Here is a 65,444-nt window from a genome sequence, read left to right on the forward strand (position 1 = left end):
TGATCCGAACGTTCTGACCTCACAACGGCAGTCCAGCACCCAAGCTAACTGGCTAACATTGGCTAGCTTGCTAGCTACTTCGAGACCAGAACACCCCACTCTGACCATTTTACTCGCCCTAGCAGAGTTGGTTAGGCAGTTTTCATGTTGTCCAGAGAGTTGGTGACTCCTATGCAAGCACCTGAAATGGTTGCTTGCATAGTGGAGTATTTAGTTTAGACGTGTCGCTAGCTAGCTAGGTAAACAATGAAGCGTAATTCCAACTCATGACGTTACTACCCTGCATTAATCTGCAGGTAGCTAACCAACCAGTTTCAATGTTAGCTAGCTAACATTAGGCTACAGCTAGCCAAGCAAATGGCTCTGAGATACGAATAATAAGGTCATACACGTAACGTTAGCTAGCAAGCCAGCCAGCTAATGTTAGCTAGCTAGCTAGGTAAACAATCAACCATAATCACAACTCATGACGTTACTACCCTACATGAATCTGCAGGTAGCTAACCAACCAGGTTTAATGTTAGCTAGCTAGAATTAGGCTATAGCTAAGTAAGCAAATTGCTTTTTTTGTCAAAATTAGAAATGTGTAATATCTGAAAATGCAGCCAGCTAGACTATCTTACCCGTATACATCATTCATGGTTGGACACGTCTCCTGTCGGATGCCATGGTTGCCCTTAGCTTGAAGATGTAATCTGGAGACAGGTGTTTCCTCCATCTCCTTAGCTATCAAACTCAAATTCCACTGACTTCAAAACTCAGTCCTCCAGTCCTCCAGAAAGTGGAAAGCAGTTTTAATGCACAATCCATTTTTATAAAAGCTGTTTTAGACAGGATTACCTAGACATACTGACCAACTCAAATAAACAGAAGCGTGATGTATGACAGACCAATGCAAACTCATCTCTCGGCATGTCTAGCCCACTCATTATCTCATTATCTCAGCCAATAATTGCTAAAGGGAAGGTTGCTGACTTTGTCTTTGGCTAAACCAACTAGGCTCGTAATTGAAAAGTGTTATTCATATTTAGGGATGGCATACAAGTTTATTATTAAGGCACGTGAAAGTTCACATGTTCGAGAAGGCATTTCTGCCAAAAAAAAACAAATTTTGATAAAAAGAATGTTATGTTCAAATGGCTCTCCTGTGAAATAGTGACCCATCTCATATGCATAGTTTCCTGAAACGGGTCACATATAATCTTAGCGACTCTTCAAACAATAATCAAAACAACATTGTAAGCTTATGAGAACCCCAAAAGTTGTATTTTGTTATAACTATGCAAATCTAGGAAATACTGAGTGGGCACAGATGGTGAAAGGCAGTTGTTCTCCCCCACGGTGAACGTTGTACTTGTTAATGACGTGAATAGCAACTCACAGGTTGTACAAAGCATTACAATTCATTATGATGCAATGATTTTGTAACAATGGAAAAACATTTTCACAACTCTCATGGTGAGTGGTGACAGTGGGTGAGTGGCACCCAATTCCCTACATAGTGCACTACGTTTCACAAGAACCTTATGGGCCCTGGTCAAAAGTAGTGCACTGTATTGAGAGTAGGGGACACATTCAGTGAGTAACTTTGACCTCCTTGTTGTTTGAAGTATCACGTGATGGTCGAACCGTGAACAATCAGATTAATTTAGGATATGACAACTCTTTGAGGATTTTGGTATGTACTTTGTGATATTGTGATATTCATTGGGTGTTACAACACTTTGAAAACCTTTTGATTTGCACAATACGTGCCAAGAAAATACTGAATTTGTGCACTTTCTGATACAACCATGAAACTTGGTACACGTATTCTATTCATCATTAGGAACATTATAAAATAAAAAATAAGGAGCAGGATTTTACTTTACACATCAAATCATGCCATGTGTGTCACAATATATTAGGAAAATTAATACAACTTCAACTGTGTTATGTTATTTCATGTGTGAATGTGTTAAAAACAATTGACAGAGACAAACAAGACCAGACAGACATCTTTGATTATTAGAGAGTATCTTTATCTTATTCTCAGTTATAAAATATCAGAGGGGAATAATCCTTCTCAACATGCCTTCTCACAGGAAATGACCAAATACATACTGTACATACATTATATTCATTTAAATTCATTAGTTAAAGCTGCAATATGTAACTTTTTGGGTGACCTGACCAAATTTACATAGAAATCTGAGTTATAGATCTGTCATTCTCATTGAAAGCGAGTCTGAGAAGCTGTAGATCTGTTTTATATGCACTATTTCTATGCTTCCCATTCTTATGTTTCGTTTTTGCTTGTTTTACTTTCGGTTTTGTACACCAGCTTCAAACAGCTAGAAATACAATATTTTTTGGTTATGGAATATATATTTCACAGCAGTTTATATGGTACAATGATTCTCTACACAATGACTGCTTGTTTTGTCACATAAACTGACATTAGGCGAACTATTAGAATTTTTGCAACCAGGAAATGGCAGAGTGATTTCCGCATATTGCACCTTAATTATGCAAGCCAAAACAATCAATGCATTACATTCAATCAATTCACATCTTATGAAGTGCTGTCATGGAGAAATTGTAGCCTGATCCCAGATCTGCTTATGCTGTCTTGACAACTAGCATGGTCATTGGTTTGAGTTGGGAATACAGCACCAACAGATCTGGTAACAGGCTACGAGAACAGCTGATTTTAAAAAGAGCCTGACATGTAGAAAACACACAATGGAAAAGCTATCAGTAGACTGCCATACTGTAAGCAGAGGGAAATACAATCTCAGATATGCTAATTTATTAATAATAATGTTCTGTATATGGACTGGTCATCTACACCAAGGAGCATAAATAAGCTATTTAATAATTTAGAGTACATAGATATTTTGCTCCACTTACTGTACACATTTTTTGTCTTAACTGACTTGATATTTTACACACTTTTGAAAGCTCTTGCACTCAGACAGATGCGCGCTCACGTGGAAGCACACAAAGACTTACGCACGCACGCATGCACACATACACACACACACACACACACACCGACATACTCTGAGAGAGAAAATGAAAGAGTGGAGGAAAATAAAATATTATATTCTTATGTGATCTATTTGTATTTGCCCTTTTTTATATACAGGTTTACAGTATCTGTTTGAGGAAAGTGTGAAGCCTCCAGAGATAAGAGTTTCCTATGATGATTATCTGGTTATGAGTTATTGATGTCACCAACAGTGGGTGTTCCCTAGTCATCACCATAGCAACTACCACTCCCTCCCACCTGTTTCAGAGTCCCTCACGTGGTAACTGGAGAGGACACCTGGGTCGTATTCATTGAATCTGTTTTCCAACCACAGCTCAGGCAAGGACTGCACCCTCCTGGTGTTTTCAGTATTAGTTTACTATTTCACAAATCAAATTACTGTAATCAGTCTAATTAACGTTGGTGGGAACCTTTGACGAGGGTTATAAATTAATGTCACACTAGCAATGTTGGTATGCTTTCAATAAAAAAAATCCATAATTGGTTAGATACAATCCCATTGCATTTTCTGGGATAGTTATGAAGTCCTGTTTGACATTTTATTACTGATTGTCACTTGACATTCAGTGACATAAACTGTCAGGATATCTTATATAATTTGTTATGTCATGTTTATGACAATATGACAATGTTATGACACTGTAACTGGTCAAATAAAGTGGTACTGAAGTGTCTGTTGTGGTATTGATGCATATTGCTCATCATGACCAATAGACAACCAATAAATTGCATTAACATGACCAATGGACAATCACAAAACAACGTTAACCTGACCAATAGACAACCCAAAAAAAACATTAACATGACCAACCAAAAAAACAACATTAACATGACCAATGGGCAACCACCAAAAAACAACATTAATGTGACCAGTAAACATTGATTGGACAGGGTTCAAGTCAAGGCAGAGAGCATGCTGGGTCATTATTGACTATTGACAGTGTCTCAGCTTAGGTCAACTATCTTCATTATATAGCTCTAATAACATACCTCCCTTCCATGCTCTGAAGGTTCCTTACTGGGGAGTAGTTATTTTTAACGAATGAGTGTGTGTGTGTGTGTAATTGGAAAGATAATTGCTAAAGTCTGTGATAAGAGTGATGTTGACTGGTTAACAGATTAGTAAACAACCTGTTTTTGATGGTTGTTCAGATGGGGGTGTGAAGCTCTGGCAGTGGACACCCTCTATGGGGGCTAGTGTACCCAGAAAGCTCTCAAAGTCTCAAGTCAGAATTAAACGTTCATCCATGTTTCTCAAACGTCAAATTTGGAAGTGTTTGGTTATTTCTCTTTATTGTTCCAACATTAAGTCTAGGCACTAACTCTGTATTCTTAAGGTTAGGCATTAACTCCGAATGATTAAGGTAAGTTTTAAGGTTTGGGATAGGCTTCTTTAAAAAAAATCTAAAACAACTTTCTATCCCTGGATTCGAACATGAAACCTTTGGAACCAGAGGCAGATGCTTGAAGGTAACAGAGCTCACTGTTGCCTCTAGTGGATGGTTTCCACGTCATCTCCCAACATCCTCAGAGATGGATGAACGTCGAGTACTGACTTGTATCACGGGTGATCGGCTTGAGTGTGCTGCCCTCCAGAGGCCAGTGGACAACTTTGAGAGGGTAATAGCCTACAATGAGATATGAAATATGAGAGATGGAACTGCATTTCTACCATTCATCAGATATAAAATGCATTTAATACACGATTTATGAGGCCACACTGAATCCTTCAAAGGAAATGTTTTGTGTATTTTGCCCTCTGGCCTAGTTTCACCCAATGTGGATAGATTAATACATGTTTTGCCTGAGGACTAAGGGCCACAAAGTGTTTGTGCATTGATATGTGTGTATGTTTGTGTGCACACGTGTGTGTGTGTGTGTAATGTGTGTGTGAATGTTCAGTGGACAGAAAATAACAGAGATGTGTTTTATACAACAAGCTCTCACAGTCTTACTGCAGAATCCAACGTTTGTCTATAAACGTCAGATTTTTAAGGTTAAGTTTATGCATTCATTCCGAATGGTTTAGTTTAGGGTTAAGGTTGGGATAGGGTTAAAACAAAAGGAACTCCACAGTTAAAACTTCTTCAGGATAGGGTCTATTTTTCTCCACTTCCTGTCTGACTGACGTGCCCAAAGTAAACTGCCTATTGGTCCTACGCAATTCCAGCTCCCAGATTGCAATTCCTATGGCTTCCACTAGATGTCAACAGTCTTTGTTCAAGGTTTCAGGCTTGTTTCTTCCCAAACGAGGAAGAATTTAGAGTTTTGGTACTGGCAGTCACAGTTGGAAATCAGTCCGTGGGCGCACGACGAAGAGGACGCGCACTTGCTAATTTTACTTTTCTATTGAACATACTTTTTTCTGTTTGAAATATTATTGTTTAATTACATTTTAGGGTACCTGAGGATTAAATAGAAACATAGTTTGGCTTGTTTTAACAAAGTTTATTGGTAGCTTTTTGGATTCCTTTGTCTGCATGCTTTCGCTGTAAGGCCTATTGTAAATCGGACAATGCAGTTAGATTAACAAGAATTTAAACTTTTAACCGATATAAGACACTTGTATGTAACTAGATGTTTAATATGACGGGACGCCTAGCCCTAAGAAGTTTAAGTTCAGGCATTAATTCCGAATGGTTAAGGTAAGGGTTAAGGTTTGGGATAGGCTTAAAACCTAGCAGTTGGATCGAACACGTCCATCCCCATCCCCATCCACATTGCCCAAGCAAAACCCAAGCCTACATGATGGTAATAGCACTCACCATTGCCCCTTGCGGACAGTTTTAATTAAGGTCTTCTAACGATGTCCGGCTTACCTGGACGGACTTCACATTTCGCAGTCAATCGTGAGCAACCTGGCTGGTTTTATAGGTTGTTGTTTCTGGGCAGGACAGAACACAGTTGATCTATGAGTTGTCGTGGCTTCATAGATTCATAGTTTCTCAGTCATCTGGTTTCTCACCCTCGTGCCAGGCAGACAGAGGAGGGTTGAAGAGAGAATAGGAAAATACAGCTTTGAGGGTGAGGGCGAGAATAAACTGGCTTTTTACTGTTCTAATTACATTGTTAGCCTGGTTATAATACCAATAAGGCACCTCAGGGGTATGTGGTATATGGCCAATATACCACGGCTAAGGGGCTAAGGGCTGTGTCCAGGCACTCCGTTCTGCGTCGTGCATAAGAACAACCCTTTAGCCATGGTATACTGTCCATATACCACACCTCCTCGGGTGTTATTGATTAATTAACTCTCGTTTACTCTCTCTATCTCTCTCTTTCTCTCTGCCTGTCTCTCTCCCTTTCTTGCTCTCTCACATACATACATACATACATACATACATACATACATACAGACAGACAGACAGACAGACAGACAGACAGACAGACAGACAGACAGACAGACAGACAGACAGACAGACAGACAGACAGACAGACAGACAGACAGACAGACAGACAGACAGACAGACAGACAGACAGACAGACAGACAGACAGACAGACAGACAGACAGACAGACAGACAGAGACACACACGCGTTAAGGGTCTGAGGAGCTGGACAAATACATTCATTCTAATATGACTAATACAATCATCAAAGACAACCAATACTTAATTGAAGACTCTGTAAATGGTAGAAATGTCCTCCTTTTAAAATTGTGGAATGCATTGTTATAAGATTACTGATCCTATGGCACCTCTACAACAAAGTATTGTAATTGTTTTGCTTTATTTTTGTGCGTCTACAACAATCTCCTTCAATCCTGGTCCTGAAGACACACAAAGTGTGTAGGTTTTTTGTTTTAACCCAGCATTAACACACCTAGCACATCTTGATTCAACCTCTCAAATTGCTTGATGATCAGTTGATTCGCTGAATCAAGTGTGTTAGTACTGGGCTAGAACAAAAACCTGCACATGTGTGTCTTCAAGATTGGTATTAAAGAACGCTGATCTAACAGTCAAGTCTACCATAATCCTTCACCATGACAACAACAGGCAGCTCCTATTTTTCCTTCACAACACCTGTGAGACTGCTCCTGATTGGAGGGTTATTTTTCCCAATCACTTCCATCTTTGATGAATTCACTCTCTGAGAACATCTTAACATCCACAGATCCGTTTTTTAATAAAAAGTCTCTTGTAATGTCTAATGCACCTCTGAGACCCACTATATATTAACAGGAAATGTCAGCAGGGTTTCAAAACACGTCAGGGGACATGGTAGTGATTGCGAATCAAATCATCTAAGGCCACCACTAAGGACAAGGATGTCTAAGACTTGAGCATCAATGCCACAGATACCTCTTCAAAGGTGAGTGGTTTCTCTCGCTGAGAGTCTCTGCGATGAACTCTTTGACTAGAGAGGGCTCCCATTGGATGATGGCAATCTGTTCAGATTCAGAGCCTCCCTCATCCTCCCACCGTCCCTCCTTCATCACCTCCTCCTCCCCATCCGTCGACAGCAGTATAACAGAGACAGTACCAAAAACGTCCCAATGTCAAAGCGAGGTTGATATGTCACAGAGGAATTCCTCAGTTGTCACTCTCCATTCCCATTTACAAATGGCTGGCTATAAAACCCAGTAATAAGCAGCCGCCATGATGCTCGTTTATCAGTCCCTGATCACAGTCAAAGCTCATCGTCAGACACTGTCGGAGCTGTAATACAGCCAAAAAGACAGGCAGTTATCCAGTCTGAATGATCAGTCTTTTAGATTGCTTTTCCGCATGAACGAGTGGAGGGATGGTTCTCAACACTCTGTTGCTGGGTTGTGAGTTCTGTTCTGCTGTTTGTGCTCAGCAACATTCCTACTTGATTTCTCCACTTTTATTCTTCTTCTTGTTCTCAAACATTCTTTCTCTCACTTCAGATAGATAGATTGTTACGTATCCATACACCAACCACATACCTTTCTGTCTCCTCTTCTCAGACGCTCCTCTACCTCTTCTCTCCTCCACCTCTCCTCTCCACCACCTCTCCTCTCCTCCATCTCTCCTCTCCTCCACCTCTCATCACCTCTCCTCTAACTCTCCTTTCCTCTCCTCCACCTTTCCAGCCCTCCACTCTAAATGTCTGTTGACATTTGAAAAGCTCAAAGAGTCCCAGAATCGGGTCATCATCAAGGTCGGTCGTCAGGGAAACCCTCCACACTTCCCCCCTCACGAGGAGATGCAGATGGGCTTGCCGTTCTTATCGTACTGGTATACCAGCATCTTGATGCAGTGGGAGTTGGCAGGGGAGATCCAGGGGCTACTAGTGATAGAGAAGTTGTGTCCAGCGTAGAACGGCGGCGGCTGCTTACGGCATCGGAACAACGTCCGGAGAACCGTGGCCGCCATGGTCCGGAAACGCTTGCTGATGAAACAGTAGAGAAAGAAGTTGACCCCGGTGTTGAGGAGAGCTAGCATGTTCGCCACATCGGTTAGGAGGTGCAGAAGGCGGGCGGGACCCGGGGACGCCGGCGGCGCCGTGTACAGGTGGTAAAGGATCACGACAGTGCGTGGTGCCCAGAGGACGGCAAACACGGAAGTGATGGCGAGCAGGATGGCGGTGGTCTTGCCCGTGGAGTAGCCGCGCAGGCGGAAGCAGCTGCGACGGCGCTGGAGCTTCCTGACGATCATTGCATTGAGGGAGAAGAAGACAGAGCAGGGGAGGAGATAGACAGTCGCGCAGTGCACCCAGACTAGCACATGCTGCGCAGCACTACTACTACTCCCCCTTCCTCCACTTCCTGTACCACCTCCAGGTAAACCATGCCACAGCTCAGGCCACCAGTAGTAAGGCGCCGCAGACACCAAACACCCCATATAGACGCCCATAATGACTCGCCGTGTGCGGGCTGGGTAGGAAACGCTATGATACTTCAACGGGTGACAGACTGCAATATAACGGTCAACGGTCAAGGGGACCGTGATCCAGATGGAGGTGTGGATGGAGGAGAACTCCAGGACCTGGACTGCCTTGTTGAGGGAGGGGGGAAGGGGCGCGCCCAAAATGAAGTCCTCCAATATGAAGTCGACGAAGACGATGAGCAGGAGGACCAGGATGTCAGCGGCGGCGAGCGCCAGAAGGTAGTTATAGGAGGACTTCTGACGCCGTAACACCAGCTGGGAGAGGATGATGACAGTGAGTATGTTGGCTGGATGAGGGGGAGGGGGAAGGTTATGAGGGTGACACAAGGGAATAGGTTAGGGAGATGAAGGAGAGGGGAAGGGATAGGATGGGGAGGCGCAGATGGGTGGTTTATGGAGGGAATGAAAGGAGAGAAGAGGAGAGGAGGAGAGTGGTCGAGAAATTGAATAGGTGAGAGTTGAGAAAGGAAGAAGAGAGGGAGAGATAGAAAGCAGAGTGGAAACAAGTTGTTGCAACGAAAGAAAGGAACGGATGTGAGGGGGGTGAGTATGAGCCAAGGGTCAGATATATGGGGAGATGAATGGAGACAGAGATAGAAAGGAGAGGAAAGTGATGGGGAAATTACATGAGAGGAAAAGCATGGAAGTGAAGAAAAAATTATGATGAGAGGTTGAAATTGAAAGTGGAATGAAAACGGGTTATGCCAAAGGAAAATGAAAGAGAGAAGAAGAGAGTTAGTTTTACTGGGGAGGTCATTGACAAGGAACAACACTCATTCAGCCAATCAGAAACAGCACACACTCTACCTATATGGAGCACACCCACACATGTACATGTACATGTACATGCACACACACACACACACACACACACACACACACACACACACACACACACACACACACACACACACACACACACACACACGTCTACACAAAGTTTAATTTGTCATAAAGAGAACCAAATAACAACCCTTTACATAACCCTAACAAGTGTTGTGTTCGAGACCACTGAAAGCAAGACTGATTGAAGACCAAGACCGGAGCAAATCGAATCTGAGTCAAGACCAAAGAACGGAGGAGGGCGAGACCGAGTCAAGACTGAGATCTGGAGGGTTCCACGACGAGTCAAGACCGAGACCAGAAAAATGTCCAATTCAAGACTATGTTGTAAATTTGACAAATCACCACCATAGTAAGAGTTCTAAATGAGTATTATAACGAAGGAACATTAGATAAACCCTTTCAAACGTTTTCAGTTAGTTGGCCGTCAAAATTGCACTGATAAACGATGGGGAATTGTAGCCTCCTAGTCCTTCTGCAGATTGCCTGCCAATGCATGCTTGTCCCCTCATAGCCTGGTTCCTCTCTAGGTTTCTTCCTAGGTTTTTGGCCTTTCTAGGGAGTTTTTCCTAGGGAGTTTTTCCTAGCCACCGTGCCTCTTTCACATGCATTGCTTGCTGTTTGGGGTTTTAGGCTGGGTTTCTGTACAGCACTTTGAGATTTCAGCTGATATACGAAGGGCTATATAAATAAATTTGATTTGATTTGATTTGAACCAAGCACCCAAGCTAACTGGCTAAAATTGGCTAGCTTGTGAGCTAGCTACTCCCAGACCTCACTCTGACCATTTTTGTCGCTGCAGCAGAGCTGGTTAGGCTGTTTACATGTTATCTAGTGTTATCTAGAGTGTTATCTAGAGTGTTATCTAGTCTAGTTCCTGAATAACTATGACTTTTTTTGTCTATATTTACTGACACTGGTCATATTCAGCAGGTGTTTCGGATTTTGCAAATTCATTAGTTGTTTTGCACTCAGACGTGAGTGCTCTGAAATCGGAGAAGATAGGTAGAGTGAATTTGCAACACAAGAGATATGCTAACTGTATAACAGTCGTTCAAGTTCTTGCTGGATAAGCAAATGACACATGCATCTCTAGCTGTGTATAGCTACCGAAAAAAACGATATGAGGGGAAAAAGTCAGTCACACCCACTCTTCCAATGGCATGAAATGACATCCACCTAGCAGCTAGCTAGCTAGCTAGTTATCTAGCTAACATTAGGCTCTGTGTTTTTAGTTTGCTAGTTTGATTGTATTGACATTCCCAGCCTTAATTACATTCGTCCGTTTTTGTCCAGAATATTGAGTAATTGAAACAGAAACAGTGCATGTGGAGTCATCAAACAATGTACCAGTCCAGCTGTGATTTACAACCTGATTGCTGTATTTGTTGGACTACCAAGAAATGTATTGGTGAATTATATTAATGATATACTGAACTGCATCCATCTATTCTGCCAACAATGCCTTAGTGTACGTCATGGAACGTTGAGTCAAATAGAACCTATTTTTAAAACATCTTCTAAAGTTGGTTTTGCAGCATAAACTGGGAATTTTATATTTTTGACTGATATTATGATTGTCTGTTTGTTTCATATCCGCAAAGTAGTAAAAACGCTGTAAGTTCCACTTTAAACTTTAGGTCACCAGTTACTTTGTTTGTTAAACGTGAAGTGTTTTTTGCAATGGGAATTAAAAGTTGTACATTTCAATTGGGAAATTGTTAATGGTTGTGTTTTTGTATTCTTATGATTGGGACCTACTGGCTTATTATGTCCTAGTTTATGGACTGCTTGTCACAGTATCTAACGAAGGTGGCGCCCCTCCTCGGTCGGGCGGCGCTCGCCGGTCGTCGTCGCCGGCCTATTAGCTGCCACCGATCGTTGTTTCTGTGTCTTTTGGTTTTGTCTGTCTATCCCGCACCTGTTTTGTGTTTGTCATTAGTGGGGGGTTATTTAGTGTGTATTTTCAGTTGGGGTTCTCGTGCGGGATTGTTCATTTGTTCACTCAGGACAGTTGTAATTATATCCGATTAGTAGACATTATATTGCCGGGCTGCGCCCCGCGCGCTGTTTGTTTTCCAGTGCGCTTATTTTTGGGAAAAGTGTTTTCTCCTGGCGGACTTCGCCACGCGCCCTGTGCCCAACGGCTATTGCGTCTTGTATTTATTATTAAAACTCAGTTGCTCCGGCCCTCTGTCTCCTGCTCCTGATTTCACATATCTACTGGTCCTAGACAATCGTGACAGAATCCCGCACCGAAAATGGAGTCAGCAGGAGCAGAAGCGCCGTCCATGGCTGAGCAGGTCTCTCAACACGCCAGCCTCCTCCACCGCCTAGGCTCGACCATGGACCAGGTGTTGGCCCGGTTGGAGAACTGGGAGAGAGGTGCTTCCCCAGCTGGACCAGCTCCGGTCCCTCACCCTGCGCCCCTACACACACCCCCTGAAGCGGGCGCCGGTGGAATCCGGATTACTCCTCCCCGGGAGTTCGATGGGACGGCCGCTGGGTGCAAGGGGTTCTTGCTCCAATTGGAACTATACCTGGCGACCGTCCGCCCCCCCCTCCGACGAAGAGAGGGTGAGCGTCCTCGTCTCCTGTCTCACGGGTCGAGCCCTAGAATGGGCCAATGCGGTCTGGGATGGCCCAGACTCGGCTCGGGGCAACTACCCTGAGTTCACCCGCCGCTTCCGGGCGGTTTTCGATCATCCCCCGGAGGGCAGGGCGGCGGGTGAGCGGTTATTCCATTTGAGACAGGAGACGAGGAGCGCTCAGGATTTCGCCCTGGAATTCCGGACTCTCGCCGCTGGATCGGGGTGGAACGAGCGGGCCTTGATAGACCCCTATAGGTGTAGCCTTCGCGAGGACGTCCGCCGGGAGCTGGCCTGTAGGGACAACGCCTCCACCCTCGACCAACTGGTGGACTTGTCCATTAGACTGGACAACCTGCTGGCTTCCCGGGGACGTTCCAGTCGGGGCCTGTTCGTTCCGCCTCCCAGTCCCCCCGCTCCACAGCCCATGGAGATAGGGGGGGCTGCGTCGAGGAGGACCGGAGGGGGGGGTCTCTCCTGCACCCGATGTGGACGCAGAGGACACACTGTGTACCGGTGCTGGAGTGGTCCCCCCGGGAGTTCGGAGGGCAGGCAGAGCACTACTTCGAACCCCCAGGTGAGTCCGCACCAGCCACACCCAGAGCCCCCTGTCGACCACATGTACACCTTGGTTTGTTTTCCAGATTTTTCCCCTCACTTCCAGTATAAGGCACTAGTCGATTCAGGTGCAGCTGGGAGTTTTATGGACCTTGGGTTAGCGAAGAGGTTAGGGATTCCCCTGGTTCAGCTGGACCACCCCTTCCCCGTGCACGCCCTAGATAGTCGACCGCTAGGGTCAGACCAAGTAGGGGAGGTCACAGTGCCACTGGTGATGCAGACGTGGGGGGGTCATGAGGAGCGTACCAGCCTGTTCCTCATTGACTCCCCAGCGTTTCCGGTGGTACTGGGAATCCCCTGGCTAGCCACACACAACCCTCAGATTTCGTGGAGACAGAGGGCTCTTACGGGGTGGTCGAGGGAGTGCTCAGGTAGGTGCATAGGAGTTTCCATCGGTGCGACTACGGTGGAGAGTCCAGACCAAGTCTCCACCGTGCACATTCCCTCAGAGTATGCCGATTTGGCTATCGCCTTCAGTAAGACAAAGGCGACTCTATTACCACCCCATCGACGAGGGGATTGTGCGATAAACCTCCAGGCCGACGCGGTCTTTCCTAGGAGTCACGTGTATCCTCTGTCTCAGGAGGAGACAGTGGCTATGGATACATACGTCACTGAATCCTTGAGACAGGGATACATTCGGCCATCTAAGTCCCCCGTCTCCTCGAGTTTTTTTTTGTGAAGAAGAAGGAGGGAGGCCTGCGCCCGTGCATTGACTATAGAGGTCTAAATGCTATCACAGTGGGTTTCAGTTACCCGCTACCTCTCATTGCTACGGCAGTGGAGTCATTTCACGGGGCGCGCTTCTTCACGAAATTAGATCTCAGGAGCGCATATAACCTGGTGCGTATCCGAGATGGAGACGAGTGGAAAACCGCATTTAGTACCACATCGGGCCATTATGAGTACCTCGTCATGACGTATGGGTTAAAGAACGCTCCCGCTGTCTTCCAATCCTTTGTGGACGAGGTCCTTCGGGACATGCTCGGGCAGGGTGTGGTGGTGTACATCGATGACATCCTGATTTGCTCCGCCACACGCGCCGAGCATGTGTCCCTGGTGCGTAAAGTGCTTGGGCGGCTGCTGGAGCATAACCTATACGTCAAGGCGGAGAAATGTGAGTTCTCCAAACGAGCCGTCTCATTTCTAGGATATCGCATTTCCACCTCGGGTGTGGAGGTGGAGTGTGACCGCTTGACAGCTGTGCGTAATTGGCCAACCCCAACCACTGTGAAGGAGGTGCAGCGGTTCTTGGGGTTCGCTAATTATTATCGGAGGTTTATCCGGGGTTTTGGTCAGGTGGCGGCTCCCATTACCTCACTGTTGAAGGGGGGGCCGGTGCGGCTACGATGGTCAGCAGAGGCGAACAGAGCCTTCCTTCGTCTGAAGGTTCTGTTTACCAACGCACCTGTCCTGGCACATCCGGACCCCTCTTTGCCATTCATAGTGGAGGTGGACGCGTCCGAGGCTGGGGTAGGAGCTGTGCTATCGCAGCGCTCGGGCGTTCCTCCGAAGCTCCGCCCATGTGCCTTCTTTTCTAAGAAGCTGAGCCCGGCGGAGCGCAACTATGATGTGGGGGACCGGGAGCTGTTAGCTGTGGTCAGGGCTTTGACGGTGTGGAGACATTGGCTTGAGGGGGCACGTCACCCTTTTCTCATCTGGACCGACCACCGTAACCTGGAGTATATCCGGGCAGCGAGGAGGCTTAATCCCCGTCAGGCAAGGTGGGCCATGTTTTTTACGAGGTTTAACTTCACTCTCTCGTACATTCCAGGTTCCCGGAACCGGAAGGCTGACGCACTGTTGCGTCTCTACGACACCGAGGAGCGGACCATCGATCCTACTCCCATACTTCCCGCCTCCTGTCTGGTGGCGCCGGTGGTATGGGAGGTGGATGCGGACATCGAGCGGGCGGGTCGGTCAGAACCCACTCCACCGCAGTGTCCCGTGGGCCTGAAATACGTTCCGCTTGGTGTTCGCGATCGACTGATCCGATGGTCCCACACTCTACCCTCCTCGGGTCATCCTGGGGTGGAACGGACAGTGCGGGGCCTGAAGGGAAGGTACTGGTGGCCCACCTTGGCTGAGGATGTTCGGCGTTATGTCTCTTCCTGTTCGGTATGCGCTCAGTGCAAGGCTCCTAGGCACCTGCCTCGAGGGAAATTACAGCCCCTCCCTGTTCCGCAACGGCCTTGGCCTCACCTCTCGGTGGATTTCCTCACGGATCTCCCGCCGTCCCAGGGGAATACGGCGATCCTGGTCGTTGTGGACAGGTTCTCTAAGTCCTGCCGTCTGCTCCCTTTGCCCGGTCTTCCTACGGCCCTGCAGACCGCGGAGGCCCTGTTCACCCATGTCTTCCGGCACTATGGGGTGCCCGAGGACATCGTATCTGATCGGGGTCCCCAGTTCACGTTCAGGGTGTGGAGATCGTTTATGGAGAGGCTGGGGGTCTCGGTCAGCCTGACCTCGGGTTTCCACCCCGAGAGTAATGGGCAGGTAGAACGCATCAACCAGGATGTGGGCAGGTTTCTGCGGTCATATTGCCAGGACCGGCCAGGGGAGTGGGCGCAGTTCGTGCCATGGGCCGAGATGGCCCAGAACTCTCAGCGCCACTCCTCTACCAACCTGTCACCCTTCCAGGTGGTCTTGGGGTATCAGCCGGTCCTGGTGCCATGGCAACAGAGCCAGATGGAGGCTCCTGCGGTGGAGGCATGGGTGGAGCGCTCTCAGGAGACCTGGAATGGTGTCCAGGAGTGCCTAAGGAGGGCTGGTGAACGACACAAGGAGAGCGCTGACCGCCACCGCAGTGACGCCCCCGTGTATAATCCGGGGGACAGAGTCTGGCTCTCGACGCGGAACCTGCCCCTCCGCCTGCCCTGCCGGAAGCTGGGTCCGCGGTTTGTGGGGCCGTTCAAAGTCCTGAGGAGGATAAACGAGGTGTGTTACAGGTTACAACTCCCTACATATTACCGCATTAACCCCTCGTTTCATGTGTCTCTCCTCAGGCCGGTGGTAGCTGGTCCACTGCAGGACGATGAGGTGCTGGAGGTCCCCCCGCCCCCCCTGGACATCGGGGGGGCCCCGGCGTACACAGTCCGAACCATCCTGGACTCCCGACGTCGGGTAGGGGGCCTGCAGTACCTCGTGGACTGGGAGGGGTACGGTCCGGAGGAGAGGTGCTGGGTTCCGGCGGCGGACATTCTAGATCCACCGATGCTACAAGAATTCCACCGTCGCCGTCCGGATCGGCCGGCGCCTCGCCCTCCGGGCCGTCCCCGAGGGGAGGGGTACTGTCACAGTATCTAACGAAGGTGGCGCCCCTCCTCGGTCGGGCGGCGCTCGCCGGTCGTCGTCGCCGGCCTATTAGCTGCCACCGATCGTTGTTTCTGTGTCTTTTGGTTTTGTCTGTCTATCCCGCACCTGTTTTGGGTTTGTCATTAGTGGGGGGTTATTTAGTGTGTATTTTCAGTTGGGGTTCTCGTGCGGGATTGTTTATTTGTTCACTCAGGACAGTTGTAATTATATCCGATTAGTAGACATTATATTGCCGGGCTGCGCCCCGCGCGCTGTTTGTTTTCCAGTGCGCTTATTTGTTTTGGGAAAAGTGTTTTCTCCTGGCGGACTTCGCCACGCGCCCTGTGCCCAACGGCTATTGCGTCTTGTATTTATTATTAAAACTCAGTTGCTCCGGCCCTCTGTCTCCTGCTCCTGATTTCACATATCTACTGGTCCTAGACAATCGTGACACTGCTTATCCTTTAACATCATGCAGTGTGACTGCTGTCTTTCCATCAGCCCTATGCAGTGGTGAAGTGGTGCTTGGAGATGTGGGTATACTCTAATTTTGCCCAAACGTTCGGCCCCCCCAGCAAAGGAAAGGCACCCTGTGTGAAAAATCCTATGTTATGTTTTCCTATAGATTTTTCAAATTGTCACTCAAAACCACACTTTTTTTTAACAGAAAAAAGACAAAAATGTGATGGTCTAAATCCACAACAATGTTTAAACTACATCAATCTGATTGGGTGGGCCTTCAGGGCCTGGCTCCCCAGTGGGTGGGCCTCTGTCCACCCAGGCCGGTCCATGTCTACGCCCCTGATGCAAACAGCACATGATGAAAATTGCACATCCTACCAACCAACACTTTTTCAATACCTGGTTTGCATACCCATTGTTGCCTTAGTTAGCATATACTGGTAGATATCATATGTTGAAACGTCTGTCCTACCTTACCAACTACCGATGTCATTCTTCTGTGAGCTGCTCCATGCCAAAACCAGTTGAGAGATGCACGCTCTTGCTGCCTGCAAATGATATTCCACTGAAACTAGGCTATGTGTGCAGCACGCATGTGAATATATTTCACGTCCTTTGCGATTGTGTAGGCTACTTTGTGCATGATTTCTCTATTGTACTACATAATTGATAAGTTGTATCAGTAGGGATTAAGAACTGAGTGTATGCTTATACCTGCATATACCCTCCAGTGCACCACTGGCCCTTTGTGTTTTACAGAAAGTGCACTCTCTACATGAGAGCTCTGGTATTACAGTTGCTGTCCTGTCAGAATCACGAACCTGTCACACACTGAAGGCCTGTAGGTTCACCACTACACAAACATGTCTATTGTAGATATAAAGGCTGTTAAGATATTCATGTTTCAAGGAAGGAGTGTATATATTTGGCCTGGCGAAATGGTTTTATGGGCTGACTGAATGGAAGCTGATAATTAGGAGTTTTTTACTCCGCTGGTCTCCGGAAGAAATGATGAGTCCTCACTGTCAGAGACTGAGTCAAGACCGAGTACAAATGTTTCCGGCACCAAAACAAGACCAAGACACTCAATATGTGGTCTCGAGACCGGACTCGAGACCGAGACCAGTCTCGAGTACTACAATACTGACCCTAACCCTAACCCCTTTCTAAAGACTAATAATTTGCTTAGTAGAATATTGCCTGTGACCATTTTTCTCCTCTCCTCTCTTCTCCTCTTCTCTCCTCTCCTCTCTCCCTCTCTCTCTCTCCTCAACCTTCCCTCTCTCTCTCCCTCCCTCCCTCCCTCCCTCCTCCCTTCTCCCTTTCAACCTCATCCTTCGCTCCCTCCCTCCATCCCTTTCTCCCCATATCCTTCACCTCCTCCACCCTCCACCTGGTGAGTTGCAAGGTGGCACTCGCGGGTCCATTAGTTAGCCCGATTAAATAATAATATACGGCGCCACAACAAAACCAGGGAACAATGACAGGGCACCGTCACGGCCTTGCTGAGTCGTTGAGGCTCCGGCTGGCCCAGATAAACAGTCCAAGGACACCACCCTCTTTCTCCCTCTGTATTTTCCTCCCCCTCTTGATTCTTCCTCCTCTCCTCACGCCTTCACTCTTTCTTTTCTTTTCTTTTCCTTTCTTCTTCTTCCATCTTTTCTCTCCCTTTTCACTTCTCCTTTCCTCCTCATTCGCCTCTTTCTTTGCTCTGTAACTCCCTCCCTCCCTCACATTCCTTATTTCCTCTCTCCTTCTGTCCTTCCCTTCTGTCCCGCCCTTCTGTCCTTGATGGAGCATGGGGAATGACTCAGGGGACATGGAGGGACAATCACAGTTTTCTATAATTTTCTCCCAGTCTCACTCCCTCCCTCCCACCCTTCTTAAGGGTCGTGCTGGGCCATGGGGCCATGGTGAATTGTTCATGAGCAAGATGTGGGGGATAATCACAGTTTTCTATAACTTCGCCCCCCTCCCTCTCTCTCTACCTCTCTCTCTCCCTCCCTCCATCTCTCCCTCCCTGCATCCCTCCCTCTGTCGTGCTGGGACAATCACAGTTTTCTATTATTTCCTCCCTCCCTCCATCCCTCCCTCCCTCCCCTCTTCCTGGGACTCTCTGCCAGTAGTAGGAGAAACGTGGACACAAAGGGGTCTATATGATTTAGCCTGCTGTTACTAAGGCAAAACCAACTGTGTGTATGTGTGTATGCATATGTGTGTGTGTGTGTGTGTGTGTGTGTGTGTGTGTGTGTGTGTGTGTGTGTGTGTGTGTGTGTGTGTGTGTGTGTGTGTGTGTGTGATTTCTTGTGTGTCAACAAGTTCAATGGTCATGCATGTGTACATGTGTAAGTACATGTGTGTGGGAAACTGCAATATACCTCATGATGGTGAGTATAAAAGTGTACACTTTGGGAGAAAAGTGGAGATTTTGGAAGTAGCCTTAAGCATAAAGAGAACATGTGCAGCTGTCAAGATCTGTGCTTTTGTAACCAAGCGAGCTCTGTTGATTAAATCAGAAGTTTCCCTTTACATCCAAAATAGCTGATTCCAATGATGCGTGTTGAAGGCAACCAGGCAACATTCATCCCTCTTTGTTATCTTGCAGTAGATAAAGCTGCTGTATGTCTGTCCATGACATTTCTGACATTGATTTGCATTGTTATGTCACAGAGACATCAATGCACTTAGCACGTCACAGGACATCCTGCTAGATGAAAGAGGTCTGTGGTGCCTTTCCCTCCGCCTATCTTTTTCCTCCCCCCACCTCTCTCTCTCCCTCTGTCTCTCTCCTTCTATCTCTCTCTCCCCCTCTCTCTTTCTCCCAGTCTGTCTGGTAATAGACGTGGGATTGGATTAAAGATGGCAGCTCAGAGTCTAGTCCATCACATGTCACACCTCTCTGCTATCAGCTGATTACTAATGACAAAGCAGGCTCCAGATAATGACTAAAGATGTCCTTGTCAGACGCAGGCATAGATGCCCAGGCACACGGGCATGCGGGCACACGCACACACACATTATCAGTTTGCTTTGCAGCATTTCAGGTTCTCTCTCCTCTCCAAGTTTAATGGGATAATCCAGCAGACGATCCCATCCTGTGTGCTGCTGATCACTCACCAGTCAGCCTCCCGGACACTCATCTAGCCACTCAATTGTTTTTGTTGTTGAACTTCACTTGATTATGCTACTGATGTTGTTCCAGAGTGAAAAGTTAAATGTCTCTCGCTCTACTATCTCATCCTACACTCTCTGTGTATGTGTGTGTACTGTATAAATGTCGGTCTGTCTGTCTGTCTGTGTCTGTCTGTCTGTCTGTCTGTCTGTCTGTCTGTCTGTCTGTCTGTCTGTCTGTCTGTCTGTCTGTCTGTCTGTGTCACATCCTGACCCTAGTAAGATGTCATTTTCTATAGTAGAGTAGGTAAGGGCGTGACAGGGGATGTTTTGGGTTTTTCTATGTTTTCTATTTCTATGTTTGTTCTAGTTTTTCTATTTCTATGTTGGGGTTGTTTGGGTTGGTCTCCAATTGGAGGCAGCTGATCCTCATTGCCTCTGATTGGAGATCATATTTAAGTAGGTGTTTTTCTTCCTGGGTTTTGTGGGTAGTTGTTTTCTGTTTAGTGTATGTCACCTGACGGAACTGTTGTCGGTCGTTTTGTTGTTTTGTTTAAGTATATTCATTAAAAGTAAATATGAGCACTTCACACGCCGCACCTTGGTCTCCTTTAGACGACCCGCGTGTCTGTCTGTCTGTCTGTCTGTCTGTCTGTCTGTCTGTCTGTCTGTCTGTCTGTCTGTCTGTCTGTCTGTCTGTCTGTCTGTCTGTCTGTCTGTCTGTCTGTCTGTCTGTCTGTCTGTCTGTCTGTCTGTCTGTCTGTCTGTCTGTCTGTCTGTCTGTGTCTGTACATCTGCCTGGAGTACCTGAAAGCGTAACCAGGTGGTTTCTCTCCTTGCTCCTGTGTGTCTCTGTGTCTCTGTGTGTTTGTGTATCAAAGTGTGTCGCTAAGCCTTAAGCCACCTGGGGAGAGACATTAGAAGATGCCAGCAAATCCAACGCAATGGATTCTTCACATAATAATCCTCTAGCCTCTCCCTCTCCATCTATCTCCTTCTCCCTCTCTCTCTATCCAGCCCTCTTTCTCCCTCTATCTCCTTCTCCCTCTCTCTATCCAGCCCTCTTTCTCCATCTATCTCCTTCTCCCTCTCTCTATCCAGCCCTCTTTCTCCATCTAACTCCTTCTCCCTCTCTCTCTATCCAGCCCTCTTTCTCCATCTATCTCCTTCTCCCTCTCTCTATCCAGCCCTCTTTCTCCATCTGTCTCCTTCTCCCTCTCTCTCTATCCAGCCCTCTTTCTCCCTCTATCTCCTTCTCCCTCTCTCTCTATCCAGCCCTCTTTCGCCATCTATCTCCTTCTCCCTCTCTCTATCCAGCCCTCCTTCTCCATCTAACTCCTTCTCCCTCTCTCTCTATCCAGCCCTCTTTCTCCATCTATCTCTCTATCCAGCCCTCTTTCTCCATCTATCTCCTTCTCCCTCTCTCTCTCTCTCTCTCTCTCTCTCTCTCTCTCTCTCTCTCTATCCAGCCCTCTTTCTTCATCTATCTCCTTCTCCCTCTCTCTCTATCCAGCCCTCTTTCGCCATCTATCTCCTTCTCCCTCTCTCTATCCAGCCCTCCTTCTCCATCTAACTCCTTCTCCCTCTCTCTCTATCCAGCCCTCTTTCTCCATCTATCTCCTTCTCCCTCTCTCTCTCTCTCTCTCTCTCTCTCTCTCTCTCTCTCTCTCTCTCTCTATCCAGCCCTCTTTCTTCATCTATCTCCTTCTCCCTCTCTCTCTATCCAGCCAGCCTTCTTTCTCCATCTATCTCCTTCTCCCTCTCTCTCTATCCAGCCCTCTTTCTCCATCTAACTCCTTCTCCCTCTCTCTCTATCCAGCCCTCTTTCTCCATCTATCTCCTTCTCCCCCTCTCTCTCTCTCTCGTTGGAGTGCATGCTGGGAGTGAGTCGTGAAGCAGGAGTGATTGTGAGAGCGACTGGAATTATCTTCACCCTATTGGGTTTTGGTGTGTATATATATATATGTTGATTAGTTTAGTTGTTTTAAGGGTATCTTGTCTAAATATCACTAAGCACGTATAGGGGTGGTGGGATCGTTGAGGTTGGTTTTCGCGAGGGCACAACCAGCGGGTGGGGCTGGTTGCAATGGCCACTCGCGGAAGTTTGGAGTTTGAAAAACTTAGTCGGCGACATGAAGTAAAGATTCCTGCTGCGGCCGGGTGTTCAGTGGGAGAATGTAGCTTGGCAGTGGGTGCTATCATTGGGTATGATAGTATCAAATCAGCCTCAAGGATGAATAGCGCTGTAGTGATATTCTTAGATTCAATTGAAAAGGTGAATACGATAGTTGAGAGTGGTGTTGTGTTGCGGGAAACACAGACACCGGTATTTCCGCTTATGAATCCGGCAAAGAAAGTTATACTTTCTAACGTGCCACCATTTGTTAGAGATGAAGTGTTGGAGCGAGAGTTATCTCGTCATGGTCAAATTGTATCAACAATAAAGAAGGTTCTTTTTGGATGCAAATCTCCGTTGCTGAAGCATGTCGTGTCGCATAGGAGACAAGTGCATATGATTTTAAAAAAGGACACTGATGAACTGAATTTAGCATTCAGTTTTAAGATTGATGGATTTGATTATGTCTTCTACGCTTCTACTGAATCAATGAAATGCTTTGGCTGTGGAAGAGAGGGGCATTTGGTGCGTAATTGTCCCGAGAATGAGCACGCAGAGCCCGGTAGCAGCTCTAGTGCTGGTGCAGCTAACGCACCACCGCGAAGGGATGAACATGCTAAGGGTGCAGGGGAAGGGAGAAGGTGGGCAGATGTGGTAGGAAAAGTAGGAGAGGAAGGCAGTGTGGAAACGGGGGCAATTGTTGTAGATCAGAACAAAGAGGGAGGGGAAACAGTCGGTGAGATTGCGACTGCCGTCGCTGAGGTGGTGCTGGAAAACGAAATTGGAGGTCAAGAGGAGATTGAAATAATGGGAAAGGAAGCAGCTGTTTTCAAAATACCGAGGAGTAAGAGGAAGAATGTAAGGGGTGGGGAAGGGTCTAATTCCAAGAGGAAGGTAGAGATGGATAATTCACTTGAAGATAAACAGGTTGTAGAGATGGTGGAGTTTTCTTCTGGGGAGGATAGCGAGAGTGAGTCATCTGATGCGTCACAACAAAATAGTGAGATAAATGGGGAGGAAGGGAGGTATGGGATTGGGAAGGTACGTCAATTTCTGAAGTTGACAAAAGGGAAGAAATATATGCAGGATTATAATATAACAGATTTTTTCCCTGAAAGTGAATTGTTTATTGAATCAGCAAAGTTTCTGATGTCAAAAATAACAGGGGGAGGTTTGACAAGCCCTGAAATTGCTAGACTCAAGAAAGTGGTAACGAGAGTGATAAGTGATGTAAATTCTAAAGAAAATGAAAGAGTTCAGTCGCAGTTTTAACTCTGTAAAGAGATGTAGTTTCTGGGCCTTCCTCTGTATTTTTTTCTTCAACCATGAGCAGTTTTAAGATTTCTTCTTTAAATGTAAATGGGGCAAGAGACGTTAAAAAAAGAGCCATAGTGTATGAGTTAATTAGGGGAAAGGGAAGTGACATAATTTTTCTACAAGAAACGCATAGTAATTTGGAAAATGAAGTTATGTGGAAACAGGAGTGGGGGGGGACAGTGGTGTGTAGTCATAAAAACACAAAAAGTGGGGGTGTGGCCATATTGTTCTCAAAAGGGTTTTTGCCTTTGTCATATGAGGTTGAAGAGGTAGTTGAGGGGAGGTTACTAAAAGTTAGAGTAAGGTATGAAAACATCACTATGTGTCTGATAAATGTATATGCCCCAGTGGTGGCAGTTGAGAGGGTATGCTTTTTAGAGACATTATCAAATACCATTGAGAAATGTAACAAGGAAGATTATTTATTTATTGCTGGGGATTTTAACTGCACAGTCAGTGATTTAGATAGAAACCACAAAGAACCTCATATAGCCTCAAGGACTTTTTTAAAACGTCTCATTGTAACAAATGAACTGTGTGACATTTGGCGGAGTCAACATGGAGGCACAAGGCAGTATACATGGGTGCATGTGAGGGAGAACACCATCTCTATGGCCAGGTTAGATAGGTTTTATTGTTTTGAGCATCAATCTCAGGTCTGTAAATCAAGTGTGATAACCCCAGTGGGATTTTCTGATCATTGTTTAATAACAGAGGTGGTGTTCATTAACGATGTAAAACCTAAAAGCGCATACTGGCATTTTAACATAACTTTATTGAGTGATGCTCACTTCAGGAAATGTTTTAGTTTTTTCTGGGAGAGGTGGAGGTCTCAAAAGGCCAGTTTTGTATCCCTTCAACAGTGGTGGGATATAGGGAAAATCCACATTCAACAATTCTGTAAGCAATACACGAGGAATGTCACCAAGGATATCACCAGATCAATGAAAGCCCTAGAGACTGAAATAGTGGAACTCATGACGTTGGTTGAGACCACAGGAGATCGAGGCCACACTCAGGCCCTCAAGAGGAAAAAAGCTGCATTGGCAGACCTGCTGGGTATCAGAGCACAGGGGGCATTGGTGAGAAGTAAGTTTCAGGGAATCTCTGAAATGGATGCCTCATCCAAATTTTTCTTTGGTTTAGAGAAAAAGAACGGACAAAGAAAAATGATTCATTGTCTCAAATCAGCTGTTGGACAAGAGCTCACTAGACCTAGTGGAATTAGAAAGAGGGCAGTAGAGTTCTATGCTGAGCTCTACAAGTGTGAGTACAAAGAGGATAAAACAGTGACACAGCAGTTCCTTGATGGGCTCCCACAGGTGGCTGCAGAAGCTCAGGTTGAGCTTGAGCAACCATTGTCTTTGCAGGAGTTATACACTGCATTAAAAGGCATGGAAAATGGAAGGGCACCAGGCATTGATGGGCTTCCCGTTGACTTTTTTAAGTCTTTTTGGGCTATGTTGGGAGAGGATTGGCTAGCAGTAGTTAATGATAGTTTAACCGGAGGGTTACTACCAATAAGCTGCAGAAGGGCTGTCCTCACCCTACTGCCCAAAAAGGGTGACCCTAGGGAGGTGAAGAACTGGAGGCCGGTGGCTTTATTGTGCACTGATTATAAGATCCTGTCAAAAGCTTTGTCCAACAGGTTGAGGGAGGTGATGGGGCAAATCATACATACGGACCAGTCCTACTGTGTTCCTGGCAGGCAGATAGGAGATAACATTTCTCTGATTCGTGATTTTTTGGACGTCTCTAGGGCTATTGGGTTGGATGCTGGTCTAATTTCAATTGATCAGGAAAAGGCATTTGACCGAGTTGAACATCAATATTTATGGCACACTTTGGAGGCGTTTGGGTTCAGCTCTGGTTTTATTGCCATGATAGAGGTGATATATGGTGACATTGAAAGTGTATTGAAAGTTAACGGTGGTTTGAGTGCTCCTTTTAAAGTGTGTAGAGGTATTAGGCAGGGATGTTCTTTGTCGGGAATGTTATATGCCATTGCTATAGAGCCACTACTAAATAGCATAAGAAGTCGCATTGAAGGGGTGAACCTTTCAAGGGATATTCCTCCTATTCGTCTCTCAGCCTATGCTGATGATGTAGTTGTTTTAGTGAAAAATCAAGCGGAGGTGGATAGTTTGAGTCTAATGGTTGATCGTTTTAGGGGAATATCCTCTGCAAAGGTAAATTGGGAAAAGAGTTGTGCTTTACAGATTGGAGAATGGGCTGGAGGGATCATGGCTTTGCCAGGGGGGCTGGAATGGTGTAAGGGAGGTTTTAAGTATCTTGGAGTGTACCTAGGAGATGAGGGGACTATGGAAAAAAATTGGATTGGGGTGGTTGAAATGGTGGAAGGGAGGATAAGGAGATGGCGTTGGTTGCTATCTCGTATGTCATATAGAGGGCGCACTATTATAGTTAACAATGTGATTGCCTCTGCACTGTGGCATCGGTTGTCAGTTTTAGAACCACCATCTGGCCTTCTGGCTAAGATACAGGCAATAATTGTGGATTTCTTTTGGGATAAATATCACTGGGTTCCACAAAGTGTTTTGTATTTGTCAAAAGAGGAGGGGGGACAAGGTCTTGTACATCTTGCTAGTAGGGCTGCTGCTTTCCGGTTGCAGTTTATTCAAAGGTTGCTTTATGGACCGGAAAATGTGGTTTGGAGAGGGGTGGCAGGTCTTGTATTACAGCAGGTTGGAGGATTAGGTTTAAAGAAAGCTTTATTTTTGGTTGATAGTAGCCAGATTTCCAGGGAGGGAATACCTCCGTTTTACAGAGGCCTTCTTAGGGTGTGGAGCATAATGAAGGTGTCCAGACGAACTTCAGCGGAGTCAGTGCATTGGCTGTTGGAGGAACCTCTGGTGTATGGGGCAAGACTGGATTGCACAACTGCAGATGTTCCACATTTTTCCAAGATTCTGGTGAAGGGCAAAATCATCACCTTAAAACAGTTAATGGCCGTGGCTGGGCCCGCCTTAATGGATGGTAGACGGGTGGCTGAACATTTGGGGGTGAGGTCGGAAAGGATTGTAGGACAAATGCTGGGAAGCTGCAGGAAGGCTCTGTCAGCAGAAGAGTGGGGTATGCTTCATAGCCACAAGAAGGTACAAGATGAAGACGTCTCATTTCCAAGACTAGGGATTACACCAAATATCCCAGAGTCAGAAAGAAAGGCGATATTACTGGATTTCAGAGGGTTGGAAGAGGTGGGTTTGGATGAGGTGAATGGGAAAGAATTATATAGGGGGTGTGTCAAGGTGTTGAATAAAGATAAATTGAAAAATAGAAAAGACACTCCATGGAGGGTAAAATTGGGCATTGATGACAAGGTAAAGCCAGCATGGAGAGCACTGTACAAGCCACCGTTACAAAAGGGTACTGGTGATATGCAATGGAGGGTTTTGCATGGCATCATTGCAGTTAATGCTTTTGTATCTGTTATTAACTCAGATGTTGGAGATGGATGTCCTTTTTGTAATATAAGAGAAACCATTTTTCACTGTTTTGTGGAGTGTGAGAGGATTAAACCTCTCTTGGAAATGCTGGAGTCTTTGTTTAAAGCTGTAGGGGAGATTTTCAATAACACTGTTTTTATTTTGGGGTTTCAATATAGAAAGCAACAGAAAAGAAAATGTCAACTGTTAAATTTTATTTTGGGACAAGCTAAGATGTCCATTTTTTTGAGTAGGAAACATAAGATAGAAACGGGATATGGGCAGGATGTAAGATGTGTTTTTAAAGGATTAGTGAAAATAAGAATAAAAGTAGATTTTGAGTTCTTCTCAGCTGTAAAAGATCTCCCATTGTTTGAGGAGAAGTGGGCAGACGAAGGAGCGCTTTGTTTTGTAGAGGAGGGGAAATTATTTTTTGTTGATGAAATAAGCTGAATGTATATGTTTGTTAGTATTTTTTCTTTTCTTTTTTACATTTTTTGTTATTTTAGTGTTTTGTATTTTTTTCTTTTATTTTAAGAATTACATTTGGTGTTTCATTTCTGAAAAGGCAGTGTGTCATTATTGATGTTAATACTTGAGTATAAAATAAAGGTTTTATAAAAACTCAAACTCTCTCTCTCTCTATCTCTCTCTCTCTATCCAGCCCTCTCTCTCCATCTACCTCTAAAGAGGGATGACCATATGTGGAATTGAAATGGGGTGTTTTTCCGTGGCCATGGTATTATTCAGTGAAAAGCCAGGCACTCCCTAGTGAGACAGGGACTTGAACAGACGGACAAAGGGAATCGGATGTGCGCTTGACATTTCCATTTAGCCACAGCCAGCCTCCACTGGACGGCCCATTCATTTCAATTGACTGCTGCTCTCTGTCTCTGTGTGCATCCCATATGGCACCCTATTCCCTGTATAGTGCACTACTTTAGAACGGGGCCCTGTGCCATTTGGGATGCAGCCTGTGTCTATGGAGCTGGGGTTGGGCAGCAGGGTTAGGCAGGCAGGGTGGCTCTATTCGACATGCGACTTGGTCCAGGAGGGAACCATCTCTACCAGGGGAGGAAGGGATGATGAAAGACTGAGAATAAAACAGACAACAACCACAAAGTGCTTCTCCTGTGCTTTCTTTCTCTCTCTCCCGCTGTGTCTCTTTCTGTGGTTCTCTCTCTCTCCCACTGTGTCTCTTTCTGTGGTTCTCTCTCTCTCCCACTGTGTCTCTTTCTGTGGTTCTTTCTGTGGTTCTCTCTCTCTCTCTCAAATTCTCAAATTCAAACTCTCTCAAAATATTAAAATAAAATAGAAATCAAAGAACAATTGCCTCTCTCTCTATGTCTCTGTCGCTCTCCCTTTTCACCTTTCTCTTCCCTCTGTCTCATCTCCCCTGATGTGTAACCATGACGTTGGGAGAAATAGGCTGGAGAAATAGGCTAGGTTGGAGACAGCCTGGGATTAGAATGACCTGTGGGGGGAGAGAGAGAGAGAGAGAGAGAGAGAGAGAGAGAGAATGGGGGCTGTTGCTACATGTGTTTGTGCGTCTCTACTCTGCTGCTTCTTCAATATAACAGGGGACGAGGCCAATGACATTGTTGGGGGAGGAGGAGGGGGGAACGATACACACACACTCTGATACACAAACATACTGACATGCACATACTGACATGCACACACACACACACACACACACACAGACTGAGACACATAGTGCTCCCCAAGGTGTGTAATGATGCTGAGTCATCCCCCCTAAAAAAGGAGGTGTAGAAACAAGCCCCTTGCTCCGGTGGAGGAGAAGACAGGAGAGGCACAGTTTAACCCCGTAGAAAGAAGAGGTAAATACATTAGATGATGCCACACTATGGCTGCCTCGCAAATAGCACCCTATTTCATGCAGAATCTTCTGTCAGACATACCGCAATCTACACCCCTGGTATTGTTACACAGAAAAAGAGAGTCAAAATTTGGAAAGAGAAAGGAATAATGAAAATAAGATAAATTAAATGAGAGAAAAGACTTGCAATTACGTTTTTGGGATGATGAGGAAATTGAAGTTAGATTCAGGCTGCATATCTGAGGGAGTCAGCTTAATCACTCTGGTGGACGTGTTTGTGTGTGTGTGTGTGTGAGAGAGAGAGAGAGAGAGAGAGAGAGAGAGAGAGAGAGAGAGAGAGAGAGAGAGAGAGAGAGAGAGAGAGAGAGGAGAGAGAGAGAGAGAGAGAGAGAGAGAGGAGAGAGAGAGAGAGAGAGAGAGATAGAGAGAGAGTAGAGAGAGGGAGAGAGGAGAGAGAGTGAGAAATAATAGAGGGAGAGAGAGAGAAAGAGAGAGAGAGAGAGAGAGAGAGAGTAGGGAAGAGGGAGAGAAGAGAAGGGAGAGAGAGGAGAAGTAAGAGGAGGAGGAGAGAGAGGGAGAGAGAGGAGAGAGGAGAGAGGAGGGAGATGAGAGGAGAAGAGAGGGAGAGAGAGAGGAGAGATGAAGAAGATAGAAGAGACGGGATGAGAGAATAGAGAGGGAGAGAGAGAGAGGGGAGGGGCAGAAAAGAGAGAAGGTTAGACAGAAAGTAGGAGAGAAAGTTGAAGGAGTGTAAGATGAGGTAGGGAAAGGTTAGGTGAGAGGTTGATTGAGAGCGAAGGGGAGAGGAGAGGCAGATATAGTTTAATGGAGAGAGTGAAGATGTGGATGAAAAGAGAGGTAGTGATGGAGGAGGTAATGGAGTGGGAGGAAAAGAGAGGTAGTGATGGAGGAGGTAAGGGAGTGGGAGGAAAAGAGAGGTAGTGATGGAGGAGGTAAGGGAGTGGGAAGAAAACAGAGGCATGATTGAAATATCAAAAGGCAGTTTCAAAGGTCACACGCACTTTGAACCTTATGACAAACATTTGCCCTTTTGTCTTATCAAAGAGTCTGATTAGACTGAGCAACCAATCCACCAATCCATTCACTCTATTTATGTTGTACATTTACGATCCAATCTTGGCTATACACTTAGAAAGAAAGGGTTCTGCGGTTCTTCGGCTGTCCCTGCAGAATAAACACTTTTTGGTTCCAGGTACAACCCTTTTTCTTAGAATATTCTTTGTACCCTCTCTACAAAGACAGATGTTGAGTTTATTTCTTTATTTATCTCTTTATTTATCTCGTCTCCCGTGAACTAACACGGGAGACGTGTTAACTACACTGCTGTGGGCTTTCATAGATCAATACATTCCTAAAGAGAGATATGGAGGTGGAGAATATAAATATTTAGAGTAGGCGAGAGAGGGTGAAGACAGAGATACTGAATGAAAAAGAGAGAGTGACAATAGAGAGAGAGGATAGTTAGAGAGAGAGAGAGAGAGAGGGTGAGAATAGAGGCAGAGAGCGAGAAAAAAAGCTATGAATAAATGTAGAAAGAGAAATAGAGAGAAAGCAAATAAGAGAGAAGAGGAGAGAGTAGATAGAGAAAGAGATGCCGGGCCAGGTTCGTATTGATGCCACTGCAGTGTTGTGCTACTGCCTGATGAGACCTTTAGATTCTTCAGAGCACACAGTCTATTGAACCAAACCTTGTTGTTCAACTCCTGCTCTGCTCTCACTGTCTATAGAAGCTCTATAGCAACCTGGAGATGAGAGAGAGAGAGAGAGCAAGAAGATGAATAGATGATAGAACCAGAGAGGGAGATAGAGTTTTGTAGGGGAGGATGAGGGAGAGACCAGGAAGTAAACAACAAGAAGAGGGGGAGAGGGAGGATGTAAAGAGAGGATAATAAGGGGAGGAGTAGGATGAGAGGAGGGGTCTGGCCGGCAGATTGGGAGATGAATGTCAGTTCCTGGGAGCTTTTCCACGACTACCTAATGATTAGTTCTAAGTCATAAACATTGACAAATGAGATCTAAGTCCTCCTTTAAACAGTGCTGTGCGGTATTGAGCGAGCCTTAAGGATACTGTACACCTTTCTCAGTGTTTTCTCACAGATTAACACTGCCTAGTTGGTTTTTATGTGGGTAACGGATACACTTTCAACACCAGTCAGAACTGTCACTGTGTCAACAGCTTTAAAAACACCTATCTTCCCACCTCTCTCTTCCCTCTCTCCCTCCTCCCTCCTCCCCTGTCATCCCTGGCTCATCTCCTCCCTGACAGGCCGCTGCCTGGTGGATATAAGAGCATCCTCCTCTTTCCCTCCCTTCCTGAGACCGTCCCCAAAGCCCCTGTCCCTTCCCTCTGTCAACTCCGGTCCCTCCATCCTATCCTTCTCTCTCCCTTCATCCTATCCTCCTTTCTACCTGACACACACGCAGTCATGCACACACAGACACACACATAAATACACACACACACACACACAAGCACACACAAACAATGCACACCTCCCCAGTGGGGCAAGCAGATCAATGGCCCAAATATAAAATCTCTTTATAAGAGATACATACATTCACCACACTAACTGACAACATACAGTATACATACACCAAACTCCCTGACTAAATACAGTATACATACACTAAACTCCCTGACTACATACAGTATACACACACCAAACTCCCTGAATACATACAGTATACAGTACATACACCAAACTCCCTGACTACATACAGTATACATACACCAAACTCTCTGAATACATACAGTATACAGTACATACACCAAACTCACTGACTACATACAGTATAAACACACCAAACATACTGAATACAAACAGTATACAGTACATACACCAAACTCCCTGACTACATACAGTATACATACACCAAACTCCCTTAATACATACAGTATACAGTACATACACCAAACTCCCTGACTACATACAGTATACACACACCAATCTCCCTGACTACATACATTATACATACACCAAACTCCATGACTACATACAGTATACATACACCAAACTCCATGACTACATACAGTATACACACACCAAACTCTCTGACTACATGCAGTATACATACACCAAACTCCCTGACTACATACAGTATACATACACCAAACTCCCTTAATACATACAGTATACAGTACATACACCAAACTCCCTGACTACATACAGTATACACACACCAATCTCCCTGACTACATAAAGTATACATACACCAAACTCTCTGACTACAGACAGTATACATACAGTATACATACCCCAAACTCCCTGACTACATACAGTATACATACATCAAACTCCCTGACTACATACAGTATGCATACACCAAACTCCCTGACTACATAAAGTTTACATACACCAAACTCCCTGACTACATACATTATACATAAACAAAACTCCCTGACTACATACAGTATACACACCAAACTCCCTGACTACATACAGTATACCTACACCAAACTCCCTGACTACATACAGTATACAATTCATACACCAAACTCCCCGAGTCCATACAGTGTACATATACAAACTCCCTGACTACATACAGTATACAGACAACAAACTCCCTGACTACATACAGTATACATACACCAAACTCCCTAACTACATGCAGTATACATACACCAAACTCCCTGACTACATACACTATACATACACCAAACTCCCTGACTACATGCAGTATACACACACCAAACTCCCTGACTACATAAAGTATACATACACCAAACTCCCTGACTACATACAGTATACATACAGTATACATACCCCAAACTCCCTGACTACATACAGTATACATACACCAAATTCCCTGACCACATACAGTATACATACACCAAATTCCCTGACCACATACATTATACATACACCAAACTCCCTGACTACATACAGTATTCATACAGTATACAAGACTGTAGGCAACCTAACTAGTGACTACACACATGCATCAGGACTCTGTGAACAGTAAGCACAGGAGCTGCTCCCTGGTGAGATGTTGGTTAATTGGTTGTGAATAAAAAGGTACAGAGAGTTATTGGCATCGGGCAGCAACAGCAGTAGAACAGCTGCAATGGTGCATGCATAAACTCTTTAAAAAACCTTAAAGGCTTCTTCAGCTGTCCCCATAGGATTACCCTTTGAAGAACCCTTTTAATTCCAGGTAGAACCCTTTTGGGTTCCATGTAGAACCCTTTCTGTATCCAAAATTGTTCTACCTGGAACCAAAAAATAGTTGTACCTGGAACCAAAAAGGGTTCTCCTGTGGGGACAGCTGAAGAACCCTCTTGGAACCTTTTCTTCTAAGAGTTTATAGCTGTAGGACCTAGTATAGCACTGTTTCAGATATTCCTCATGGTATGACCTAGCCTGGCTACACCTGGACTGAACACTGTTTCAGATATTCCTCATGGTATGACCTAGCCTGGCAACACCTGGACTGAACACTGTTTCAGATATTCTTCATGGTATGACCTAGCCTGGCTACACCAGGACTGAACACTGTTTCAGATATTCCTCATGGTATGGCCTAGCCTGGCTACACCTGGACTGAACACTGTTTCAGATATTCCTCATGGTATGACCTAGCCTGGCTACACCAGGACTGAACACTGTTTCAGATATTCCTCATGGTGTGACCTAGCCTGGCTACACCTGGACTGAACACTGTTTCAGATATTCCTCATGGTATGACCTAGCCTGGCTACACCTGGACTGAACACTGTTTCAGATATTCCTCATGGTATGACCTAGCCTGGCTACACCAGGACTGAACACCGTTTCAGATATTCCTCATGGTATGACCTAGCCTGGCTACACCTGGACTGAACACCGTTTCAGATATTCCTCATGGTATGACCTAGCCTGGCTACACCAGGACTGAACACCGTTTCAGATATTCCTCATGGTATGACCTAGCCTGGCTACACCTGGACTGAACACTGTTTCAGATATTCCTCATGGTATGACCTAGCCTGGCAACACCTGGACTGAACACTGTTTCAGATATTCTTCATGGTATGACCTAGCCTGGCTACACCAGGACTGAACACTGTTTCAGATATTCCTCATGGTATGGCCTAGCCTGGCTACACCTGGACTGAACACTGTTTCAGATATTCCTCATGGTATGACCTAGCCTGGCTACACCAGGACTGAACACTGTTTCAGATATTCTTCATGGTATGACCTAGCCTGGCTACACCAGGACTGAACACTGTTTCAGATATTCCTCATGGTATGGCCTAGCCTGGCTACACCTGGACTGAACACTGTTTCAGATATTCCTCATGGTATGACCTAGCCTGGCTACACCAGGACTGAACACTGTTTCAGATATTCCTCATGGTATGACCTAGCCTGGCTACACCAGGACTGAACACCGTTTCAGATATTCCTCATGGTATGACCTAGCCTGGCTACACCTGGACTGAACACCGTTTCAGATATTCCTCATGGTATGACCTAGCCTGGCAACACCTGGACTGAACACCGTTTCAGATATTCTTCATGGTATGACCTAGCCTGGCTACACCAGGACTGAACACTGTTTCAGATATTCCTCATGGTATGACCTAGCCTGGCTACACCAGGACTGAACACTGTTTCAGATATTCTTCATGGTATGACCTAGCCTGGCTACACCAGGACTGAACACTCTTTCAGATATTCCTCATGGTATGGCCTAGCCTGGCTACACCTGGACTGAACACTGTTTCAGATATTCCTCATGGTATGACCTAGCCTGGCTACACCAGGACTGAACACTGTTTCAGATATTCCTCATGGTATGACCTAGCCTGGCTACACCAGGACTGAACACCGTTTCAGATATTCCTCATGGTATGACCTAGCCTGGCTACACCTGGACTGAACACCGTTTCAGATATTCCTCATGGTATGACCTAGCCTGGCAACACCTGGACTGAACACCGTTTCAGATATTCTTCATGGTATGACCTAGCCTGGCTACACCAGGACTGAACACTGTTTCAGATATTTCTCATGGTATGACCTAGCCTGGCTACACCTGGACTGAACACTGTTTCAGATATTCCTCATGGTATGACCTAGCCTGGCTACACCAGGACTGAACACTGTTTCAGATATTCCTCATGGTATGACCTAGCCTGGCTACACCTGGACTGAACACTGTTTCAGATATTCCACATGGTATGACCTAGCCTGGCTACACCTGGACTGAACACTGTTTCAGATATTCCTCATGGTATGACATAGCCTGGCTACACCTGGACTGAACACTGTTTCAGATATTCCTCATGGTATGACCTAGCCTGACTACACCAGGACTGAACACTGTTTCAGATATTCCTCATGGTATGACCTAGCCTGGCTACACCAGGACTGAACACTGTTTCAGATATTCCTCATGGTATGACCTAGCCTGGCTACACCAGGACTGAACACTGTTTCAGATATTCCTCATGGTATGACCTAGCCTGGCTACACCAGGACTGAACACTGTTTCAGATATTCCTCATGGTATGACCTAGCCTGGCTACACCAGGACTGAACACTGTTTCAGATATTCCTCATGGTATGACCTAGCCTGGCTACACCATGACTGAACACTGTTTCAGATATTCCTCATGGTATGACCTAGCCTGGCTACCTAGGACTGAACACTGTTTCAGATATTCCTCATGGTATGACCTAGCCTGGCTACACCAGGACTGAACACTGTTTCAGATATTCCTCATGGTATGACCTAGCCTGGCTACACCATGACTGAACACTGTTTCAGATATTCCTCATGGTATGACCTAGCCTGGCTACACCAGGACTGAACACTGTTTCCGATATTCCTCATGGTATGACCTAGCCTGGCTACACCAGGACTGAACACTGTTTCAGATATTCCTCATGGTATGGCCTAGCCTGGCTACACCAGGACTGAACATTGTGCTTTTGTGTGGTCTAGCCAGGCTAGGTAACACCAACCATAAACAAGAATCCCCCAAACATGATGTCCTCTCAATAACTGTCAGGGATTCTAGGAGTGGTGGTTGGAGTCAGGCGCAGAGAGCAGAGGTTAAGTATATCGTCAAAAAGAAAGGAGGACCAAGGCACTCTTCATATAATTAATTAAAATGCCTTTATTAGTATGGCATGTTCAATAGAAACAATGTTTTTAAAAAACCGACGCGTTTCGGCTGCATGGCCTTCATCAGGGTGTACAAAGAAATAATACAATGTTCTCTGTTTAACAGCTTTTCCAATTAACCCTAATTAGAAGGGGGAGTGGTTAAAATTGATTGGACACACCTAGTAAGCAATAGTATACACACTTTAAAGTGAAATCCTGTAGCTATGTTATCATAAAAATGTAACTCCAAACTAGAAGTATCAGAACACTTAGAAAGGTAGTTCTAACCTTAAATATGTCTGGGCGAAGTGTCAAGAATAAGAAAGCAATACATTCCATAGTACACTAGAACACAGCAAAACATGAACAACAAGAGTCTAAACATAGCTGAGGGCAATTGAGCAAAAATATCCACTAGATGACAGCAAATGTACCCATCACAACCCTACAGGAAGGGTGAGAAATCCATATCTTCATTTAAACCCGGGTATTTAGTGGCCTGTAGTTTGTAAATCCAAAAACTTTCCATTTGGTTTAACTGTTTAAGGCGGTCCCCTTTTCTAATAGAGGCCGGGATATGATCAATACCCATAGCTTGTAGGGAGGCAGGGTTGCCATGGTGTAAGGACTTGAAGTGCCTTGATGAAGGCCATGCAGCCGAAACGCGTCGGTTTTTTAAAAACATTGTTTCTATTGAACATGCCATACTAATAAAGGCATTTTAATTAATTATATGAAGAGTGCCTTGGTCCTCCTTTCTTTTTGAAGACCAACTCAACCCTTTTACCAAAGAGCACCTTCTGTCTACCAACATTTACTATTGTGTACCTTAGTAGCGCTTCCCTTCCTCCTCTTTCTACTAGTTAAGTATATGGTCTTTATTTTCTCCGGCACAAAACGGTCACGCCAAAACCGAAGGGTGCGTAATAATAATGACCAACCCATAACACAGGGCAAAACGGTCCGGAGAGAAAAATAAGACGTCAGCCAGCACATCCAAAATACAAACAGCAAAATAATCCTGCACAAACCTGGGTGGGCTAAACAGGCTTAAATAAACACAAATCAAGAAAGAAAACAGGGAACAGGTGCAACCAATAAGACCAAACTAACAGAAAAGGAAAAAGGGATCAGCGGTGGCTAGTAGGCCGGCGGCGACGACCGCCGAGCGCCGCCCGAGCAGGCAGGGGAGCCACCTTCGGTGGGATTCGTGACAATAACATGCAGTAGAGACGATCAAACCATCTATGGTATAAAAATACATTATTTCATTTCCACAACCACCACATAAAAGTCCTCAATCATTTTTCTGACACCTAACTATGCTGTAACAATACCTAAACTTATGCTTGTGTTTCATTGCTTTGCCTAGGCTACAAACCATAACTTCAATACAACAACAGAAAAGTTGAATTCCTGTTAGTCACACATAAGCATAGACACAGACTATAACACATCCCCGGCCCAGTGTTGTGGTACTGTAGGGTACTGTAATGTTTGCTGCTGCCTGAACACGACAGCCTGAACACGCTGGTTTTGTTCCCATAGAGCAGCAGCCTCGTGAGGCAGAGAGAGAGCGCCCGTTAAGAACGGGTGAGCGATTAATTAAATAGGTGGCAATTCATCATAGCTCTGTCGTCTGGCTTCCTCACTCAGGTCTCAGGGTGCCACTTCACTGACTCCACTGTTATTAATCTCTCTCCCTCTCTCTGTCGTTCTCTCTCTTCACCTCTCTCTTTCTCTTCTAATTTCTCTAGCAATTTTTTTTCCACTTCTCTCTTTTTGCTCTCCATAATCACCTCTCTCGCTCTGTCGTTCTCTCACTCCATCGTTCTATCGCTCTGTCGTTCTCTCACTCCGTCGTTCTATCGCTCTGTCGTTCTCTCACTCCGTCGTTCTATCACTCTGTCGTTCTCTCACTCCGTCGTTCTATCGCTCTGTCGTTCTCTCACTCCGTCGTTCTATCGCTCTGTCGTTCTCTCACTCCGTCGTTCTATCGCTCTGTCGTTCTCTCACTCCGTCGTTCTATCGCTCTGTCGTTCTCTCACTCCGTCATTCTATCACTCTGTCGTTCTCTCACTCCGTCGTTCTATCGCTCTGTCGTTCTCTCACTCCGTCGTTCTATCGCTCTGTCGTTCTCTCACTCCGTCATTCTATCGCTCTGTCGTTCTCTCACTCCGTCGTTCTATCGCTCTGTCGTTCTCTCACTCCGTCGTTCTATCGCTCTGTCGTTCTCTCACTCCGTCGTTCTATCGCTCTGTCGTTCTCTCACTCCGTCGTTCTATCACTCTGTCGTTCTCTCACTCCGTCGTTCTATCGCTCTGTCGTTCTCTCACTCCGTCGTTCTATCGCTCTGTCGTTCTCTCACTCCGTCGTTCTATCGCTCTGTCGTTCTCTCACTCCGTCGTTCTATCGCTCTGCCGTTCTCTCACTCCGTCGTTCTATCGCTCTGTCGTTCTCTCACTCCGTCGTTCTATCACTCTGTCGTTCTCTCACTCCGTCATTCTATCGCTCTGTCGTTCTCTCACTCCGTCGTTCTATCGCTCTGCCGTTCTCTCACTCCGTCGTTCTATCGCTCTGTCGTTCTCTCACTCCGTCGTTCTATCGCTCTGTCGTTCTCTCACTCCGTCGTTCTATCGCTCTGTCGTTCTCTCACTCCGTCATTCTATCGCTCTGTCGTTCTCTCACTCCGTCATTCTATCGCTCTGTCGTTCTCTCACTCCGTCGTTCTATCGCTCTGTCGTTCTCTCACTCCGTCATTCTATCGCTCTGTCGTTCTCTCACTCCGTCATTCTATCGCTCTGCCGTTCTCTCACTCCGTCGTTCTATCACTCTGTCGTTCTCTCACTCCGTCATTCTATCGCTCTGCCGTTCTCTCACTCCGTCGTTCTATCGCTCTGTCGTTCTCTCACTCCGTCGTTCTATCGCTCTGTCGTTCTCTCACTCCGTCGTTCTATCGCTCTGTCGTTCTCTCACTCCGTCGTTCTATCGCTCTGCCGTTCTCTCACTCCGTCGTTCTATCGCTCTGTCGTTCTCTCACTCCGTCGTTCTATCGCTCTGTCGTTCTCTCACTCCGTCGTTCTATCACTCTGTCGTTCTCTCACTCCGTCGTTCTATCGCTCTGTCGTTCTCTCACTCCGTCGTTCTATCGCTCTGTCGTTCTCTCACTCCGTCGTTCTATCACTCTGTCGTTCTCTCACTCCGTCATTCTATCGCTCTGTCGTTCTCTCACTCCGTCATTCTATCGCTCTGTCGTTCTCTCACTCCGTCGTTCTATCACTCTGCCGTTCTCCCTCTCCCTCTTCACCCCTTTCTCTCTCTTTCCCTCCAGCTTCACCTCTCTCTCCTTCTTCATCTTTTTCTTTCTCTTTCTCTCACTCTCCTTCTCTGGCTCTTCACCTCTCTCTCCTGTTCTACATCTCTCTCCCTGCTCACATCTCTTTCTCTCCTGATCTTCCTCTCTATTTAAACTTCTTTCTCATTATCGTTCTCATTCTCAGTTTCACTTTTCACCCTCAAGTCACTTGCACATCTTTTCCTCGACACTTCTTCTCTTTGTCCTAGAAATAGCATTCTCTTTCTCACATCGTCTCATCATGCACTCTCTCTACCTCCATCTTCAAATCTATCCATTCCTCTCTCTTTATGTCTTTCTACATCGAGGTCACTGTAAGTAACCTAAAGACAAGATGATTTACATCCGTACCCAAAGCCCACAGCAGTCTCAGAACAGACTAATGGCACAGTGTGTTAATTACATCCCACTGGGCAAACACTGGTTGAATCAATATTGTTTCCATGTCATTTCAACAAAATTACGTTGAACCAACGTGGAATAGACGTTGAATTGACATCTGTGCCCAGTGGGAGTGCGACTAACCCCAAGCTACAACACAGACAAAAGGTATCTAGGCAGCAATACTATTACTCCAAATGAACATTACAGTCAAGCTATCAGTCCAGGTCAGGTGGGATGATATGTCAGCAAAACTACTGTAGTAGAACAAGTAAAAATCAACCATTTCAAAATCAGAAGATTCAAACTCCTTCCATCTTCCAAGGATTCAGCATGCAGGGCTGCAAACAGAATTGATTGTGGTCAGCTACTACAGTATAGATTTACCTTCCAACAGAAAAATGGAGCCCGGGGAGGTAAAAGGAGCTTTCTTTCTTCAAGACAGCAGGCGACGTGAAGGATTTTTTTTTATGATAGTTTGGCATACAAAGCACTTCTATTACTTTGAATTGCAGATTACCTTATTGAGAACAGAGTGTACATCTTGAAATCTCTTACTCCTGATCCATTGTAATAGAAAGTAGGACATCCCTTATGAAACTCTTATCAAACACAGATCACAGTATTACTGCTCAGAATAAGGGCCAGTCAATTCACTCCACACTCTACTTAAAACTAGCACTGAGTGCAATAACCTCTTTTAGTGAACGCATTTAAAACATGCAATGTTGAAAATAAAACTAGAATATAATACATTAAAGAATGTAGGGTAATAGCTTTAGAATTGAGGGTTACAATCATTTTTCCCTGTTGAAACAAATTGAGGTGAAGTTCTGGTCTGGAGCTGAAGCAGAGTGAATATATCTGCTATAGCCTCAAGGGCAGAAAATAGACTTTAATCATAGATTGGACATCAGCATTTGTCCTGACCTCTAGCCTCTCTCTCCCTCTCGCTCTCTAGCCGCCACAACACAGACCAGAGGTAATATGTGACATATACAGTGCATTCGGAAAGTATTCAGACCCCTTGACTTTTTCCACATTTTGTTTCGTTACGGCCTTATTCTCACATTTTTTCCCTCATCGATCTACACACAATACCCCATAATGGTGAAGCAAAAACAGGTATTTAGAAATTGTTGCAAATGTATTAAAAATAAAAAACAGAAATACATTATTTACATAAGTATTCAGACCCTTTGCTATGAGACTCAAAATTGAGCTCAGGTGCATCCTGTTTCCATTTGTCACGTCCTGACCAGTAAAGGGGTCATTTGTCATTGTAGTATGGTCAGGGCGCGTGGCAGGGGGTGTTGTTTTTGTGTGTTTTGGGGTTTGTTTGTTTCCAGGGGATATGTTCTAGTTTTCTTTTTCTATGTTCATTTTCTATGTGTGGTCGAGTATGGTTTCCAATCAGAGGCAGGTGTATTTTGTTGTCTCTGATTGGAAGCCATACTTAGGCAGCCTGTTTTTTCCTTTGGGTTTGTGGGTGGTTGCTTTCTGTATAGTCTGTGAACCTTACAGAACTGTTGATTGTCGGTTTGTTATTTTTGTTAAATTGTTCACTCGCTTTAATAAATATACGAAGATGAGCACTATACCCGCTGCGTTTTGGTCCCCTTTCATCGACGCCTATGACACCATTGATCATTCTTGAGATGTTTCTACAACTTGATGGTAGTCCACCTGTGGTAAATTCAATTGATTGGACAGGTCCAACAGTTGACAGTGCAAATACCAAGCCATGAGGTCGAAGGAATTGTCCGTAGAGCGCCGAGACAGGATTGTGTCGAGACACAGACCTTGGGAAGGGTACCAAAAAATGTCTGCAGCATTGAAGGTCCCCAAGAACACAGTGGCCTCCATCATTCTTAAATGGAAGAAGTTTGGAACCACCAAGACTCTTCCTAGAGCTGGCCGCCCGGCCAAACTGAGCAATCGGGGGAGAAGAGCCTTGGTCAGGGAGGTGACTAAGAACCCGATGGTCACTCTGACCAAGCTCCGGAGTTCCTCTGTGGAGATGGCAGAACCTTCCAGATGGACAACCATCTCTGTAGCACTCCACCAATCAGGCCTTCATGGTAGAGTGGCCAGACGGAAGCCACTCCTCAGTAAAAGGCACATGACAGCCCGCTTGAAGTTTGCCAAAAGGCACCTAAAGGACTCTCAGACCATGAGAAACAAGATTCTCTGGTCTGATGAAACCAAGACTGAACTCTTTAGCATGAATGTCAAGCGTCACATCTGGAGGAAACCTGGCACCATCCCTACGGTGAAGCATGGTGGTGGCAGCATCATGCTGTGGGGATGTTTTTCAACGTAGCAAAGTACAGAGAGATCCTTGATGAAAACCTGCTCCAGAGCGCTCAGGACCTCAGACTGGGGCAAAGGTTCACCTTCCAACAGGACAACGACCCTAAGCACACAGCCAAGACAATGCAGGAGTTGTTTCAGAAAAATAATGTTCTTGAGTGACCCAGCCAGAGCCCGGACTTGAACCGGATCGAACATCTCTGGATAGACCTGAAATAGCTGTGCAGCGACGCTCCCCATCCAACCTGACAGAGCTTGAGATGATCTGCAGAAAAGAATGAAACTCCCCAAATACAGGTGTGCCAAGCTTGTAGCTTCATACCCAAGAAGACCTGAGGCTGTAATCGCTGCCAATGGTGCTTCAACAAAGTACTGAGTAAAGGGTCTGAATACTATTTTTAATACATTTGCAACAATTTCTTAAAACCTGTTTTTGCTTTGTCATTACGGGGTATTGTGAGTAGATTGATGAGGAATTTTTTTTTAATCCATTTTAAAATAAGTCTATAACATAACAAAATGTGGAAAAAGTCAAGGGGTCTGAATACTTTCCAAATGCACTGTTATTACAGTGGTTAAATGTCACTATTTTTGACACATTCTAATGAGACCATTTTGCCCAGACTGGGTAAGTGTCCATCCATAGACCACAGAGTAGGGAAGCAGACATATAAAATCTGTCTTGTGAATAAACTCACCAATTAGTCTTTACAGAAACGATGAAGTACTGTAAGTAACCCAACAACACGATGGCTCGTAGGCTATGCACCTGAAAGCCACGGCAGTCTCAGTACAGACTAACGGTACAGTGTGTTCATTTAAGTGTGTCTACCCGCAGCTATAACACAGACAAGGAGTTCTCTAGGCAGCAACGTGTTTTACTCCAAACACATATTACAGTCAAGCTATCAGCCCAGGTCTGAACTGACCCATACGTCTTTGGATCAGACATGACTGGGATGCATCAATATCTTTCAGAGGTCAGAGAGCCGGTTAACACACAGTATGTCCTAGAGGTCAGGGAGCCGTGTCTGTGTAGGAAAGACAGTCCCAAACGATGTCTTAGAGGTCACGTCTACATAGGAAATAGTCACACTTCAGGACCAGTCATCACCTGGATAAATCCTTCAGGTCTTTCTTTCTGCTTCACATCGTTGTAATTCACTTGGTGAATAGAAGCCGGATGATTTAAAAGAGGTGAAATTTGAGCTGAGTAACAGAAAATAACATTTCATCCCTTTTTTCATTTGTCTGGCTTTTTATCTCTGTTGATCCAACAGACCGACGTGCAGGCGCGCACACACACACAAGTAGTTCAGTATTTGTGTGTGCGGCATGGGCACACACACACACTGGCACAGACACATGCACACACACTCGAGCACACAGATAAGACAAGGTCAATGTGAGATATAAATGAATGACTAGAGCGGCTGAGCACAAAACACAGACTTCAAACACACACTCACTTAGAGTATAGCAAACACACACACACTGTCATACAAACACAAACAAATACATATTCACAAAAAATACATATACGTAGTAAGACAGGCACAACACACACACACAAACAATGCACACACAGTCACACACACACTCTCTCTCTAATCCATCCTCTCCCCCCTCTCCCTCTTACCGGGCAGGCCGAGGCAGAGCAGGGCGCTGTAGTAGATGACGGGCAGTGGTCCAAGGGGGCAACCCTGGGGAGTGTCGGCCGGCTGCTGCCCCGGGCTCCAGGCACTGCTGTTGGGGGGGGAAAGGAGGGTGAAGATGTGGCTGTGCTCCATGTCCCTCCTCTTCCTCCTGGTCCTCGTCCTCAAATGCTCAGGAGCGTGTGAGCTCAGCTCGGCTCGGAGTCGGGGAAGCCCAGAAACACACACACTCTCACAGACCCAGACAGCAGGACTGAGACAGAGAAAGGGAGAGAGAGAGAGAGAGGTAGAGAGAGAGGGAGAGAGGGAGAGGGAGAGAGAGAGAGGGTGCTCTGTCCTTGGGTGCCAGTCGGCATGAGTGTGTGGTATGTGTTGAAGCTGAGGTTGCGCGAGCGTTTGTGCGTGTCTGAGTGAGAGAGAGAAGAAGAGAGAGGGAGACAGAGAGGGGAGAAGAGGCTGTAAGTGTCTGTGTGAAAGAGACAGATGTTGAGACACAGACGACACAGGCGGGAAGATAAGAGGTGATATGTGTGTGTGACAGGAGGAGAGAGGAGGAGGGCGGGAGGAGGAGGAGAGTTGAGAGAGAAAGTAAGTGGGGAGGGAAGATGCTGCATGCATGTGTGACTGAGAGAGAATCAGAATGAACTGAGAGAAAGGCAGAGACAGAGAGGATGGAGAGAGAGAAAAAGATAGATTTAAAGAGGGAGGGGGTAAAGACAGAGGGAGAGAGAGAGAGAGAAATTGAAAGAGAGAGAGATGGAGTGAGAGACAGGAGGGAGGGGGTAGAGAGAGAGCCAGGGCACACTAGAGGAGTGAGTAAGGAGAAGTGAGGGAGCAAAAGAGGGAGAAGCAGACGGGAAGGAGAGGAGAGAGATAAAGATGATTTGGATATGTGTGAGTGAGGAGAAGACAGGAAGGCACTGAGAGTGAGGGAGCGGAGGAAGGAGGAAGGAGGAAGGAGGAAGGAGGAGGAGTGGTAATGTTTCCCTTGTGAGAACATAGTATAGTCTACACAAAGAACATATCAAATTGGGGGGAAGACGAGATGACAGATGGGAGTAGTGTGTGTGTGTGTGTGTGTGTGTGTGTGTGTGTGTGTGTGTGTGTGTGTGTGTGTGTGTGTGTGTGTGTGTGTGTGTGTGTGTGTGTGTGTGTGTGTGTGTGTGTGTGTGTGTGTGTGTGTGTGTGTGTGTGTGTGTATGTGATTGTGTGTGATTGCTTGTGTGCCAACAAGTTCAACGGTTATGTGTGCACACAGGTGTTCTCACACATGTACACAACACATGTACTCAACACATGACACAACACATGTACTCAACACATGTACACAACACATGTACTCAACACATGTACACAACACATGTACACAACACATGTACTCAACACATGTACACATGCACCATTGAACTCCCATCTGTCATCTCGAGTGTGATTGTGTGTGATTGCTTGTGTGCCAACAAGTTCAATGGTCATACGTGTGTACACGTGTTGTGTACATGTGTGAGACACCTGTGCGCATGGTTAACTAGATATCCTGATTGCCTACAGTGTAAACTATGAGGTAATCTGTGTAAATCAGTGAGTCAGTGAATCAGTGAATCAGTGTCATTGTGACACGTACAAAGTGCTCACCCCTCGGCATCTGTTCCTGTTGATGGCTATGTGCCTCTACTGCCCTACGTAATCCCATGGGAATATAGTCTATTCATTATATTTCTATGCTTAATCTAGTGCAATAAATCCTTTGTCTCTACATTGAATAACATTTTTGTACTAGGGTCCTATGGGTGGAAGTTATTTGTTTGTTCATAACACAAATGTATTGCTCTACTTCATACCTTTGCTTGATTCCATAGAACAATATATTCATTCTATTTATTTGCTTAATCCTCTGCATAGAAATCCTCTGTCTCTACAATTACAGAATGGTCAAACTGTTTGTTCGCAACACTCATGACTCCACTGCCCTACTTCGTCCCATAGAAATACAATCTCTTCATTCCATTTCTATGCTCAATCTTCTGCATACAAGTCCTCTTTCTCTACATTTCTCACGACTTCCGCCGAAGTCGGCTCCTCTCCTTGTTCGGGCGGCGTTCGGCGATCAACGTCACCGGCTTTCTAGCCATCGCCGCTCCATTTTTCTATTATCCATTTGTCTTGTCTTGTTTCCATACACACCTGGTTATCATTTCCCCAATGAAGCTACTTGTATTTAACCCTCTGTTTCCCATCATGTTTTGTGTGTAATTGTTTCATGTTTTTCATGGTGTTTGATTTACGCGCTTTACTTTGGTTATGTTCCATGGTTTTGAGCGCATTTTTATTTATGTAGTGCTCTCGTATTTTGGAACTATAATAAAGTGCGCTTGGTTACATTTCGCTTCTCACCTGCACCTGACTTCGCCTCTCATACACCCGATATTGAAAACATTTGAATAACATCTTAGCACTACATTGTTTGCGGGTCCTACATCGTGAGTGAATAGTGAAAATTTGTTCATAACAATGTGTACATTGAATTACAGAATACAATCGATTCACATTGTTGTCAGCTGAAATGAATACATACAGAACATATGACAAACATAATATATTCACTGTAGTTGCAGCTGTGGACATAAAATCAATGTTCAGTGATATCAGGCATGACTCTGCACAAGAGTGGTTTCAGGTGCTAGGGGTTAGGCCCCCACTGCCCTGATTAAATGGATAACACTGTATGCATCCCAATTGGCACCCTATGGGCCCTGGTCAAGTAGTGCACTATGTAGTGAATAGGGTGTAATTTGGGAGGCAGCCATTATACAGGGGGAGGCTGGCTCACTGCTGAATAAAATATAACACTCACTCACCTGCCAAGCTTTCACAGAATGGAACCTATGGGCAGGGGAGAGAGGGAAGGAGAGAGAGAGGAGGGAGGGAGGTGTAGAGAGAGAGAAGAGCGGGAGGAGAAGGAGAGAGAAGGAGAGATGAGTGGGAGGGAAAAGACAGGGAGAGAGAGAAGGAGAAAGAGGAAAGAGGGTGGGAAAGAGGGGAGGAATAAAACAGGGGAGAGGAGAGAGAGGATGATGTTTGGGAGGGGGGGACTCAGCACAGATGAGAGGCTGAAGGAAAAAGGAACATGGTAGGAATCAGGGAGGGATGGAGCGAGGGATGAACGGAGAGATGGAGGGTGAGATGGAGAGGTGTAGGAAGACCAGGGATCTCATCCTGCAGCCTGTTGTGTTCTATCCATCAGATTTGCCGTGAGTGAAAGGTTGTATTAATTATGGATGTTCAGTGTAATAGCCAGGCTGTTTGTTTAGTCTGCCAGCATAATCAGCTGATTTATAATAATGAAGGGAGGATGGAGGGATGGATAAGAGATAAATGGATTGAGGAAGAGAAGGGGTGTGGTTCACATGCCCTTAATTCTCTTCTCCAACATGGAACATTTACAAAGGCAGGAGGAGTTAGGGAGGGGGCCACACCAACAGCACAATGAAATGTTAAGTAAAATATAGACTAGATGTTAATTGATCATGGAGAAAGATGAGGAGAGGTGGATGGAGAGAGGGAGCTGAGAGAGAGAGAGAGAGAGAGAGAGAGAGAGAGAGAGAGAGAGAGAGACATATGGAGAGAGGGTAAAGGTGGATGGGGAGAGGAAGAGGAAGGTAACTTATTAGACTACTCTCAGCAGCTAGCAGAGCTCTGGAATAGCCAGAGGGTCAGGAGCACTCTGGTCTATAGTGTTAAAAACATCATTACACACTCAACCCTACCAGCCTGAAATGTCTTCACTCAAAGAGCCAAATTACAAGCTTTTCGGTGGCGCAACTGGGTAAGAACATTTCAGGGCGCTGGTCAGGTGTGTTTGCGAGGCAGCGGTCCCAGGTTCTAGTCCTGCTGTGAGCTGGAGCAGGACGAAGTGGTACGGCTAAGAAAGCAGTCTGACGTCCATTACACCCTGCATAAAAATACTACACACATCATTACAACACCGTTGACCTCAATGCATCCTGGGAGGTATTACGGCATCTCTCGTCAGTTGTGACGGCTGGTGGTGGTGTGTCAGGACAGGTCATTAAGAGACTCTGTATCACTGTGTGGTCCCTATCGGCTGCCACTATCTCTTCTGGCCCCTGTAGTGACAGCCTGCCTGGCTACCTGCCTGACAGGCTGGTCTATCGATAGGTCTCCCCAGGGCTGCAGTGACATCTATCTTCCCACTGTTTGTGTCGTTAACACACCCGTTACATCCTCATTACCCACGCCATTAGGAGAGGTGTACACACACGCTCGCACACAGACACACACACAGGTAGACTCACACACACATATGCACAGTGTCACTGTCAGACTTACCCAGGCACACTGACATATCTAGGTGTTCTCAGGCACTTAACACAGGCACAGATTGGGATGGACATTTTGGCCTAACTCACCACAAGTCTCATCATGTGTCACATATGCACACATTCCTATGGGATAGTGCACATATACTTACAATGCTGTCACAATTGGAAAAGGAAAAAATAGAGTGAGAGTGAGGGAATCAAAATGGGAAGGGAGAGAGGGAAGGAGAGGGAGAAGGAGTCTGTGAGAGGGATAGAGTGGAAGGAGAGGGAGAAGGAGTCTGTGAGAGGGAGAGGGAAGGAAAGGGAGAAGGAGTCTGGGAGAGGGAGAGAGGGAAGGAGAGTGAGAAGGAGTCTGTGAGAGGGAGAGAGGGAAGGAGAGGGAGAAGTAGTGTGGGAGAAGGAGAGAGGGAAGGAGAGGGAGGAGGAGTATGGGAGAGGGAGAGAGGGAAGGAGAGGGAGAAGGAGTGTGGGGAGAAGGAGAGAGGGAAGGAGAGGGAGGAGGAGTCTGGGAGAGGGAGAGAGGGAACGAGAGGGAGAAGGAGTCTGTGAGAGGGAGAGGGAACAAGAGGGAGAAGGAGTCTGGGAGAGGGAGATAGGGAACAAGAGGGAGAAGGAGTCTGGGAGAGGGAGAGGGAGAGGGAGAGGGAGAGAGGGAACAAGAGGGAGAAGGAGTCTGGGAGAGGGAGAGAGGGAACGAGAGGGAGAAGGAGTCTGGGAGAGGGAGAGAGGGAACGAGGGGGAGAAGGAGTCTGTGAGAGGGAGAGGGAGAGGGAGAGAGGGAACAAGAGGGAGAAGGAGTCTGGGAGAGGGAGAGAGGGAACGAGAGGGAGAAGGAGTCTGGGAGAGGGAGAGGGAGAGGGAGAGAGGGAACAAGAGGGAGAAGGAGTCTGGGAGAGGGAGAGAGGGAACGAGAGGGAGAAGGAGTCTGGGAGAGGGAGAGAGGGAACGAGAGGGAGAAGGAATCTTGGAGAGGGATAGAGGGAACGAGAGGGATGATAATGATGTTTGAGAAGGAGGAAGGGAACATAGGAGAAGGAAAATAACAGAGTGAGTGAGATGGAGGGATGGGGGAGAGATGGAGAGATGGAGGGAGACCCAGGGATCCCTTCCCTCTGCAGCCTGTTGTGTTCTATCCATCAGTATTGCCGTGAGCGACAGGTTGTATTTATGATGGATGTTCAGTATATTAGCCTTTGGTTTGGTATGCAGGCATAATCAGCTGCTTGATTCACTGATGCAGGGGGACCCAGGTCTCTCTCTTATTATTCTCTCTCTCTTTGTTTTTCTTCTCCTGCTCCTTCCCCTTTTCTTCTCCCACTCCTTCTTCCCTCCCTCCCTCCTTCTCACTCAATTCCCCTCCTTACCCTGCTCTCCACCTCTTTTCTTCTCAATCTCATCAAAACAGAAGATGAGAGAGAGGTTCCCCTCTTTGAGCGGACATCTTTAAAGAAACAGAAAGCAGGGAAGGAGATGGATCATTAAAGAAGAAACACACCATTTACCCTGCATGCCATGTCCATTTACTGTGTTACTGCCCTTCTCTCTGTCTCTCACTCAAGCACCCCCCCCCCCACACACACACACCTACACCCCCCCCCCCCCTTTATGATAGCTTTGCACACTCTTGGCATTCTCTCAACCAGCTTCACCTGGAATGCCTTTCCAACAGTTTTGAAGGAGTTCCCACATATGCTGAGCACATGTTGGCTGCTTTTCCTTGACTCTGCAGTCCAACTCAACTTAAACCATCTCAATTGGGTTGAGGTCAGGTGATTGTGGAGGCCAGGTCATCTGATGCAGCACTCCATCACTCACTTCATTAGTCAAATAGCCCTTACACAGCCTGGAGGTGTGTTGTGTCATTGTCCTGTTGGAAAACAAATGATAGTCCCACTATGTGCAAAACAGATGGGATGGCATATCAGCGCAGAATGCTGTGGTAGCCATGCTGGTTAAATAAATCACAGACAGTGTCACCAGCAAAGCACCCCACACCATCACACCTCCCCCATGCTTCACAGTGGGAACCACACATGCGGAGATCATCCGTTCACCTACTCTGCGTCTCACAAAGACACGGCGGTTGGAACCAAAAATCTCAAATTTGGACTCATCAGACCAAAGGACAGATTTCCACCGGTCTAATGTCCATTGCTCGTGTTTCTTGGCCCAAGCAAGTCTCTTCTTCTTATTGGTGTCCTTTAGTAGTGGTTTCTTTGCAGCAATTCGACCATGAAAGCCTCATTCACGCAGTCTCCTATGAACAGTTGATGTTGAGATGTGTCTGTTACTTGAACTCTGTGAAGCATTTATTTGGGCTGCAATTTCTGAGGCTGGTAACTCTTATGAACTTATCGTTTGCAGCAGAGGTAACTGTGGGTCTTCCTTTCCTGTGGTGGTCCTAATGAGAGACAGTTTCATCATAGTGCTTGATGGTTTTTCGACTGCACTTGAAGAAATTTTCAAAGTTCTTGAAATGTTCCGTATTGACTAACCTTCATGTCTTAAAGTAATGATGGACTGTCGTTTCTCTTTGCTTATTTGAGCTGTTCTTGCCATAATATGGACTTGGTCTTTTACCAAATAGGGCTATCTTCTGTATACCACCCCTACCTTGTCACAACACAACTGACTAGCTCAAACGCATTAAGAAGGAAAACAATTCCAAAATTGAACTTTTAAAAAGGCACACCTGTTAATTGAAATGCATTCCAGGTAACTACCCCATGAAGCTGGTTGAGAGAATGCCAAGAGTGTGCAACGCTGTCATCAAAGCAAAGGGTGGCTACTTTGAAGAATCTCAAATATAACATATATTTTGATTTGTTTTAAACTTTTTTGTTTACTACATGATTCCATATGTGTTATTTCATAGTTTTGATGTCTTCACTATTATTCTACAATGTAGAAACTAGTAAAAACAAAGAAAACCCCTGCAATGAGTAGGTGTGTCCAAACTTTTGACTGGTACTGTATTATAACTAGTTATTTATTTATACATATTTCTAATCAGAATGCCGTCCGATGGGAAATCTCCATATCCTGATAATTTGTATATCCACCACCACCTCCAGATCCAGCAGGCCGGGGCACGTTCCCTCTCCCCCTCCCCAGCCACAGTGACCCTCTCTGGGCTAGACTAGTTTGGTAGACCAGGCCAGCTCTGGGGATCAGCTGGTGAAGCAGGCCTTTATAATGCCTCTGTTATTAGACTGGAGGAAATAGATCAACACTTAACATTGCAGTCTGCAGCCCTATAGCCCTGAGGTCATAAAATACTGCACACACTCACACGTGTGCATACACACACACACACTCACACAGATAAAGGTAAAGTCCTGCTGGTTTGAGATTCCATTCTTGTTTGCCATGTTGCCTGTTTAAGTTAGAATTTTCGTCCAAGCTGACAAGTGATCAAACATCTCCCTACTCATATTCTCTCTCTCTCTTTCCTTCCTCCTCTCCTCTTCCTCCCTTCCTCTCCCACCTGCCTTCCCTCTCCTCTTTCTTCCTGCCTCTCCCTCTCTTCTCTTATTCCCTCTCTATCTCGCCCTTCCTCTCTCCCTTGGTGTTCTTGTTGTTACTGCTGCTGTCTGGGTCTGTGTGCATTTGCCCTCTCACATTGATCTATAATGGACGGATTTCCATCGCGTTTGATGCCCGACTTCAAAGCCGCTGTGATTATGATTCCGATCACACCGGCGAAGTAAAATGGAATTATCATTGGCACCGGGGAGAGTCGGGAGAGAAGGTCAGGGTGGGCTGGGGTAGAGGTGGGGTGGGGGAACGGAGAGCTCCTTAACACGGAGGGCAAACTAATGGGACGAGGGACGAGGGAGATAGAGAAGGAGGAAAAGAGAGAGAGTTGTCCTGATGTCCTTTCTATCTCATTTGGTAGACCATTGAGCTTATAACTCCAGAATAGTGGGTTTGATTCACAGGACCACCAATAGGTAAAATGCATGCATGACTGTAAGTTTCTTTGGATAAAAAACTCGGCTGAATGGCATATATTGTTTATATATTATGAGATGCAGGAAGGAAGAGGTGAGGGAGGGAGGGAGGGGATAGAGAGAAGGGTTGGGTGGGTTATTTTCTAAATGTAATCGATTACAGTTACTAGTTATGTCCAAAACTGTAATCAGTAACATAACTTTTGGATTACCCAAACACAATAACGTAATCTGATTACTTTTGGATTACTTTCCCTTTAAGAGGCATTATCAGAAGAAGACAAAAGTAATTCATTTAACGCATTTGGTGTGTCATCATAGTGGTCTCTGACTTGTGGTCAGACTCACTCAGGTGGAACAAACTTAAAATTGGCAGCAGCTACTCTACTTGGGGTCCAAACACATCAAGGCACTTACATTACATATAAAAGAAAAGATAAAACAGTAATCAGTTACTCCCCAACATGTAATCAGTTACTCCCCAACCCTGATAAAGAGAGAGGGGGAGAAGACAGCAGGGTAACCACCCCAGTGATTAACCAATCAAGGATTGAAAACCCTGTGTTGTTTGGGCATTCAACCAATGACTGGAGAATTCAACACCAAAGGGTGTGTGTTCCTCAATCCTCGACCATGTCCTCAGGTCGAGGATCATGAAAGTGATGCTTAATTTCAAAAGTCACGTTGAAAGCTCAACATTGTCAACCATATACACTACTGTTCAACAGTGTGGGGTCACTCAGAAATGTCCTTGTTTTTGAAAGAAAGCACATTTTTTGTCCATTAAAATAACATCAAATTGATCAGAAGTTCAATGTAGACATTGTTAATGTTGTAAATTACTATTGACGCTGGAAACGGCAGATTTTTTTACGGAATATCTACATCGGCGTACAGAGGCCCATTATCAGCCACCATCACTCCTGTGTTCCAATGGCACGTTGTGTTAGCTAATCCAAGTTTATCATTTTGTGCTGATTAAAGAAACAATTAAACTGGCCTTCTTTAGACTAGTTTAGTATCTGGAGCATCAGCATTTGTGTGTTTGATTACAGAGTCAAAATGGCCAGAAACAAAGCACTTTCTTCTGGAACTCGTCAGTCTATTCTTGTTCTGAGACATGAAGGCTATTCCATGCGAGAAATTGTCAAGAAACTGAAGATCTCGTACAATGCTGTGTGCTACTCCCTTCACAGAACAGCTCAAACTGGCTCTAACCAGAATAGAAAGAGGAGTGGGAGGCCCCGGTGCACAACTGAGCAAGAGGACAAGTACATCAGTGTGTCTACTTTGAGAAACAGACGCCTCACAAGTCCTCAACTGGCAGCTTCATTAAATAGTACCCGCAAAACACCAGTCTCAACGTCAACAGTGAAGAGGCCTACATAGAACCATAGGATAATATTAACGATGTGTATAAACACTGGATGACTGACAGGGGGCGCTGTTTTGAAGCCACTACGAAGCCATTTTAGTATTTCTCCTCCAGTGTAAAATTTGTATTTCTCCTCCAGTGTAAAAAAAAAGATTTTGGAAGCTATAGAAATGCATTTATTTACGTTTACATTCCTTTTTGCCATGCATATTCTACCACAGACAGCTTAATGCATACTTTTAAATTATATTATGTGAACTAAACATACAAATAAAGTAATTTTTTAGAGTACTAATGTTACTGTCCCAACTTTAAAAAAAACGACTAATGCATGGAATTTTGTCCTTGAAGCATTGGAGAACTGCTCCTTCTCATGAGTACCAATATGGCGGCGGCTTCAAACCTCTCAATGGCCAGTACATACAGTAGCATCAACAATCCATGATTGGATTACAGTAGAACGGGTTACAGTAGAACGGACCAATACAGTATAGTAGCCTACATACAGTGTTTGTATTAATGGCTTTGAATAAAGTATCCAAGACCGCCCTCACGTGGTTGATTAAACACGTCGCAGTGGCCTGAAAAAGCAACATTGGAGTGTTATGCTGTCAACCTCTATTGCGATCTGAGCCGAGGATCCACACGGTGAACTGCGTGTCGGAACCAGAGAGAGAACCAACCGAACAGGCTTCTGTCATCCTTCTCATTCCGTCCAAGCCCCGGTTGAAGTCCGACGCGGTAGGTTACCGTGCATTTTTCACCGTTCTAATCATCATGCGTTTTGCCGCGCCCTGAATAGCGGTCCATCTCTCCCATAATGGGATACTCGTTGCGATTTAGGTAGCATAACATAGCGTGGATGCATGATAGGCCTCTATATTTTCAAGTGTCGTTTAAGATCCATACATTCGTAGGTTTTTAGCAGTTTGTGGTAGCCCAAGCTTTTACGGCATCATGTCAGATTAGTCTTGTCGTGTCATATGTTGTTTTATAGCCGACAGCAGCATTATTCACAACATGAACCAGTTCATATTCATATTGGACTAAATAGAAACACACAGGCCTGTTTTGTTTTGTTCTGTTACAGCCAATCTATTAAACTAACTATTTGATTAGGTTTAATACCAATGAATCTAGTTTGTTTTGGGTATTTGATGTTATCCCTCTTTGTTGTTTATGATTGGAAATGGATGAGACAATAATAAACGGGGTGTAATACCACACGATGGCAGCATTGTAACCAAGTCCGGGGGTTCTTCAGAAAATGCATTGTCACTTCTGATGGGATCATTTGATGTCTTAACTATTAAACAAGCAGGTTGTTGATTTGTAGGTCTTTTTACATAGAGAGAGAGGAAGCTGCAAGACTGAAGTTTAAGATTTTAATGATGATCCCAAGATCCAAAAGCTTTTAACAACAGTCACAACAATTAGTCTTGTTTTGTAGGTTACTCGGATCCTGCACATAAAATGACCCTCCTCTGAAGCTCATCCATTATGTAATCTGTGATGTCTATGTCAAAATGTGGGAATCTCTGAACTCTGGTCCTTGTTGTTTTTAGGTGTGAACTTTGAACTCTGCTGAGGTGAGCTGACAGGATTAGACAGACAAACAGCCAGACAGACTCAGACAGACTGTCCTCTAGCTGCCACCATGGGCTCCCTAGCCACCACTGCCACCCTGCTTTCCTTACTGCTACTGGGAGCTGTGACGGCCAGACTAGACACTAAAAACACCAAGACAGGTAAGGGACCAGGGACACGATGCTGCTGGCTGATGGCCCTGAGCAACACATTTGACATTTTAGTCATTTAGTAGATGCTCTTATCCAAAGCGACTTACAGGAGTAATTACAGTAGGGTTATTTACCTTGCTGTAGGGCACTTCGACAGATTTTTCACCTAGTTGGCTCGGGGATTCAAACCAGCGACCTTTAGGTTTCTGGCCAACGCACTTAACCGTTAGGCTTCCTGCCACCCCCAACAAAAGTGCACAGAGGGACTTTCCTCGGATGGTTATTGTCCCTGGATGGCCAATCCAGTCAGTAATGAAAACTGATTATTTAGAGGGCTCACTGGGTTTCAAAGCACTTAACATTGAAAGGAGGAACTCACATCCACTAGACAGGACACCAGGACAGGGAAGGGGCTTGTTTATCCACTAGACAGGACACCAGGACAGGGAAGGGGCTTGTTTATCCACTAGACATGACACCAGGACAGGGAAGGGGCCTGTTTATCCACTAGACAGGACACCAGGATAGGGAAGGGGCTTGTTTATCCACTAGACAGGACACCAGGACAGGGAAGGGGCCTGTTTATCCACTAGACAGGACACCAGGACAGGGAAGGGGCTTGTTTATCCACTAGACAGGACACCAGGACAGGGAAGGGTGCTTGTTTATCCACTAGACAGGACACCAGGACAGGGAAGGGACCGGTTTATCCAGTAGACAGGACACCAGGACAGGGAAGGGGCCTGTTTATCCAGTAGACAGGACACCAGGACAGGGAAGGGGCCTGTTTATCCAGTAGACAGGACACCAGGACAGGGAAGGGGCTTGTTTATCCACTAGACAGGACACCAGGACAGGGAAGGGACCGGTTTATCCAGTAGACAGGACACTAGGACAGGGAAGAGGCCTGTTTATCCACTAGACAGGACACCAGGACAGGGAAGGGGCTTGTTTATCCAGTAGACAGGACACCAGGACAGGGAAGGGACCGGTTTATCCAGTAGACAGGACACCAGGACAGGGAAGAGGCCTGTTTATCCACTAGACAGGACACCAGGACAGGGAAGGGACCGGTTTATCCAGTAGACAGGACACCAGGTCAGGGAAGGGACTGGTTTATCCAGTAGACAGGACACTAGGACAGGGAAGGGGCCTGTTTATCCAGTAGACAGGACACCAAGACAGGGAAAGGGCCTGTTTATCCAGTAGACAGGACACCAAGACATGGAAAGGGCCTGTTTATCCACTAGACAGGACAACAAGACAGGGAAGTGGCCTGTTTATCCACTAGACAGGACACCAGGACAGGGAAGGGCCTGTTTATCCACTAGACAGGACATCAAGACATGGAAAGGGCCTGTTTATCCAGTAGACAGGACACCAGGACATGGGAAGGGGCAGGATGACATTAGACAAGGAGAGTTTGTCATGGAGGCATTAGGCTACATTCTTAATGGAATCTGAGACCCTTTTTTGGGAGTGGGGATCCGTAGAGTCAAAGGTACTGTGTGAAGAGTGTTTAGGTCTATTGGTGTAGTTCTGTGCTTTTTTGGTACTGGGTTTAGGCCTTAGTTAATTAGTAACAAAGATTGTTACTATTGTACTCTACTACATAGATTTGACAGATTTAGGCTGAGAATCTGTATTAAACTATTTTCAAATGTGTGACCTAACTATTTAAGTGGAATCAGGTTTTATGAAAAATAGACTATCCATTGAGATAAAAAAGTTATTTTTGTGAATGAGTATCAAAAGTACAACAACTAAACCCCCCCCCCCCCCCCCCCAGTGTTCCTGGACAAACAGGAGGCCAGTGAAGTGATCACCCTGTCCCGCCAGAAGAGGGCCAGCGTGGGCAACGAGGAGAGCCTGCTCCCTGCCAACCTGGAGAGGGAGTGTCTGGAGGAGGTCTGCAACTACGAGGAGGCCAGGGAGATCTTCCAGGACTCCTACCGCACGGTGGGCCAATGCTCCCTCTTCCCACTGAGCAGATTTCTTTCCTCACACCTCCCTCTATTAGACTCCCTTCTTTCCTCACCTCCTTCAGCTCATCCTTCCTTTTCTCACCTCAGACGTACTCTTTAACAACCTCCAAACCTTCCTCCTTTCCTTGCCTCTCTCCAGTCCTCTCCTTTTTTTAATCTCTCTTCTTGCTTCTGATGATTCTGTAGACATTTTGAATCAAACTGACAGTGGACTCCTGATGATTCTGTAGACATTTTGAATCAAACTGATAGTGGACTCCTGATGATTCTGTAGACATTTTGAATCAAACTGACAGTGGACTCTTGATGATTCTGTAGACATTTTGAATCAAACTGACAGTGGACTCCTGATGATTCTGTAGACATTTTGAATCAAACTGACAGTGGACTCCTGATGATTCTGTAGACATTTTGAATCAAACTGACAGTGGACTCCTGATGATTCTGTAGACATTTTGAATCAAACTGACAGTGGACTCCTGATGATTCTGTAGACATTTTGAATCAAACTGATAGTGGACTCCTGATGATTCTGTAGACATTTTGAATCAAACTGACAGTGGACTCCTGATGATTCTGTAGACATTTTGAATCAAACTGACAGTGGACTTTGTTTTGATCTTTCAGGATATCTTCTGGTCAGTCTACATAGGTAAGTGTAATGATTTTGACGGACATTCTCTTCAAACATATCAGAGTACTTAGTCTTTTAGGTTAACACTCAGTTGAAATCCATGTGATTTGGTGTGACAGTTAAAATCGCTTCACCCAAGAACACGTGTGTTGCATTAGTGACTGTACCATTTGACTGGCTGTGTTGTTAACCCTGTGTGCGTACAGATGGGGACCAGTGTGCAGAGAAGCCGTGTCAGAACGGAGCCATGTGCTCAGACAGCGTGGGGGGATACGACTGTGTCTGCAAGTCAGGCTTCTTTGGAGTCCACTGCGAGACAGGTGAGAGACGTGAAGGACCCAACACTGAGTTGGTGGGGAACTCACGTTGTAAAAAAAAAAATGTCAACAGTGAAGAAGCCTACATGTTTTTTTAAATTAAGTTTCAAAATAACAAATTCAACAAATCTGTAATTATTTGAAATCTTTCTATGGATCCACTAACTGTGCTGTCGAAATTTGAAATATGCCTAATTGTAATCCTCTCATCTCTCCCTCCTGCCTCTCCCCCTCTCTGTCTCTCTCTCTGTGTGTGATTGTAGATCAGACAGTGTGTATGTTGGATAAGACCAAGGGCTGCAGTCAGTTCTGTAAGCCAGGATACCAGTCCTATGAGTGTTCCTGTGCCCGTGGCTGGAAACTAGAGGAGAAGGAGAGGGTGAAGTGTATTCCTGCAGGTCAGTGACCAGATATTACTATACTATACTATACTCTACTATACTATACTATCCTATATGTTAAGCGATTCTGTACTGTACTATGCTATTCTAGCCTCATACGCACCATCCTGATCTCGCTAGCGGATAGTGAAACAGAATGTAAGCTTGGGAGATCAGGATGGTTCGTACGAGGCTAATGCTATGCTATACTAGATACTAAACTGTACTATACTATACAGTACTGTACTAAACTATACTCAGTAATTCTCTCTCCCTCCATCCCTCTCTCAGTGACATTCCCCTGTGGGAAGGTGAACAGCCTAAGCCAGTGGACAAAGAGACAGTCAACCAACATCGCCAGCAACTTTGAGGGACTAGCCTGCAACTCTGGAGAGTGTCCCTGGCAGGTAGGAAAACACACCACTATGAGGTACACACAATTCAAACTAGGTACACACTGTCCACTGACAGGCACTATTATGCTCTCAGATTCATTTTTCTCATGAAGTCAACCCCTCACTATCAAAGCTACAGCACATATTCCCATAGATGTGATAATGTATTTTGCTGTGTCATCTCTGCTGTATATTGTAACTGTTGTGTTGTCATTGTGCAGGCCATTCTGAAGAGTACAGAGTCTGTAGGGTTCTGTAGTGGTGTCATTCTGAAGGAGAACCTGGTTCTAACTACAGCCCAGTGTGCCCAGAAATACATCAACTTCCAGGTGGCTGTCGGTGAGTGCTCATCATGGGGCATCATGTCCAGTCTACGGGCTCAGGCTCCACTGGTGGTGGAAGTGGTGTGTGTGTGTGTGTGTGTGTGTACATGCTTGCATTCATTCCTGCGTGTGTGTGAGGGTATGTTTTTGATTTGCTTTACAGTATGTGTTCCTTCATTGATTTTGAGTACTTCGTCCCTCCCCTCCCAGGCAAGCGCCAAACCGCATCTGAAGATGGCGAACAGACGCTCTATGTCCAAGTCGTCCACGTCCACCCCCGCTACGTACCCGGTCGCCCTGACAACGACCTGGCCGTCCTCGAGCTCCGCGAGCGCATCGTCTATAAGAAACACGTGGTCGCTGCCTGCCTGCCCGAACGCGACTTTGCAGAGGTCGTCCTGATGACTGGCGAGTATCCGGCCGTGGTCACCGGCTGGAAGGACCCTGTGGACGCCACGGAGGTCCAGGGCCCACTCACTCTCAACCACCTGGCGTATGAGCGTCTGTCCCAGTGTGTGGAGAGGCACCCAGGGTTGGTCACCAACAAGATGGGCTGTACGACGGTGAGACCCAAGGGTGACTGCATCCTGGGGCCGGGGAGTCCCATCCTATCTCTCCACAGGGAGGTGTTCTATCTGACCGGGGTAATCTCCAGACCAGCAGGGGCAGACTGTAGTCAGGGTTACATCTACCAGAAGGTGTCCCGTTTCCTGCTCTGGCTGCAGCCCCTCATGGACTCACGCTAAGGGGGCTCTGAATCCCAAATCAACCCCTAGCCCCCACCCCCTATGCAGTAGGGTAGATCTGAGAGGATTGGAAAGATGTCCTTTAAGCTATATGGCGCCAATCTGGCCATCTGGCCTATCAGAAGGCCAGATGGAGCTACCACCATATTGCTTATACCGGTCCAATCCTCAAAGATCTATGTAAGTGCTTTGTGGCTAGGGACTAGGGGTTTGGGATTCAGGGGTAGTGATCAGGGGGAGGGAGGGTAAAGGGAAGAGAGGGAGAGGTTGAGGGGGTTAGGAGAATAATTGTGAGGGTTGATGGTATTGGACAAAGGCTTAAATGGATAGGAATTAGGGAAGACAAGACAGGGAGAATGGAGGTGACACTGTCAAGGAAATAAATAAATGGAGGATATTGTAATATTGGATAGAGGTGGAAAGGGATAGGGGTCATGTGGGAGGAGAAGAGGAGGGAGGGAAGAAAGCTGAACAGGGAGCATGATGAAGGAGGGAAATCACAACGTAAAGGGAGGGCCAGAGAAAAAGGGGGAAATTGAGATGCATTCTGTTTGTGTAACATACCATACTCTTATCTTAGGTCTTTTTTCATTGGAAGGGTCTGGTTGTCCATATGGCTGATGTCTTTTGCTTAAATTATCCCTTGTTGTTTAATTTAAAAAAATAATAATTGGGCCTATAAGTTGAATTCCACCTATCGTATAGTATATGAGTTAGGGGTACTTGAGAAGACTCATGAGACCATAGGCTTACTGGTAAAATGTACATGCGGGGGTATTTCAGGGGTTCTCTAGGCAAAGCAAAATTCTGTTGATGGTACAGTTAGTGAAAAAGGTTGGGAACCACTGCCCTAATGAACACAACCCACATCTGTGTAGTTCTTTATTTATCCCACAAGGTGGCGGTATTTTCATTAAAATACTATTGTATCATGTCCTACCAAATATAGTACCTGGCTGACTGCAGATAGACTAGGGGAACATTAAATAATGCAGCATGTGTGTTCTGTTGCTCTTGTCTTACTCTTAACTGATGTTCTTTTTTTGGGAGAGAAGGGTTGGTAATTGCACTGTATACCTTTTAATGTTAATCACTTTACTAAGAATATATTAATAAAAGTTAACCCTGGTGTCAGTTTAATTCATTACTGAGGAATATGGGTCAATTGAAGAGAAGGAAGAACAAAAGAGAGGGAAGACCACACGTATACAGGTATACTCTCAAGTCTGTTCTGCAGCGCATTAAGGAACATCTGCGTCAAAGTAAATGTGTCACAATGACGACGAGTAAAGCCGTCTATAACTTTGTAATGTCGTCAACTGTAGCCTACTTTGATCTCCAGCACATTCTCAAAGCTCTTATATGGATCAGAACCACTGCTTTTGCTGGTGGCGTAAATGACTTTCACTAGCATGTCGAGAGCAATCTAGCAAGAAGCAGGAGACTCACACAGACAGATTTGGTGATCTTATCTGTAATAGCTGGCATTTGAGTCTAGAATGATCACTTCTACCCCCACTGCTACAGATGCTACATCAATGCTACATTTCACTATTGTGTCCAATATCAAGCTACCATCACAGCCACATTCCCCCTAGCGTTGTTTGGCAACATTTTCCCACAATCCATTGCAAAGACACTACTCTCCATCTTCTCACAGCCTCCTTGGTGACCTCGGCCTGGTCCGGGACAGCTCTCAGCCTCCTGTGTAACCCAAGAAAGAGAGGCGGAGCAAGTGAAGAAAGACAAAGAAAAGAAAGGAGAGACGCCAAATTGCCAATAACAGAACCTTTCCTGACACTTTTGATCGGGCACTTGAAAAGGGAGTTGGAACACCCCTGCCAAAGCCTGGGGGCCCTCGCCGCTTTGGAGCCCTGGTTGCCATGGCATTCTCCTAGGAGATGTCTCCTGGCTCCAAAATATGCCCCCAGCTCCTTTAGCCTCTGTCCAATAGAAAGGAATTTGAGTGGAGCTCCTTCCTTCCTGTGCCTGGCCCCGTGTGCTGGCCCTGCCACATCCTTTCGCACCGCAGCCCTGAGACAAGCACACTAGTACTGCCCAGCCCTGCAGGGAAATGGGCAATATGTAGAAAACAACGAGGACACTTCAGGTGGATACACAGCAGTGTTGGCAGATTTAATTGACACTTTCACACAGAAACTGAGCAAAACTTCCACCAAATCTACTATAAGGCAGCGTTCACACAGGCAGCCCAATTATGATATTTTTTTCACTAATTGGTCTTTTGAACAATCATATTAGCTCTGAGAAAGATCTGATGTGAAACAAATCTGATGTGATTGGTCAAAAGACCAATTAGTGGAAAAAATATCAGAATTGGGCTGTAAACACAGCCAAAGTAGTCAAATTGTAAGATGGAAAAAAATCCCCTAATATGGCAACTCCAATGTAGAGAATGAAAAAAAGGAGATGGAGAGAGAGAGCGGTTTAGGAAGGGGATGAGACTCACTGGGTTTGATGAAAAGGTGAGAATGGAGGAACATGAGAGAGCCTGTTATTGATGTGACAGAGAGAAATGGGATTATGGCCCTTAATATAAAGTGCTCTCACTTTGAGCTGACAGAAAAAAACATTGCAATGTGATAGAGACAGCTGGAGAATATAGTTTACAGTGATTACGCACCAAATGTCACCCTATTCCCTAAGTAGTGCACTATTTTTGACCAGGGCCTGTAAAAGTAGTGCACTATAAAAGGAATAGGGTGTCATTTCAGGACAAAGCCAGTATCTACAAAGCTGTACTCATCTTCAGAGAGAGAGTGTAGGGGTGATGTGTAGGTTGGTGGTCTATCCTGTCGGTGTACTTAACTATAAATCGGACTGCTGCCCTACAAAACTGTAATCCACTAGCTACCCCATAACCCCCTATACTAGCCACATGCTGTGACCTCAAATCCACCATGTCTCCTGCTGAGGATATGATGGTGTGTGTGTGTGTGTGTGTGTGTGTGTGTGTGTGTGTGTGTGTGTGTGTGTGTGTGTGTGTGTGTGTGTGTGTGTGTGTGTGTGTGTGTGTGTGTGTGTGTGTGTGTGTGTGCGTGCGTGCGTGCGTGTTGGGGGGGCTCGGGGTAACATCAAATGACCCTGTCTTTTGTAAGGATTATCTGTCTGCAATATGTCTGAGCCTGTGTATGAGGTCATATGTCAGAGAGGGAAAGTGTGTGTGTGTGTGTGTGTGTGTGTGTGTGTGTGTGTGTGTGTGTGTGTGTGTGTGTGTGTGTGTGTGTGTGTGTGTCTGTGTGTGTGTTATAATGGAGGGGCAGTAGTCTATGATGGCATATCTATGATTATACCATAATCCCCATCTGATATCCACCCCCCCTCTCTCTCTTTCTCTCCATTCATGCTCCAACCAACCACCCAGCCCCCACCCCAGATTTCTCACTCTTGGCCCAGAGATGATGCTCTCCACTGGGTTGGGTGGTGCAGGCTGAGGCCCTCCTCACATGGAGCCCCATGGATGCCAGACAGCGTCAGACTTCACTTGGCTGGGTAATTGTGCAGCAGTGTGGAGGTGACGCTGCTCCTCCAGGGGCCACCGCCTGTGTCTGAGGTTGGGCTGGGGGACAGTTTTTGTTTCAAAACTGCAGACGCAATAGCTGTTTGAAAACAGAAAATGTATAAATAAAATATTTTTTAAACTGCAGATGCAGATGAAGGCTTCTCCTTTACAGAAAGAGAGAGAGAGAGAGAGAGAGAGAGACAGAGAGCAGTCGTTGATGTTGTTTATGCAGGCCTACTAGACTTTTACATTAGTCATAAATCAATCAGTTAGTCACACAGTCTCACAAACCACAACACATACAAATGCCCAGATCTTCAGTATATAATGATTGATCACATTCAAGTCAAGTGTATAATTGATCCTACCTAACATGACGCACGCAATCCAATCACTCAGGAGGATACATCAAAACAGTGTTGTTACCTGTCCCTATCCAGGCCTCCAGGCCTCTGGATGACATTGAACAGTAAATCCTGAGTTGGCCTTTGTTCTGCTAACCTGTCCATAACCCACAAAGGGTTAATGGGTTAAGACCCCCTTCAGCCCATAGAGCAACCGGAGCAGTTAACAGATAACCTTCTTCAAGGCTCTGTGAAGGAAGATAGTATGTACTGGGCCCCATGTGGCTGCTTTTGAAGAGGGACAGATTAAGGTTGTATGTACTGTATGTGTGTGTGTGTGTGTGTGTGTGTGTGTGTGTGTGTGTGTGTGTGTGTGTGTGTGTGTGTGTGTGTGTGTGTGTGTGTGTGTGTGTGTGTGTGTGTGTGTGTGAATGTGTGTGTGCGTTACTCCCTGCCTGTGTGTAGATCTACAGGTAACTGCCAAAATAAAGGAAACACCAACATAAAGTGTCTTGATAGGGCGTTGGGCCACCATGAGAGCAGCTTCAATGCACCTTGATTCTACAAGTGTCTGGAACTCTGTTGGAGGGATGCGGCACCATTCTTCCATGAGAAATTCCATAATTTGTTGTTTTGTTGATGGTGGTGGAAAACACTGTCTCAGGTACCGCTCCAGAATCTCCCATAAGTGTTCAATTGGGTTGAGATCTGGTGACTGAGACAGACATGCACACACACTTTAAAACCTTATGCTCCTTAGAGACCCCTCTTTCAAAGTAACGGAGATCCCTTATTCTAGCCATGGTAGCCAAAATAAGCATGATGGAATGTTAATTCCTTAACTAACTCAGGAACCACACCTATGTGGAAGCACCTGATTTCAATATACTTTGTATCCCTCATTTACTCAAGTGTTTCCTTTATTTTAGTAGTTACCTGTACATTGGCACATAATGAGGACACGCTCAGCTGACCTTTAGTGTATTCCATTAGCATCAGAGGGCAGGCCTCCCCTAACTGTCTAAAGATCATGACCTCTCGACAGCCGGAGGGCTTAAGTCACCATGGCAATAAGGCCTGTAGAATGGGCTGGAGCTGCACAGACAGCTGATGTCAGGATAATCCCTGTTCTTACCCTGTAGCCTGGGTTACGTTACTTACCTCAATCAGCAAGTCAGCACATTTCACCAGCAGGGAGAAGGAGAAAACACTAGGACCGGACACACTGTTGGTTTGTGTGTGTGTGGTGTGTGGTGTGTGTGCGTGTGTGCGGTGTGTGTGTGTCGTGCGGTGTGCGGTGTGTGTGTGTGTGGTGTGTGGTGTGTGTGTGTGTGTGTGTGGTGTGTGGTGTGTGTTGTGTGTGTGTGTGTGTGTGTGTGTGTGTGTGTGTGTGTGTGTGTGTGTGTGTGTGTGTGTGTGTGTGTGTGTGTGTGTGTGTGTGTGTGTGTGTGTGTGTGTGTGTGTGTGTGTAACCTTGTCCCCAGGCTAAGTGCTACCATATATAGAGAGATATCTGGCTGGTGAAGGAGACTAGTGTGTGTATAATATACAAGCTTGTAAAATGAATTACAAAGAGGAACTTGAAGGACAATACAATTATTTTATATTCCATAACATAGAATGAAAGCTGTACTGTATGTGTGTTTGTGTGTGTGTGTGTGTGTGTGTGTGTGTGTGTGTGTGTGTGTGTGTGTGTGTGTGTGTGTGTGTGTGTGTGTGTGTGTGTGTGTCTGCGTGTGTGTCTGTGTGTGTGTGTGTGCATGCATTTATGTGTTAATGTGTATAACTGACCTTTCCTTCTTGCCAGAGTGCCATAACAGCCCATCTTCCATGACCTTCTACTGTGTTTAGGAGGAGTGACTAAGTCATGTCCTTCCACTGTGCATAGGAGGAGTGGGGATGTCATGTCCTTCCACTGTGTTAAGGGGGAGAGGGGATGTCATGTCTTTCCACTGCATTAAGGAGGAGAGGGGATCTAATTTCCTTCCACTGTGTTAAGGAGGAGTGGGGATGCCATGTCCTTCCACTGTGTTAAAGAGGAGTG

The 65,444-nt window shown here is 45.7% G+C and overlaps 2 protein-coding genes across 4 annotated transcripts; one reads left to right on the forward strand and one right to left on the reverse strand.

The window, feature by feature from the left end:
- Positions 1 to 8,086: 8,086 nt before the first annotated feature.
- On the reverse strand, positions 8,087 to 43,632 carry LOC115171757 (probable G-protein coupled receptor 139). Of its 3 annotated transcripts, none has more exons than XM_029728878.1 (3): positions 43,331 to 43,632; positions 36,413 to 36,415; positions 8,087 to 9,175 (listed from the first exon to the last, which is right to left on the reverse strand). In XM_029728878.1, exons 1-3 carry the CDS (start codon positions 43,479 to 43,481, stop codon positions 8,196 to 8,198), a joined length of 1,134 nt encoding a protein of 377 aa, XP_029584738.1. In that variant the 5' UTR covers positions 43,482 to 43,632; the 3' UTR covers positions 8,087 to 8,195. The 3 variants fall into 3 exon arrangements, with proteins under 3 accessions (XP_029584738.1, XP_029584739.1, XP_029584737.1); XM_029728879.1 differs by lacking the exon at positions 36,413 to 36,415 and adding an exon at positions 36,440 to 36,442; XM_029728877.1 differs by lacking the exon at positions 36,413 to 36,415.
- A 9,981-nt stretch (positions 43,633 to 53,613) lies between these two features.
- On the forward strand, positions 53,614 to 60,662 carry LOC115171754 (coagulation factor X). Its single transcript, XM_029728868.1, has 9 exons — positions 53,614 to 53,755; positions 54,580 to 54,762; positions 56,543 to 56,712; positions 57,366 to 57,390; positions 57,579 to 57,692; positions 57,953 to 58,087; positions 58,361 to 58,476; positions 58,686 to 58,803; positions 58,998 to 60,662. Exons 2-9 carry the CDS (start codon positions 54,672 to 54,674, stop codon positions 59,531 to 59,533), a joined length of 1,305 nt encoding a protein of 434 aa, XP_029584728.1. The 5' UTR covers positions 53,614 to 53,755; positions 54,580 to 54,671; the 3' UTR covers positions 59,534 to 60,662.
- Positions 60,663 to 65,444: the final 4,782 nt, after the last annotated feature.

This window comes from Salmo trutta, chromosome 32 (assembly GCF_901001165.1).
Source record: "Salmo trutta chromosome 32, fSalTru1.1, whole genome shotgun sequence".
NCBI lineage: Eukaryota > Metazoa > Chordata > Actinopteri > Salmoniformes > Salmonidae > Salmo > Salmo trutta.

Coding starts and splice junctions, on each gene's coding strand:
- LOC115171757 (XM_029728878.1), bottom strand. CDS start 43,481: ATGGAGCACAGCCACATCTTCACCCTCCTTTCCCCCCCCAACAGCAGT.
- LOC115171754 (XM_029728868.1), top strand. CDS start 54,672: ATGGGCTCCCTAGCCACCACTGCCACCCTGCTTTCCTTACTGCTACTG. Junction 57,693..57,952: donor TGGAGTCCACTGCGAGACAG/GTGAGAGACGTG, acceptor GTGTGATTGTAG/ATCAGACAGTGTGTATGTTG. Junction 58,088..58,360: donor GGTGAAGTGTATTCCTGCAG/GTCAGTGACCAG, acceptor TCCCTCTCTCAG/TGACATTCCCCTGTGGGAAG.